This window comes from Schistocerca cancellata, chromosome 11, assembly GCF_023864275.1.
Source record: "Schistocerca cancellata isolate TAMUIC-IGC-003103 chromosome 11, iqSchCanc2.1, whole genome shotgun sequence".
NCBI classification, from domain to species: domain Eukaryota; kingdom Metazoa; phylum Arthropoda; class Insecta; order Orthoptera; family Acrididae; genus Schistocerca; species Schistocerca cancellata.
Window position 1 is genome coordinate 76,489,632 of NC_064636.1, and position 72,089 is coordinate 76,561,720.

The 72,089-nt window shown below is 41.9% G+C and overlaps 2 protein-coding genes and 1 long non-coding RNA gene across 3 annotated transcripts; 1 reads left to right on the forward strand and 2 right to left on the reverse strand.

The window, feature by feature from the left end:
• Positions 1-3,811: 3,811 nt before the first annotated feature.
• On the reverse strand, positions 3,812-5,020 carry LOC126108443 (uncharacterized). Its single transcript, XM_049913657.1, has one exon. It carries the CDS (start codon positions 4,904-4,906, stop codon positions 3,977-3,979), a length of 930 nt encoding a protein of 309 aa, XP_049769614.1. The 5' UTR covers positions 4,907-5,020; the 3' UTR covers positions 3,812-3,976.
• Positions 5,021-9,723: 4,703 nt separating this feature from the next.
• Positions 9,724-14,726, forward strand: LOC126108444 (uncharacterized). Its single transcript, XR_007523522.1, has 2 exons — positions 9,724-9,900; positions 14,541-14,726. It is a non-coding gene; the product is annotated as an uncharacterized LOC126108444 (long non-coding RNA).
• A 220-nt stretch (positions 14,727-14,946) lies between these two features.
• LOC126108222 (uncharacterized) lies at positions 14,947-22,508 on the reverse strand. The gene is made up of 4 exons (XM_049913454.1): positions 19,662-22,508; positions 16,079-16,271; positions 15,818-15,846; positions 14,947-15,560 (listed from the first exon to the last, which is right to left on the reverse strand). Exons 1-4 carry the CDS (start codon positions 19,861-19,863, stop codon positions 14,947-14,949), a joined length of 1,038 nt encoding a protein of 345 aa, XP_049769411.1. The 5' UTR covers positions 19,864-22,508.
• Positions 22,509-72,089: the final 49,581 nt, after the last annotated feature.

Sequence of the window (72,089 nt, forward strand, 5' to 3'; positions counted from 1 at the left end):
GTCATGCAATTCCTTGAGGTTGAAATAGGTCACCACTCTCCACGTTGTGCTGTATAGTTTCACACTGCCCTGGTTGTCGTAATACATTCCTGGTGCAGACTGGAATTTTTGCACTCTTACATCTTGTGGGTTTGCTTCGCGTCCTGCGAGTCCGACCTGCCATATACTCCCGAATATCGCTGTCATCCACAAAGCCCTCATCAGTGGCATCTGTAATAGAAATGCACGTGTCACTCTTATGTTTGGCTATCGCCTGCAATCTGTTCACTTCCTCTACCACGAACAACTAAAAGATATTCTTGCCTGCTTAGTAAAATTCCTTCAGCCTATTCGCGTGCACTTTTATACATTTATTTCCTTTTAGTCTAATTATCAAGTTCGGTCCCTGTACATCTACTACAGTAAACGATCCTTGCCACTGGCTGTCTAACTTCCTTGAGCGTCCCCGATGCACGCTTTCATCATACAGTAATACGCGATCGTCTTTTTTAAATTCTCTCGGGTTCTGCGTTTTATCGTAATCGCTTTTATTCCTGATTTTGCTTTCCTGTGTTGCCTTACGGGCCTCTTGGTGTACTAACTGCAGTCGCTGTCGGATTTCCGTCACGTAATCATCATAATTGTAGATCACGTTGGCTGGCTTCTTCTGTAACCACCCTGGCAGATTACACTTCCTGCCGAAGAATAACTGGAATGGAGTGTATCCCGTGGTACTGTGTGGTGTTGTGTTGTACACAAAACATGCGAACGATACCCATTTGTCTCAATCCGTCTGGTCCCGGTTCACGTAATGTCATAACATCTCGTGTTAGCGTGCGGTGCGTACGTTCTAATGCTCCGTTTGACTGCGGATGATACGCCGTTGTTTGTATCTTCTCTATTCTCAGTAATTTGCAGACTCGTCTCATTGTATCACCAATAAAATTACTCCCCATGTCACTTAATAGGGCGGTCGGAACGCCGAACTTCAAAATAATGTTTTCTACTAACTTTCGAGTGACTGTATCTGCGTCCTGTCGAGGAATCGGTTCAGCTACTACAAACTCCGTAAGAGAGTCTTGAAAGGTCAAAATATACTTGTGGCCAACTCGGGTAACTGGTAAGAGACCTACTATATCAATGTCACATCGCTCAAATATGAATTCGGGAGTCGGAGTTAGTTCTATCGGCTGCTTCGTTTTTGCTTGGGTTATCTTATTCTTTTGACAACTTTCACACATTCTTATGAATTTTTCTATATCGGCTTTCATACCCGGCCAGGTACAGTACTGCTTTATTCGCGCATATGTTCTTCCCATTCCCTGATGGCCTCCTATGGGAGATATGTGCATCTGTTTTAGGATTTCCAATTTGTCCTCTGCGCTTAGAACGTCTTCTTCGTTTATCGGCGGTGCGGCTCCGTCTTCACTTATCTCGGTCGCGTCAGCTGTTTCCTCGGGGTCTGTTATCTCAGCTGTCGCTACTGCTTCTGTCGCTGCTTCGTTATCTACTTCTCGGTTCTTGTCCCACTGTGCGGCGTCCGCCTTTATTTCTCCTTGCCTCCCGCTATCCTGCGGTACTTTCTTATCGTTGTCTTGTACACTCCGAATCCGTGATAATGCATCAGCTACGTGGTTTTTTCATATTCCTCCAATTTTAGCCGAAGTTTCATTAATCGAGATGATGGATCTGTGATACTGCCTAACCACATCAGGGGTTTGTGGTCCGTGAGTATTTTGAATTTCCTCGCAAACAGATAAGGACGAAAATATTTAACAGTCCACACTATAGCAGTTAACGCCCGATCTATTGTACTATAGTTTATCTCTGCTTTATTGAGAGTGCGCGATATATACGCAACCGGTAAATCTTTTCCTATAGGACCTTGACTCAGATATGCTCCTACCGCGTATTTGCTGGCGTCTGTGGTTACCAAAAATTCCTTAGTGAAATCTGGGTACTGTAGTATTGGAGGTTTGGTTAACTTCTCTTTCAAGGTCTGAAAAGCTTCCTGTTGCACTTCGCCCCATTCGTACGGAACTCCCTTTTTCAGTAGTTCATGTAGAGGCTTGGCAATTTTACTAAAATTGCTCAAAAACCGTCGGTAATATCCGACCATCCCCAGATAACATTTCAATTCCGTAGTTGTCTTTGGCGGCGGGTAATTTTCTATTGCCGTTACTTTCGTGGGATTGGGTTTCAAACCTTCTGGTAACTTCTGTCCGCAAGAATTCGCATTTGTCGACCTGCAACTTTAGGTTCGCTTCCCTTAAATGTTCAAATACTTCTTCAAGGCGTGCGTTATGCTCCTCGAGCGATGCACCTACGATGACGATGTCATCTAGATAAATGAACACTTTATTCCGTTGCACGCCCGTCAGCACGGTGTTCATTAGCCGTTGAAATGTAGATGGGGCCGTTTTTAAGCCCACGGCCATTCTATTATATTCGTAATGTCCTGTCGGCGTACTAAATGCCGTCTTTTCCCGATCCTCCTCATCTATTAATACTTGGTAGTATCCCTTCGCGAGATCTAATGTTGAAAAATATTTTGCCTTTCCTAGACTATCTAGAATTTCGTCAATTCTAGGTAACTGGTAAACCATATTTATCGAGACATCATTTAGTTTCCTATAATCGACAACTACTCTCCATTTGGGTTTACCACTAGCATCAAGTTTCTTTAGCAATAATAACAAGGGGAAATTAAATGGACTGGCACTCGGCGAGATTATGCCGTCTCTCGACATGCCCGGAATTTCCATTTGCAGTGCATCCTGCTGTGCTTGTGGGATGCGATACGGTCTTTGATTTATAACTGTTCCTTCAGCTTCCGGTGTTAGTGGGATCTGGTGCTTCACTACGGTAGTGTAGGTGAGCATGTCCCCTGGTAAGTGAAACACGTCGTTATACGCCAAGCACAATTCCCGTATGGCGTTGTGTTCCTCCCGATTTAAGTGGTCTATACGCATATTTTCCATTAACAACTTTTGCCGCGTTTTTCTCTCGATCCTCCTGTTCTGGGGTGCACGTCTAACTTTGTAGCTACTGGGTGGTGGGACCTCTTCTGCTAGTACTTCTGGCACCCTAAACCGCACTTCTTGGGTTCGGGTATTCATTACACTCGTTATACGTGTTCCATCTTGGACGGCCACTACGGCTTCTGGTATATAGACCCCTGGTCTAATTTCTTGTTTGGGAATTACTGCCTCCCTACTTATTTTCCGCGTCACGCGGACTCTTATAAACCTCTCTTCCCGGGGTCCTATCTTGACTTCTTCCAGATCCTCCGGGGCTAGCGACTTGTCACGCCTACTCGTCGTGATATTACAGGGCTTCTTTGCTCGTTCTGGCAACTCTTCGTTTCGAATAACTTCACTGTCATCTGGCGTCGCACAATTCTTACAAGTTGGCGCAACCGGCACTCGGCTGTCTCGCCTCGTGGGGTATTTGGAGTAACCGCCACCCTTACTATCTGTATAACTTGGACCGCTATCTCTTATTTGTTTCCCAGCGACTGCACGCGCACGCGTCGTAACCTCGACGGGCGCCTTATCTCCTCGTGCTACATCTGCGTAACTGGCTCTTACCTCCATCCCAATCTTACCACTTTGCGCAACTAATCGATTTGCAGTGTCCTCTTCGCACACTTCTCGTAATTCTACCCATTCGTCTTGCACATACATTCTCCGTCGCCCATAATCCAGCACGACTTTATGTTCGTCCAGGAACTCCCGTCCAAGTAACCCGTCAAACGGCAGATCAAGACATTCATATACAACTTGAAACTGAGTAACCCATTTTCTTCCTATACCGTTACTTAATTCGATTAATACAGGACCCTCCATCCTGACCTCTTCATTGACGATACTGTTTGTCACTGCCCTTTCGGTTTCCTTCTTTACACCATCCCTCAAAACCCTGGATTTAATGAGGTTAATGTGGATCCCACTATCTATTAGTAATCTCATCTCAGTTCCTTTTACATCTTTGCTCCTCACGCATATATAGTCTTTTTGCCCCTGCATTCTGCAGCTCTTATTATTCCTGACGCAGCGTAATGGAACTGCGGCATTACGCCCTCTTCTCGTCCCCCACTTCCCCTAAATTCCCGCACTTCAATTTCCTTGACTGGTAATCGATTTCGGTCTGTCCCCTGGGAGCCGCCCTTTACCACGTCTGTCTTTCGGACGGTATACTTTGTTCTACATTCACGCGCTACATGCCCTTCTTTTCCGCAATTAAAGCATTTCGTACTACTTTTCCTTCCAGTCCTGCTTGCTGTCGCCACGCGGCGTTTATCTCGCTCGGACGTTATCGCACATTCCTCCGTTGCGGATAAGTCAATAGCCTCTGACAGGGTTATCCGTTCGCCGTGTGCCCGTATTACTGTTTTTATTCTCTCGTCGTATAATCCCTGTATGAACACGGCCCGTCCTACCTTCCCTATCAGCGCATTGCATCCTGCAATCTCGTCCTCATCTATGACCCTCTTCATTGCCTCTCGAAAGTGGAACTGTATAGAATCATCGCGAGAGCCCCATTGAGCCACACTTTCACCGTTTTCCTGCCTACTATTAAACATGGTACAAGCATAGTAGTCAATTGTGCGCTTGCTCTCATAATTTTCCAACAATATAGACCTCACGGCAGACCAAGTCTCTGTATGATCTCTAACCAATAGTTTACTGTGGGCTGAGCCCGTTATCTGACCAATAATGAACTTCAGAAACCCTTGCTTATAACTAGGATTCGCTAAATTGTACGCATTATCGTAATTATCAATAAATTCGGACAATCTTTCTCTGTCCCCATCAAATTTATGGCGTACCAACTTGGTAGCCTCAGTATAACTTAAATATAGCCTGCTTCCACTGGAGAGTGTCTGCGGGCCTTCGCCCGAGTCTACTTCATTGGAGGTTGACATCTCCACTAACCTTGACTCCTGCTGGCTGGCGCTGAATGTGGCGCGTCGTGGTGGCGGCGCGTAGACCCGCTCGAGATGAGCGCGGTGCGAGACGGTGCAGCTGCTGGGACGGCGGGGACCGGCGCCTCTCTACCCCGGCGGCGGCGCGATGCGACGCTGGTGCTGTGTATGCGTGAATCAGCACCTTCTGCTTAGACGTGCCGCGGCGACCCCCTGGACCCGCAACGGTGCACTGCGTCGACCCTCTGGCTCCGCAGCTGCGCGATGTGTCGACCCTCTCGTTCTGCGACGGTGCGATGTGTCGTCCCTCTCGTTCTGTGATGCTGGTGCTACTTAACGCCCCTCTGCCTATTCCAGTACTCTATACTGTCGCTTCTTCACCCGTAGATACCTCACCTATACCCCACACCTGGCACCAGAAAATGTCTAACCTCTGTCGTGTCCCACTGACGTGTCCCGAGAGGGAGTGGAAGGACTGCGTTGGTGCGCATCAGAGAACTTACTTGGCATGAGGTCTCGGTGGTGTGGGCCGCCAACTCCTCACTGCTCCGTTGTAGAGAAGGCTGCAAGGTGAGCTAGAGTACGGAACTCGGATAGGATCTTAGGGAAGCTTTCATGTATGAACACTCGATGTATAGAACGATTATACTGGAAGTATCCCTGGCACTTGTGATTTAAATAAGATTCTATACACAGTCTCCATTGATTGTCTATCTGGCTATGCAGTTGCCATTCCTAACTTCCCAAACCTAAGTCCTAATACAGCAGAGGCGAGCGCACCAGATTAAGTGTCAGCTATGTCGATTCACCCTAAGTCCCTACTTGTTGCTGTGCTCAATACTCTCCTGCAACTCTTGCAGCATCCCGACGCAGACTAACGTGGACCGGCGTCCTAAGTACCTCACTCCATCACTGTCCTTCGATCTAGCGGCTATCCGCTTTTATAGGGGGTAGTGCACCCGGCACCACTTGTTCTAGAAGGTTCTAGCACCCCCGAACTTTGAGCCCTGAGTAGGCTAGTCACGCGGCAGCATGTGATGCCTACGTGATGAACTAGCCATTCTCTACTGTTTGCTGTGTCCAAGGGTTGCCACTAACTGTGCTTGAGCCTCGTGATACTGCATACTCCGCTCTTGTTAGTCGAGTACATACTGCATACTCCGCTCTTGTTAGTCGAGTACACATTACACATTACACATGAGATAGTCTGGTCACGTCCGCCTCACTTGATCTGTAGCAATAATTTTCCAGCCTACAGCCTACATGATTTTAATTCTATCTTCTACTATTCGCGACAGTGTGATCTACCCATCTAATCTTCAGCATTCTTCTGTAGCACCACATTTCGAAAGCTTCTATTATCTTCTTGTCTAAACTATTTATTGTCCATATTTCACTTCCATACATGGCTACACTCCATACAAATACTGTCAGACACAACTTCCTGACACTTAAATCTATACTTGATGTTAACAAATTTCTCTTCTTCAGAAACACTTTCTTTGCCATTGCCAGTCTACATATTATATCCTCTCTACTTCGACCATCATCAGTTATTTTGCTCCCCAAATAGCAGAACTTATCTACTACTTTAAGCGTCTCATTTCCTAATCTAATTCCCTCAGAATCACCCGACTTAATTTGATTAAATTCCATTATCCTCATTTTGCTTTTGTTTGTGTTCATCTTATATCCTTCTTTCAAGACAGTGTCCATTCCGCTCAACTGCTCTTCCAAGTCCTTTGCTGTCTCTGACAGAATTACAATGTCATCGGTGAACCTCAAAGTTTTTATTTGTTCTCCACGGATTTTAATACCTACTCCGAATTTTTCTTTTGTTTTCTTTACTGCTTGCTCAATATACAGATTGAATAACATAGGGGAGAGGCTACAACCCTGTCTCACTCCCTTTCCAACCACTGCTTCCCTTTCATGTCACTTGACTCTTATAACTGCCATCTGGTTTCTGTACAAATTGTTATTAGCCTTTCGCTCCCTGTATTTTACCCCTACCACTTTTAGAATTTGAAAGAGAGTATTCCAATCAACATTGTCAAAAGCTTTCTCTAAGTCAGCAAATGCTAGAAACGTAGGTTTGCCTTTCTTAATGTTTCCACTAAGATAAGTCGTAGGGTCAGTATTGCCTCATGTGTTCCAACATTTCTACGGAATCGAAACTGATCTTCCCTGAGGTCGGCTTCTATCAATTTTTCCATTCGTCTGTAAAGAATTCGCGTTAGTATTTTGCAGCTGTGACTTATTAAACTGAAAGTTCAGTAATTTTCACATCTGTCTACACCTGCTTTCTTTTGGATTGGAATTATTACATTCTTCTTGAAGTCTGAGGGTATTTTGCATGTCTCATACATCTTGCTCACCAGATGGTAGAGTTTTGTCAGGACTGTCTCTCCCAAGGCTGTCAGTAGTTCTCTGGGGGCCTTGTTTCAACTCAGGTCTTTCAGTGCTCTGTCAAACTCTTCACGCAGTATCGTATCTCCCATTTCATCTTCATCTACATTGTCTTCCATTTCCATAATATTGTTCTCAAGTACATCACCCTTGTATAGACCCTCTATATACTCCTTCCACTTTTCTACTTTCCCTCCTTTGCTTAGAACTGGGTTTCCATCAAAGCTCTTGATATTCATGCAAGTGGTTCTCCTTTCTCCAAAGGTCTCTTTAATTTTCCTGTAGGCAGTATCTATCTTACCCCGAGTGAGATAAGCCTCTACATCCTTACATTTGTCCTCTAGCCATCCCTGCTTAGCCATTTTGCACTTCCTGCCGATATCATTTTTGAGATGTTTGTATTCCTTTTTGCCTGCTTCATTTCTTCTGTTACCCAAGGATTTCTACTAGCCCTCGTCTTTTTACCTACTTGATCCTCTGCTGCCTTCACTATTTCATCCCTCAAAGCTACCCATTCTTCTTCCACTGTCTTTCTTTCCCCCATTCCTGTCAATTGTTCCCTTATGCTCTCCCTGAAACTCTGTACAACCTCCGGTTCTTTCAGTTTATCCAGGTCCCATCTCCTTAAATTCCCACCTTTTTTTAGTTTCTTCAGTTTGAATCTACAGTTCATAACCAATAGATTGTGGTCAGAGTCCACATCTGCCCCTGGAAATGTCTTACAATTTAAAACCTGGTTCCTAAATCTCTGTCTTACCATTATATAATCTATCTGATACCTTTTAGTATCTCCAGGGTTCTTGCATGTATATAACCTTCTTTCATGATTCTTGAACCGAGTGTTAGCTATGATTAAGTTATACTCTGCGCAAAATTCTACCAAGCGGCTTCCTCTTTTATTTTTTAGGGTCAATCCATGTTCACCTACTATGTTTCCTTCTCTCCCTTTTCCTACTGTCGAATTCCAGTCACCCATGACTACTTGAATAATTTCTTTTATCTCATCATACATTTCATCAATTTGTTCATCATCTGCAGAGCTAGTTGGCATATAAACTTGTACTACTGTAGTAGGCGTGGGCTTCGTGTCTATCTTGGCCACAATAATGCGTTCACTATGCTGTTTGTAGTAGCATACCCATACTCATATTTTTTTTCATTATTAAACTTACTCCTGCATTACACCTATTTGATTTTGTATTTATAACCCTGTATTCGCCTTACCAGAAGTCTTGTTCCTCCTGCCACCGAACTTCACTAATTTCCACTATATCTAACTTTAACCTATCCATTTCCCTTTTTAAATTTTCTAACCTACCTGCACGATTAAGGGATCTGACATTTCACGCTCCGATCCGTAGAACGCCAGTTTTCTTTCTCCTGATAACGACGTCCTCCTGAGTACTCCCCGCCCGGAGATCCGAATGGGGGACTATTTTACCTCCAGAATATTTTACCCAAAAGGATGCCATCATCATTTAACCGTACTGTAAAGCTGCATGCCCTCGGGAAAAATTACAGCTGTAGTTTCCCCTTGCTTTCAACCGTTCACAGTACGAGCACAGCAAGGCCGGTTTGGTTAGTGTTACAAGGCCAGATCAGTCAATCATCCAGACTGTTGCCCCTGCAACTACTGAAAAGGCTGCTGCCCCTCTTCAGGAACCACACGTTTGTCTGGCCTCCCAACAGATACCCCTCCGTTATGGTTGCACCTATGGTACGGCTATCTGTATCGTTGAGGCTCACAAGCCTCCCCACCGATGGCAAGGTCCACGGTTCATGGGGGGGAGTTTTTATGTATGCTGACATTTATTCATTTTCATATAGCTATATGGGGTAGTGGATTCCTGAGTTTTGAGTCTTCAACTTGGGAATAGGTCACATCATATGATCTGAAGATTGGGTAGTACGTTTATCTCACCATAAACAGTTTTATTAAAGTGTTCAGGTTTCAAAATACTTGAAGCTGTAAAAGATGTTAGCTGCAGTATTGTAAGCTGTTTGAATATTTTTTTGGTTGTGAAAAATAGGTTGAGAGAGAGAAAAGTGTTTCTTAACAATGGAGTATTTTTCAGTTATTGTTAAACTTGTGCAAATATTGCTCGTGAAATATTTTACAGACTGAATTCTTGAAAGAAAGGTTTCGTCCATTAGTTTACAGATATTTGTTGTTGTTGCAGTTGCTGCTGTTGTGGTACCAGAGTAGTTATATGGACTACAAAACTGGGGGTAGAAATGAATAGAGAGAGAATTCATCTATTTCTATTTTTTATTTTAAATATCGTGTACAATGAAGTACATGATGTTATTCCTCTAGTGCTGTATGTTGTGGTTTTATTACCATTTCGACCGGCTGCTGATGGTTGTCCTACCTGGCGAAGTCGGTGGGGTCTTCCTATCCTCATTCCTGGCCCCTCTGTCAGCTCTCACCTGCAACAGCTCAGCCGCCACCTCTGCGTGGCCATGAAACGTCGTCGAGTGCAGCGGCATTCACCCCCACCGATTCCTGGCGTTTGGGTCGGCCGAGGCCCCCAGCGGAAGCTGCAGCTCAGCCGTGTGAACACTCCCTGCAGCCACGTGCAGAGGTGTGTTGCGCCAGCTGATCTTTTTGGTACTTTTTGTGAAACAGCCATCGGAAACGAGAGAGAGAGAGAGAGAGAGAGAGAGAGAGAGAGAGAGAGAGAGAGACAGAGCTACTGCTTTTATATGAAAGTTGTACAGAAAGGCCTTCATCAAAATGCACCCCCCCCCACCCCCCACCCCCAACCATCACACACACACACACACACACACACACACACACACACACACACACACACACACACACACACACACACCGAAGAAAAGAAACTGTCACTGTCACAGATGTGAAACTGCGAGCAGTTTTGAATACACCACTGCCTAGTAACAAGTCACAAATTGAGAAATCTGCCTTCTATTATACAGAATAATCAGAAGCTGCCACCTCTGCACTGCTCGCCTACCTCACACCAGGCAGTTCACCCATCTCCACATGTCCACTCCGTGCTCCACAGTGTAGGGTGTCGCATCCCAAGCGTGGGTATTGTGAGGGATTGAGCGACACGGTTTGTGAAAGGGATTTAGCCGGTTGATTTAGTGAGAGGGAGACTTTTTGATCTGGCTAAGATGTGGAAATCCCCAGTGTGAAGGTACCAGGCTAGGAAGCGGGTGGAATTAAAGTCTTGCTAACTTTAACAATTTGCAGTTTATTTGGAATAATTACAGCTCACCGTAACTGTGTGGTGATTGCTTTCACAGGAAGGCCAAGTCTAATACAGGGACGGTGACTGATACCACCGTTCCCCCTGCCTTCTAGATGCTCTGCAATACTTCCTAGTGCCCTACTTCAGAGTCCCGCAGCTACGCCCTAACGCTCTTCAGTGACTATCTCCGGTTGCCAGTTCCTCGGCCCGAGTCGGCTGCTGCTATCGCGCCGGCTGCTGTCGCTACCTAGAGCCTAAAGTCGAGAGACGAACGAGAAGACCGACCCGCAGAGCGGCGTGCTCCCGAATTTTGTTAGCGCTTCCCCTTCGACCTCGCCAGCACTGGGCGTGGCGTAGCGTCGAAGGCAGCCTGTCCTTATTTGGTTTAATTTAAGTATTATTGTTCTTCAGAGGCTGGGTGGAGGGGTAGAGGCGCCTCTCCCTGTATGGTCACGCACTGTGTCCCGCGCCCCATCATTGCCTCCTCGTGACGTAGTGCTGTCCCCACAGAGGGCCCTCTTTCTTTCTCTCTCCACTCCCAGACCCCTCTCTCTAGCCAGGAATGCTTTCTGTTGATAGTCTTAATTGATTGCTTATCACGAGTCCCTGCACAGAGCTTCGTTTGTATCTGTCGGCTGTTTGCTTTCTTATCAAGTGCCGCTGCCCGACAGGTTTCGAAATACTTGAGGCCGTGAATGATGATTACTCCTGAAGTATTTTACAGACTGAGTTCTCGAAAAAAAAAAGGTTTCTCACGTTAGTTTACAGATATTTGCTGATGTTGCAGTTGTTGTTGTTGTGTTACCAGAGTAGTTATATGGACTATAAAACTGGGGGTAGAAATGAATAGAGAGAGAATTCATCTATTTCTATTTTTTATTTTAAATATCGTGTACAATGAAGTACGTGATGTTATTCCTTTGAGTGTTGTATGTTGGGGTTCTATTACCATTTCGATCGGTTGCTGCTCGTTTTGCTGCCGGGCGAAGTCCGTGGGCTCTTCTTATCCTCACTTCTGGCCCCCCTGTCAGCTCTCACCTGCAACAGCTCAGCCGCCACCTCCGCGTGGCCACGAAAAGACGTCGAGTGCAGCGGCATCCACCCCCACCGATTCCTGGCATTTGGATCGGCCGAGGCCCACAGCGGAAGCTGCACCACAGGCGTGTGACCACGCCCTGCAGCCAACTGCAGAGGCATGTTGTGCCAGCTGGTCCTGCTGCCCAGCTCTGCGCTGCTCCCACTTGTCCCTCCCACACTTCTCAGTGCAGGGCGATCCAGCTGTCCTCGTCCATCGCCCCCACGTCTGCCTCTGCTGCCAGCAACCTCGCGTAGTTGCTCCACCGCCCCCTGCTTAGCCACCTCTTATTGGCCTCCTCTGTTTCTTTTCTAGAGAGACGTTCCTGCACAAAACAGCTACATTCTTACACTCTACTGTGTGTGTGTGGTGTGTGTGTGTATGTGTGTGTGTGTGTGTGTGTGTGTGTGTGTGTGTGATGTCGTCTAATTTTGATGGAGACCTTAGTGGCCAAAACTAAATTTGTGACAGTCTCTTTGTTGTGCCTATTGCCCATCTGTAACTCAGCGTCGCTGGTTTATTGTGAGGGGCAACTTTCCTTTTCACAATATCATAATTACATTAAGTGTTTATATACGTTGACGTTTATACATTTTCATAAAACTACCCTATGTAATCAAAAGTATCCAGACATCCCCAAAAACATGTTTTTCATTGTGCTGCCACTTACTGCCAGGTACTCCATATCAGCAACCTCAGTAGTTGCTAGACATCGTGAGACAACAGAATGTGGTGCTCTGTGGAACTCGTGGACTTTGAACGTGGTCAGGAGATTGGATGTCACTTGTTGTGTCCTACATCTGTTCACAAGATTTCCACACACGTAAACATTCCTAGGTCCACTCTTTCAGATGTGATAATGAAGTGGAAACTTGAAGCTCAAAAGCGTACAGGCTGACCTCGTCTGTTAGCTGAAGGAGACTGCCGACAGTTGAAGAGGGTCATATTGTGTGATAGTCAGACATCAATCCAGACCATCACACAGAAATTCCAAACTGAATCGATATCCACTGCAAGTATTTTGACAGTTAGGCGGGAGTTGAGAAAACTTGGATTTAATGGCTGAGCGACTGCTTGTAAGCCACTCGTCACGCCGATAAATGGCTAACGATGCCTCGCTTGGTCTAAGGAGCGCAAATATTGGATGATTGAACAGTGGAAAAACATTATGTGGAATCCAGAATGAGATTTTCACTCTGCAGCGGAGTGTGTGGTGATATGAAACTTCCTGGCAGATTGAAACTGTGTGCCGAACTGAGATTCGAACTCGGAACCTTTGTCTTTCGCGGGCAAGTACTCTACCATCTGAGCTACCCAAGCATGACTCACGCCCCGTCCTCACAGCTTTACTTCTGCCAGTACCTCGTCTCTTACCTTCCAAACTTTACAGAAGCTCTGCTGCGAACCTTGCAGAAGTAGCACTCCTGAAAGAAAGGATATTGCGGAGACATGGCTTAGTCACAGCCTTGGGGATATATCCAGCATACACTCCGCTGCAGAGGGAAAATCTCATTCTGGAAACATCCGCCAGGCTGTGGCTAAGCCATGTCTCTGCAATATACTTTCTTTCTTTCAGGAGTGCTAGTACTGCAAGGTTCGCAGGAGCTGCAAAGTTTGGAAGGTAGGAGACGAGGTACTGGCAGAACTAAAGCTGTGAGCTTGGGGTGTGAGTCATGGGTAGCTCAGATGGTAGAGTAGTTGCCTATGAAACGTCACGTGGAATGAGGATTCATGGTACACAGTGTGGCAATCTGATGGCAGGGTGTGGGTATGGCGAATGCCTGGTGATCGTCATCTGCCAGCATGTGCAGCAAGCAGCAACAGTAAAATTCCGAGGCTGTGGTGTTACGGTGTGATCATGTTTTCCATGGAGGAGCTTGCACCCCTTGTTGTTTTCTGTGGCGCTATCACAGCACGGACCTACATTCATGTTTTAAGCACCTTCTTGCTTCTCACTGTTGAAGAGCTATTTGGGGATGGCGATTGCATCTTTCAACACGATTGATCACCTGTTCATAATGCACAGCCTGTGGCAGAGTGGTTATACTACAGTGACATCCCTGTAGTGGACTGACCTGCACAGATTTCTGACATGGATCCTACAGAAACTTTGGGATGTTTTGAAGAATGGGCTGCCATTCCCCAAGAAACCTTCCAGAACCTGATTCAACATATGACTACGAGAGTGGAAGCTGTCGTCAAGGCTAAGAGTGGGCCAACAGCATATTGAATTCCAGCATTGACGGTGGATGGCACCACGAACTTGCGTAAGTCATTTTCAGTCAGGTGTTCGGATACTTTTTATCACATATTGTATATGGGGTAGTGGATTTTTGGTTTTTGAGTCTTCAATTTTGGAATCAGTCACCTCAACAATCTGAAGATCAGTTAGTACGTTTATCTCACCTTAACCAGTTTCATTGAAGTGTTCAGGTTTCGAAATACTTGAAGCTGTGAAAGACGATTGCTCGTGAAATATTTTACAGACTGAGTTGTCGAAATAAATGTTTCTCGCATTAGTTTACAGATATTTGCTGTTGTTGCAGATATTGTTGTGGACTACAAAACTGGGGGTAGAAATGAATACAGAGAGATTTCATCTATTTCTATTTTTTATTTTAAATATCGTGTACAATGAAGTACATGTTATTCCTTTAGTGCTGTATGTTGTGGTTTTATTACCATTTCGACCGGCTGCTGATGGTTTTCCTGCCTGGCGAAGTCGGTGGGGTCTTCCTATCCTCATTCCTGGCCCCTCTGTCAGCTCTCACCTGCAACAGCTCAGCCGCCACCTCTGCGTGGCCACGAAACGACGTCGAGTGCCGCGGCATTCACCCCCACCGATTCCTGGCGTTTGGGTCGGCCGAGGCCCCCAGCGGAAGTTGCACCTCAGCCGTGTGAACACTCCCTGCAGCCACGTGCACAGGTGTGTTGCGCCAGCTAATCCTGGTGCCCATCTCTGCGCTACCCCCAATGTCCCTCCCACACTTCTCAGTACAGGGCGGTCCAGCTGTCCCCGTCCCTCATCCCCATGTCTGCCCCTGTTGTCAACAAAGCGCATAGCTGCTCTTCCGCCCTGTCCTCGGCCGCCTCTATCAGCCTCCTCCGTCTCTCTTGTACAGAGAGCCATGTGATCTCTCCGTGCAGTGCAGCCAACTGCAGAGGCAGGTTGTGCCAGCTAATCCTGGTGCCCACCTCTGCGCTACCCCCATGTCCCTCCCACACTTCTCACTACAGGGCGGTCCAGCTGTCCCTGTCCCTCGTCCCCATGTCTGCCTCTGTTGTCAACAAAGCGCATAGCTGCTCTTCCGCCCTGTCCTCGACCGCCTCTATCAGCCTCCTCCGTCTCTTGTACAGAGAGCCATGTGTTCTCTCCCTGCAGCCAACTGCAGAGGCAGGTTGTGCCAGCTATTCCTGGTGCCCACCTCTGCGCTGCCCCCACATGTCCCTCCCGCACTTCTCAGTGCAGGGCGATCCAGCTGTCCTCGTCCCTCGCCCCCACGTCCGCCCCTGCTGCCATTGGCACAGAACATGCACCAAAGGCTATATTGCTTAATTTGTGGAGGACAAATTACACCATTTGAAAAATATGGTGGCTTGGTAACCATATTAATTTTCATATCAGTTAGAAGTGGTTGTAGTGGCGGATTTTGCCAGGAATCTGATAATTTATATAAGCAATTTTCACAAATGGTAAATACGAATTGCTTATAAGTAATTTCATAAAAAAACATTTTAATTTTAAATCGACTTTGCCAGAATGTAGTAGTATCGAAGAAAGACATTGTGGTTAAAGCGAGTGTCTCCCATGGAACTGGAATTCCAGCTCTTATTTTGGAAGCTGCTTCTATTGCATCATTTACAATTTCGCCCTGTCCTAGGCCGCCTCTATCAGCCTCCTCCGTCTCTCTTCTACAGAGAGCCATGTGATCTCTCCCTGCAGCCAACTGCAGAGGCAGGTTGTGCCAGCTATTCCTGGTGCCCACCTCTGCGCTGCCCCCACATGTCCCTCCCGCACTTCTCAGTGCAGGGCGATCCAGCTGTCTCCCATGGAACTGGAATTCCAGCTCTTATTTTGGAAGCTGCTTCTATTGCATCATTTACAATTTCGCCCTGTCCTCGGCCGCCTCTATCAGCCTCCTCCGTCTCTCTTGTACAGAGAGCCATGTGATCTCTCCGTGCAGTGCAGCCAACTGCAGAGGCAGGTTGTGCCAGCTAATCCTGGTGCCCACCTCTGCGCTACCCCCATGTCCCTCCCACACTTCTCATTACAGGGCGGTCCAGCTGTCCCCGTCCCTCGTCCCCATGTCTGCCTCTGTTGTCAACAAAGCGCATAGCTGCTCTTCCGCCCTGTCCTCGACCGCCTCTATCAGCCTCCTCCGTCTCTCTTGTACAGAGAGCCATGTGTTCTCTCCCTGCAGCCAACTGCAGAGGCAGGTTGTGCCAGCTAATCCTGGTACCCACCTCTGCGCTACCCCCAATGTCCCTCCCACACTTCTCACTACAGGGTGGTCCAGCTGTCCCCGTCCCTCATCCCCATGTCTGCCCCTGTTGTCAACGAAGCGCATAGCTGCTCTTCCGCCCTGTCCTCGGCCGCCTCTATCAGCCTCCTCCGTCTCTCTTCTACAGAGAGCCATGTGATCTCTCCCTGCAGCCAACTGCAGAGGCAGGTTGTGCCAGCTATTCCTGGTGCCCACCTCTGCGCTGCCCCCACATGTCCCTCCCGCACTTCTCAGTGCAGGGCGATCCAGCTGTCCTCGTCCCTCGCCCCCACGTCCGCCCCTGCTGCCATTGGCACAGAACATGCACCAAAGGCTATATTGCTTAATTTGTGGAGGACAAATTACACCATTTGAAAAATATGGTGGCTTGGTAACCATATTAATTTTCATATCAGTTAGAAGTGGTTGTAGTAGCGGATTTTGCCAGGAATCTGATAATTTATATAAGCAATTTTCACAAATGGTAAATACGAATTGCTTATAAGTAATTTCATAAAAAAACATTTTAATTTTAAATCGACTTTGCCAGAATGTAGTAGTATCGAAGAAAGACATTGTGGTTAAAGCGAGTGTCTCCCATGGAACTGGAATTCCAGCTCTTATTTTGGAAGCTGCTTCTATTGCATCATTTACAATTTCGCCCTGTCCTCGGCCGCCTCTATCAGCCTCCTCCGTCTCTCTTCTACAGAGAGCCATGTGATCTCTCCCTGCAGCCAACTGCAGAGGCAGGTTGTGCCAGCTATTCCTGGTGCTCACCTCTGCGCTGCCCCCACATGTCCCTCCCGCACTTCTCAGTGCAGGGCGATCCAGCTGTCCTCGTCCCTCGCTTCCACGTCCGCCCCTGCTGCCATTGGCACAGAACATGCACCAAAGGACAAATTACACCATTTGAAAAATATGGTGGCTTGGTAACCATATTAATTTTCATATCAGTTAGAAGTGGTTGTAGTAGCGGATTTTGCCAGGAATCTGATAATTTATATAAGCAATTTTCACAAATGGTAAATACGAATTGCTTATAAGTAATTTCATAAAAAAACATTTTAATTTTAAATCGACTTTGCCAGAATGTAGTAGTATCGAAGAAAGACATTGTGGTTAAAGCGAGTGTCTCCCATGGAACTGGAATTCCAGCTCTTATTTTGGAAGATGCTTCTATTGCATCATTTACAATTTCGTTAATCATTGGGACATTTTCACTTCTATCAAAAATATAGCATTCTGGCAGTCTATATGAATTCAGCATGAAATTGAATTTTGAATATCTGAATTCCAGTAAAATATCATCTCGTATGGTTTGTGGTACTTCTAATTGATACACATCTAAAGCATTTGTAAGTCTTCCACAAACAGCAATTCGTGCAAGTTTGTACAAAGTGTCCATTATACAGAAATGTACTTACTGTTTCTGGGAGCTCGTCACACACAATAGACTTTTTCGAGGTGTAGTCAGAGGACATACTGTGAAGACAACAGTTTTACGCCCCTTATATACTAGATTGGTTGCTAAGCAATTTCAGTTATCAATACTTACATTTCTATCATTCCAGATTACATTACCGAACAGCACGTGTTGGGCAACCTTTTGCTGGCGTGGGTGCTTGCTCAGATAATTGTCCTAAAAGGACAAATTATCTCGGCGGGACAGTGACGCCGCCATCGCGACCTTGGGACCCCGGGGGCCCCTTTTTTTTTTTATTAGTTGCAGACCCTCGAATCATGAAACGACGCGACGCAGTCATGTTTCGATTCATGAGGAACTTACCCGTCGGCTTTGACCCATGACGTCACAAATGTAGCGGAAACGACCATAAACAACAATTCCAATATGGCGGATATAAAAACATCGCATACGTATTATAAACACTGAAATACACAAGTTTCACAAAAAGCCTAATGACTCTAACGGGACAAGCGTGGGAAATTAGGGGTTTGTGGGTGGGGACAAACTAAATATACACAAATGTAGCCACCGACCGCCATACAAAACCACGCAATACAACGAAATAAATCAACATTACAAAACTGACCCCCCCCCCCCCCCCCCCGCCAAAAAAAAAAAACTCCCAACCTAACCTCGTATTCAGTGCTACGCTACAGATCAATGTGTAGGTCCCTAACATCACGGGTCAAAGCCGACGCATGAGATCAGATATTTCTGTTGACACAAAACATACATCAAAAACAAAAAAAAAACGGAACTTACCTCAAAAAAGTTCCAGCCCCAGAAACTAGATTGGCCACCACAATCACACACAAATGCACCCTAACTAACCACTTTCGGCCTATACATTTTACCCACAGCCCTTAAAAAAACCCGAAAAATGCAATAGGCCTCTGGGACACTCTTCCGCCAACAGTACTCATCTAAATGAGACTGAAGGTTGGAAGAGCGCCTCTTCCCCCTCCCAAGAACTGACTTAACCGCCCCCCACATCCCCTCAATTGTGTTAGTGCAAGCCCCAGTATCATAATTCTTAAATTCTAGACTGTGGTTCACTACTAAATGATTAAATCCCGTCACCCAACCCCCTATAAGAAGAAAAAGCATCAGAAACTATTGTGGACCCGGGCTCTACATACTCCTCAATTAACCCCACTAATTCAGCCTTCGACCTCCCCTCCACAACCCTAAAAACACATTCAGTACCCCACCCCCGTGAACAACAGCCCCCCACACCCAAAGACCAGCCACAGACTTCCCCCTCCCATACTTCCTTTTACCAAACTGCGACTCGTCCACCTCCACAAGCACCCCATGCCCACCCAACTTACCCCTGTACTTAATAAATTCCGAACACACTTCACGACAAAAGGAATACCAGTCTAAAACAGTCCTCTCACTCACGCCAGTCTCAAACGCGCAAAAACTCTGTGGGCATCTATAACAAAAATAATATGTAATAAGCACAATCTCACGCATGCCCAATCTAGACTTCTCGAACCAGGTACCACGCCTTATAGAACGCCATACGCCATCTTTCCGGCAACACCACATGTATCCGTCGCTGGTCCGAGAGGCCGGAACTTTAACCAATTTCATCGCCTCAAGGCAAAGAGAACACTTAACAACTTCGGCGATTAAACCGAATAGTTGTAAGAACTTGATAAGTTCTAACGCTGTGTCGCCCATCATCGCCCTCAACCGAACACTATTAAGGCGGTCTTTCATATCCATTCCTAAACAAAAAACCACAACCAAATACACTCAATAACAAACTCACCTGACGTACAGCAATGAGCATTAAATTAAAACAAACGAAAACCATGAACACACCACCAGAGAGCACCACAAACAAAAACAAGACATCTACAAACACGCCACAATCGCAAAACAAACTCCGCGCCGTAATGACGTCACACACCACAACACGCTTACGTCACGGGTCAAAGCCGACGAGTAAGATCGAAGGTTTCTGTTGACCCTGCTGCCAGCATCGTGGATAGCTGCTCATCTGCCCCGTCCTCGACCGCCTCTATCAGCCTCCTCCATCTCTCTTGTACAGAGAGCCGTGTGATCTCTCCCTGCAGCCAACTGCAGAGGCAGGTTGTGCCAGCTAATCCTGGTGCCCACCTCTGCGCTACCCCCAATGTCCCTCCCACACTTCTCACTACAGGGCGGTCCAGCTGCCCCCGTCCCTCGTCCCCATGTCTGCCCCTGTTGTCAACAAAGCGCATAGCTGCTCTTCCGCCCTGTCCTCGGCCGCCTCTATCAGCCTCCTCCGTCTCTCTTGTACTGAGAGCCATGTGATCTCTCCCTGCAGCCAACTGCAGAGGCAGGTTGTGCCAGCTATTCCTGGTGCCCACCTCTGCACTGCCCCCACATGTCCCTCCCGCACTTCTCAGTGCAGGGCGATCCAGCTGTCCTCGTCCCTCGCCCCCACGTCCGCCCCTGCTGCCAGCATCGTGGATAGCTGCTCATCTGCCCCGTCCTCGACCGCCTCTATCAGCCTCCTCCATCTCTCTTGTACAGAGAGCCATGTGATCTCTCCCTGCAGCCAACTGCAGAGGCAGGTTGTGCCAGCTAATCCTGGTGCCCACCTCTGCGCTACCCCCAATGTCCCTCCCACACTTCTCACTACAGGGCGGTCCAGCTGCCCCCGTCCCTCGTCCCCATGTCTGCCCCTGTTGTCAACAAAGCGCATAGCTGCTCTTCCGCCCTGTCCTCGGCCGCCTCTATCAGCCTCCTCCGTCTCTCTTCTACAGAGAGCCATGTGATCTCTCCCTGCAGCCAATTGTAGAGGCAAGTTGTGCCAGCTATTCCTGGTGCCCACCTCTGCTCTGACCCCACATGTCCCTCCCACACTTCTCAGTGCAGGGCGATCCAGCTGTCCTCGTCCCTCGCCCCCACGTCCGCCCCTGCTGCCAGCATCGTGGATAGCTGCTCATCTGCCCTGTCCTCGACTGCCTCTATCAGCCTCCTCCGTCTCTCTTCTACAGAGAGCCATGTGATCTCTCCCTGCAGCCATTTGCAGAGGCAGGTTGTGCCAGCTATTCCTGGTGTCCACCTCTGCGCTGCCCCCACATGTCCCTCCCACACTTCTCAGTGCAGGGCGATCCAGCTGTCCTCGTCCCTCGCCCCCACGTCTGCCCCTTCTGCCAGCATCTTGCTGTAATGCACATCTCTCTCCGGGGGACAAATATTAATTATTATCAGTAGTAATATATTAAGCTACAAATTATTATTTCAAACCTGTGTGGTTTCCCTGGTGTGCCTAGTCGAACACAGGTCCCTGTCACGCTGCTCACTCTAACAACAGAGTACATACAGGGTTGAAGACATGGAGAAAGAAAGGTATCATCACAGTTTGAATGTAGAGTAATATAACTTTCTTACCCTTATTGGTCGTTGTTGCACACTCGTGGTCCAGTGATGAATCTCGCCATCCTCTGTTTGTTAAATCAATTTGAGGTTCAGGGTGTGTATTCTGTTGCGTAAGAACTGATGCATGTTTAAACTTCTAACTTTTATTTTATAAATTCTGATTGTGGCGATATTCAATAATTTTCCATGTAACAGCTTTTCCAATACATCATTTCGTTCCCTCTCTCCTTGGCCTTCTCGAAGCAAGCGTATTAAAAGATGTCTCAACACCAACTGCCCATTGTCTCTAGACCTGCCAAGCTCTGGTGCCTGTTCACTGAGCTTACAAACTGTGCAATACTGCCAACCTTGGTTGTACATAGATATTTTATACATCACACGTATACATCTACGAAAAACATAGTATGAAAAATGAAAAGTGTTTATAATATAGTTATGTGGCAATATACCTCACGATTGTCCTCATATTAACAGTTTCGTAACAAAATAATAATATGTTTATGTTTACGTAATTAAAGTTCACTTGCTCCTTCAAGTTGATTGACGTCACCGCACACCTCGCCAGCCAGTGGTATCGGTAGTTTAAGTAGTCTGTTACACTACACACCCCCCTCGAGATTTCATGCGAAAGAATTTCGCATGAGATCTCGACAGACATGTAATGCAATGAACCACTGACCCTACTACACAAATACTAACAATCTTCTTCAAATGTCCTCTTGTGCCCACCAATCTTCTCATCTTGAATTTATCTCCTCATCTGTCAGGTTTCAGACTTAGTACATTGGTAATTATCCTGGAATTATATAACACTCAATTAATGGCACATATTTATAATGGTATCTCACCCAGGGCATTTGTTCTCTATCATTCTGGGTTCGATTACCAAATTTGACTTACACATTTACATAAACAAATGTGCGAAGATTTCTACCAGTTATTATTAAACATGTAATACAAATGCAATAGTTTTAGAATATGGACTTTACATCAACTTAATATGTGTTTCATCCTTCTCACATCAACGAGTGTTTCCCCAAGTAATGTGGAATAGATAACAGTGTGAATCTTGAAGGGACAGTACAATGGGAGCAGGTTAACCCAGTCATCTTCAGTAGTAACATATTATCTTCATAGTTTTATAATAATTCACATCAGAGGTGACAGTGCAATGGGAACCTGTTAACCCAGTCATCCTTAGTACTAACATATTTTCTCAAACATATATAATAGTTCAAATCAGTGATGGCAGTGCAGTGGGAACATGTTAACCCAGCCATCTCTTGCATCAAAATATAGAAATGATAGTGTAGATTGCAACTTGATTTGGTTTTCAGTAGTGGATCACTAGTGTTTGAAGTTCAATAATTTTTACTAAATGTGAATCAGATAAAATATAATTCCCTAATACATCATCTCTCTAACCTAAAGAATAATGCTTTACAAGCAACAAGAGTGCATCAAAATTATCTAATCCTAACTTGTGATATCATATAGTGTACAAAAATGAAAGGAAATAAACTATATTATTATCAATATTTTACAAACCTGTGTTTATAGTACAGGGTTATTACAAATGATTGAAGCGATTTCACAGCTCTACAATAACTTTATTATTAGAGATATTTTCACAATGCTTTGCACACACATACAAAAACTCAAAAAAGTTTTTTTAGGCATTCACGAATATTTGATATGTGCCCCTTTAGTGATTTGGCAGACATCAAGCCGATAATCAAGTTCCTCCCACACTCGGCGCAGCATGTCCCCATCAATGAGTTCGAAAGCATCGTTGATGCGAGCTCGCAGTTCTGCCACGTTTCTTGGTAGAGGAGGTTTAAACACTGAATTTTTCACATAACCCCACAGAAAGAAATCGCACGGGGTTAAGTCGGGAGAGCGTGGAGGCCATGACATGAATTGCTGATCGTGATCTCCACCACGACCAATCCATCAGTTTTCCAATCTCCTGTTTAAGAAATGCCGAACATTGTGATGGAAGTGCGGTGGAGCACCATCCTGTTGAAAGATGAAGTCGGCGCTGTCGGTCTCCAGTTGTGGCACGAGCCAATTTTCCAGCATGTCCAGATACACGTGTCCTGTAATGTTTTTTTCGCAGAACAAAAAGGGGCCGTAAACTTTAAACCGTGAGATTGCACAAAACACGTTAACTTTTGGTGAATTGCGAATTTGCTGCACGAATGCGTGAGGATTCTCTATCGCCCAGATTCGCACATTGTGTCTGTTCACTTCATCATTAAGAAAAAATGTTGCTTCATCACTGAAAACAAGTTTCGCACTGAACGCATCCTCTTCCACGAGCTGTTGCAACCGCGCCGAAAATTCAAAGCGTTTGACTTTGTCATCGGGTGTCAGGGCTTGTAGCAATTGTAAACGGTAAGGCTTCTGCTTTAGCCTTTTCCGTAAGATTTTCCAAACCATCGGCTGTGGTACGTTTAGCTCCCTGCTTGCTTTATTCGTCGACTTCCGCGGGCTATGTGTGAAACTTGCCCGCACGCGTTCAGCCGTTTCTACGCTCACTGCAGGCCGACCAGTTGATTTCCCCTTACAGAGGCATCCAGAAGCTTTAAACTGCGCATACCATCGCCGAATGGAGTTAGCAGTTGGTGATCTTTGTTGAACTTCGTCCTGAAGTGTCGTTGCACTGTTATGACTGACTGATGTGAGTGCATTTCAAGAAACCTGAAGTGCGGCTTCAGCCGAACAAAAACTAGTTTTTCTACGTATCTGTAGTGTGTTGTGACCATATGTCAATGAATGGAGCTACAGTGAATTTATGAAATCGCTTCAATCATTTGTAATAGCCCTGTACTTTCTTGCACATTACCGTACAGCCTTCATCCATTCCGTCCTGTAACTCTCATACCTTTCCCTCATATCACATCATGTGTATAAACTAGCTGATTTCTTTCAATGTAGTTGTAAGTAATTCTGTGGAGGTTCAAGTCTCCATCCACACAAACATGTCATTGTTTTCTCATATGTGTAAAATAGAAGATAGCAATTGCTTGGTCAATTCAGTTTTTTATGATGTACAACAAAATGGTAAATACATCCCTAATCCTAAAAATGTATGGAAATGGTAATCAATCATATATAAAACTTCCCAAAACTTATGGCATAGGTGATATGTAATGTGTAGTTATGTACAGTGTGTAGCATCCTTCTTCATTTAAGGTCCATGCTTCACAAACAGTAAAAGTATAGAATAACCAAGTAAACCGTCGAGTCTTCTCCTCTCTGCCACCAGCACACAGCCATAAACCGTTCCATGTCTTATTGAGAGAACCTGAGATACCTTAGTGAGCAATAGTCCAACCAGTACCAATGTCCACAAGGTCTACGTGTCTCCGTGAGAGCCACATAGTATTCACAACTTGCCGATACTGGTTTAGCATCATAAATGTGTCTGAACACTGGTTCATACAAACATACTGCAGTCTCCAAAGCCTCATACTTCCTGTCACACAGTTTGCAGTATGAGCAGATTACACCAGTCACTTCCTCCAACAGTCACATAATATGTCTCAGCACAAAAGTCACAACAAGAGTTTACCTCACCAGTGAGAAAATGTGTTTAGTGGTTACGAATCACCTGTGCCACAAGTATCATACACTGTCCAACTACTCTGAGCTGACCATGCAATTACATTACTACACCTTCTCTCCTCAAACTTCTTGGCAGTTCCAGAGAATGATCTTTGTATTAAAACTGTTTCACAAGAATAACAACTGATACAGCAAGTATCACATTTCCAGTGTCTTTGTATAAAGTATCATCAGCAAAGTTACATCGTTATGACCTCAGCCTGAATATTTCTTACGGTTTCTCACCTAGTAATAGGTATTTGAATTGTGTCATCATACTGTACAAGAATAAGTTGAACATGGTGTTCATATGCTATAGTTTCCGTCTCTTCTGAATGTTAATCATGGCATGTAAAATCTTGACAAAGCATAGTTATTCACAACATGTGACTACAGGATTTCAGTTGTTTCAAAATTTTGTTCAAAGGCGATACAATTTTTCAGCCTCGCTCTAATATCGTGTAAGACTACAGATTATATATGTATGCAGATGATTGGTATTTTCATATTTATAAGTTCACAGTTATTGTTAAGTGTAGTTTGATTTCAGATTCTTGAGTGTCAAGTGTACATTTCTTTCTTATATATTTTGTTTTCATTGTTTGTCAGTATTATATAAGTGTTTGCGTATTACAGATCCGATACCAGAAACAACGTAAGTTTGAATGAGATGTCTCAGTGGTACAGCAAAAACATCACAACTCCAGAAATTTTGAATATAAAGTAGCATAAAGCTTATAGAAAGTTAATTAAAATGTAAAACGGGTTCACTAATGAAAAGGTTTACCACTGAAAAATCTCATCTACTGTTATACCTCTCGAATTCAAATGCAGTACTTCTGTGCGTTGTGGCTCAACGAGAAACTACATAATGAACATAATGTATATTTGTGGTCTAAAAGCGTAGTTCAAGTATGTTTATCATGCAAATGATATTCATATCCCTGTTTCAGAAGTGTACACCTGACCAGATATCTACCTAGGTGCGCAGAGCACATGTTGTCAAACACAAAAAAATATGACTAGTGATCAGTTATAACGCCACATGGCTGGATAGTGTGTTTCAAACTTCTACAGTTAATGGCATAAGACAAAGTTGTGAAATACTGACCAATACAATGGTTAAGAGTTCATAAGCATAAGCAATTGTGCAAATTCGACACAATACTGGATTACACAGTAAACATACAAACTTTCTGCCTGAACACAGATACATAGCACAAGGGTGAATAGATCAGTAAATTAATAAACTGGGCCAAATGACCTCCAGAAACCAAATACTGCAATAAGTGCATATTAACATACACGCCTGGAAATGGAAAAAAGAACACATTGACACCGGTGTGTCAGACCCACCATACTTGCTCCGGACACTGCGAGAGGGCTGTACAAGCAATGATCACACGCACGGCACAGCGGACACACCAGGAACCGCGGTGTTGGCCGTCGAATGGCGCTAGCTGCGCAGCATTTGTGCACCGCCGCCGTCAGTGTCAGCCAGTTTGCCGTGGCATACGGAGCTCCATCGCAGTCTTTAACACTGGTAGCATGCCGCGACAGCGTGGACGTGAACCGTATGTGCAGTTGACGGACTTTGAGCGAGGGTGTATAGTGGGCATGCGGGAGGCCGGGTGGACGTACCGCCGAATTGCTCAACACGTGGGGCGTGAGGTCTCCACAGTACATCGATGTTGTCGCCAGTGGTCGGCGGAAGGTGCACGTGCCCGTCGACCTGGGACCGGACCGCAGCGACGCACGGATGCACGCCAAGACCGTAGGATCCTACGCAGTGCCGTAGGGGACCGCACCGCCACCTCCCAGCAAATTAGGGACACTGTTGCTCCTGGGGTATCGGCGAGGACCATTCGCAACCGTCTCCATGAACCTGGGCTACGGTCCCGCACACCGTTAGGCCGTCTTCCGCTCACGCCCCAACATCGTGTAGCCTGCCTCCAGTGGTGTTGCGACAGGCATGAATGGAGGGACGAATGGAGACATGTCGTCTTCAGCGATGAGAGTCGCTTCTGCCTTGGTGCCAATGATGGTCGTATGCGTGTTTGGCGCCGTGCAGGTGAGCGCCACAATCAGGACTGCATACGACCGAGGCACACAGGGCCAACACCCGGCATCATGGTGTGGGGAGCGATCTCCTACACTGGCCGTACACCACTGGTGATCGCGAGGGGACACTGAATAGTGCACGGTACATCCAAACAGTCATCGAACCCATCGTTCTACCATTCCTAGACCGGCAAGGGAACTTGCTGTTCCAACAGGACAATGCACGTCCGCATATATCCCGTGCCACCCAACATGCTCTAGAAGGTGTAAGTCAACTACCCTGGCCAGCAAGATCTCCGGATCTGTCCCCCATTGAGCATGTTTGGGACTGGATGAAGCGTCATCTCACGCGGTCTGCACGTCCAGCACGAACGCTGGTCCAACTGAGGCGCCGGGTGGAAATGGCATGGCAAGCCGTTCCACAGCGCTACATCCAGCATCTCTACGATCGTCTCCATGGGAGAATAGCAGCCTGCATTGCTGCGAAAGGTGGATATACACTGTACTAGTGCCGACATTGTGCATGCTCTGTTGCCTGTGTCTATGTGCCTGTGGTTCTGTCAGTGTGATCATGTGATGTATCTGACCCCAGGAATGTGTCAATAAAGTTTCCCCTTCCTGGGACAATGAATTCACGGTGTTCTTATTTCAATTTCCAGGAGTGTAATTATCTATATTACAATTAAAATGATATTTTCAAAAGGCATGAGCATGACTAAATTTTCCAAGTTAGCATTCATTATGTAAGACAAGAGCATAAGATATTAATTCTGTAAACCATAAATATATACAACATTACAAACTGACTGGCAAAATTCCAGATAGAAACAGTAACCTCAGCTCTGACAGTTATGACACTGTAAATATTAACATGGACTTTTATAGTGTTTCAACTCAGTGATGTTTCGTAGACCGAAAAGTTTTCTAGATTCTCGATAGATCAATGTAAAGGCATTTGGATGAGGATTCTCAGATATTACAAAAGGTCCTATATATATGTCAAAGAATTTCTTAAGTTCCCCACATAATGATTTTGACTTCTCTACTGTTTTCACAAGGACTAGATCACCAACTTTAAACTCGCTCATCCTTCCTCTCTTGTCATGTCTAGCTTTTCTAATTTCCCCTTGCTTTTGTATATTCCTCCTTACTATTTCCTCTCTTTCCTGTTTTGTCAGACTGGTACATGTTGGAAACTCAACTAATTCACTAATAAAATTTGGTGGCTTTTTGTCAAAAAGTATCTCATAAGGGGAGAACCCAGTTGAACTGTGCTGTAAGCTGTTCATCACATCTTCAAGTTTGCTAATGTGTTCTCTCCAGGTGTTATGGTCAGTATGACAGTAAGCTCTTAATAATCTCCCAATTTCCCGCATGTATCTTTCTGCTGGGTTGCTCGAGGGGTGATAAGCTGAAATAAGAGTAAGGTTAATTTCCTCCCTATACACGAATGATTCCCAAGTTTTGGATGTGAATTGTGATTCATTGTCACTGAGAATTGCCTTGGGTACTCCCACATATTTAAAATAGTCTCAGGTAAAACATGAAATAATGTTCTTGCTAGCAGCATTTCTCAATGGGTATAACCTAATAAATTTAGAAAACAGGTCCACAACTACAAAGACATACATAAACCCTCCTCTAGAAGTTGGCAGTCTTCCATACAAGTCAACTGCTACAATGTCAAGCTGTTGTTTAGGATTTATATTTTGCATCTGATCCCTGCTCGTCTGATTGGTCACCTTAACTCTCTGACACAGGTCATAAGTCGATAGGATTTTCCTAACCGTCCTTGCCATATTGTAAAAGTAAACATTTTCCTCGATTTTCTGAATACAATTGAACGCTCCACAATGACCATAACTCTCATGGGTATATTTCACAAGTAAGTTAACAAATAAATGTGCCCAACACAATTTCCATACCTCACTATCTTCCTTCATTCTCCTAAATGGTATTCCTCTATGAACTTTGTAATATTGCCCTACTTTTTCCTTTCCTTTTTTCCAGTATAACTTTTCACCAATTTCCACTCTATGAGTCATGGTTCTGAAATCGTCGGATATCATTGCAAATTTTCATGACCTCTTTCTCTTCACTTATTCCTTTTAGATACATGATTCTAAATTCATTCCCCTCTTCATCACCATTGTCACCAGTTGATTCTCCCAAAGGATGCCTGTAAAGTGTGTCTGCTATGCAATTTTCTTTACCTTTTATGTATCTGATGGTGTAGTTAAACTGCTGAAGAAAGAGTGCCCATCTTGTGATTCTACTATGGTGTAACTTACATTCTTGTGATCAGAAAAGACTATTACCTCATGACCCACTAAATAATTTTTAAACTTTGAAAAGGCCCAGAGTACAGCTAACAATTCCTTTTCTGTAATGGTGTACTGTCTGTCGTGTTTCAGCTATGTCCTGCTGGCAAAAGCAATTGATCTATGTTCTTCTACCCCATTCTCTATCTTCACTTGGGAAAGATGTGCCCCCAAACCATAGTTGCTATTATCAGTCATCAGACAGAATGGTAATTCAAAATCTGGTCTAAATAAGATTTTACTATTTATCAATTGATGTTTGATCTCTTCAAAAGCCGGCCGCGGTGGTCTAGCGGTTCTGGCGCTGCAGTCCGGAACCGCGGGACTGCTACGGTCGCAGGTTCGAATCCTGCCTCGGGCATGGGGGTGTGTGTGATGTCCTTAGGTTAGTTAGGTTTAAGTAGTTCTAAGTTCTGGGGGACTTATGACCTAAGATGTTGAGTCCCATAGTGCTCAGAGCCATTTGAACCATCTCTTCAAAATCAGTCTGACAATCTTTGTCCCAATCCCACGTGGTATTTTTCTTAAGCAAATTCCCCAAACATGTGCATTAAGCATCTGAGTAGCACAGAACTTCCTATAAAATCCACACATTCCAAGGAATGACTTCAGCTGTTTCTTATTTCTAAGAGGTAGAAACTTTGCAATAGCTTCAATTTTCTCATCATGTGGCATTATTCCATTCTCTGATATAATGTGCCCCAAGAATTTCAATTGTTTTACACCAAATTTACATTTTGATAGCTTGAGAGACATGCCTCCTTTCCTAAACTCCTCACAAATTCTCTTAAGTAACCCAATGTGTTCATCCCAACTTTTTTTCGAAACCAAAATGTCATCCACATATATAGTTAGTTTACTCAACAGTTCATTTCCCAAAACATAATCCAAGGCTCTAATAAACTCTGCAGCAGAAAAACTAAGTCCAAAAGGTACTACAGCAAACGTGTAACATTTTCCTTTGTATAGGAATGCTGTGTATTTCTGAGATTACCTTGCTAATGGTATTTGATGAAATCCCGAGGTCAAATCCAAATTTGACATAAATTTTGCATGTTGAAACTTGTGTAGTAATTCATCAATGTTTTCAGGTTGATCAGTTTCCCTACATAATAATCTATTGAGAAATCTGGAATCAAGGACAAATCTTACACTGTTATCTTTCTTGGCAATAGCTATAATCGGATTGTTATATTCACTATTGCATATTCGAATAATCCCCCAAGTCTCCATCTTCTCCAACTTTTTCTCTACTGCTTTCCTCCTGCTTATTGGAATACCATAAGGTTTCATGAAAAAGGGTTCATGGCGCTTAAGTACAAGTTTACATTCATAACCTCTTACTCTGCCTGGTTTGTCACTAAATACATCAGAATATTCCCATAAAAGTTCCTTAAGGTCAGATTGCTTTTTGTGGGTTAAATTCCCTGCTTCTGCAATTTTGTTTTCTATGAAGTTTTGATAATCCACATCATCACAACTCCCGAAACAATCTAAATATCCCCCATCAGAATAATCTACCCCCCTGATCTGATTATGACTATTGCTGCACTTCTCAATGACATTCACTTTACACCTCTTATCATTATCTGTAGGATGAACAAGTATGACAGTTTTGCTTCCCCAGTCAAATCCCATCGCCACTTTCTCTATCCAATCCATGCCCAAAATTATATCTTCACTCAGCTCCGGAATGACAAGGCAACCCTGTCCATAAATCACATCTCCAACTTTCAAAGATAAAAGTATCTGACTTTTTAGTGTTTTGCTGAATCTTCCTGTTGCCCCCCTGATTTTAACCCCTACTACTGGCAATTCTGCAAAATCATGGTTTTTATTTATCTTATCCCTTAAATTTTCACTGACTCCTTATATGGGGCTCCCTGTGTCAATCACACAACAACCCGTCCAATCATTAATACAAATTTGTATATAAGGGCTACCTATATTTTCACTCTCTTGCTCATCAACATCTTCATGCAATAAATCATCTTCCACACTTTCAAAATTTAGATCATCATTTTGTTTAACATAAGCTAAGGTATTTTCAGTCTGCACATTGTGCACAAGACAATCAGGTTTCTCCTCACAAACATAATTAGACACATTATTGATATAATTCTCCATAAGCAATTCTTTACATATTACAGCCACTTTTGCTTGCTCCCACCAAACTGGATAAACCTCCTTGCAAATTTCCAATAATTGCCTCCAAAACATATTATCTTTATTACCCTCATTAAGCTTATCCCACAACCTACAAATAAGTCTCTGTTCCATGTTTTCTATGTTAATAATTACCACCTCCTCATTCTCAGCATCTATCCTATTGATTACTGATGATGTATTGACCAACATGACTGCTTCCTGATCCTCCTGTACTGAACAATTACTATCATTACTAACATCCTCCTCCTTAATACCCACATCTGCATAATCCTTAACCACAACAAAAACCTTTACCTCACTTCCATATTCCATAGTATTTTTATCTTCAACAGCCTCTTCTTCAGAATCCTTCAATACCTCAACACATGATTCAACTTCCCTAACATCAACCACTTCAATATTATTCCTCACGTTAATATCACACCCTTCTTCCTTCAGTTCTACAACTCTGTTGTTCAGTACTTGAGTCTCATTCCCACTCACAGAAGTCTCCACATCATTCAGATCACCATTTACTACAAGTTCATCAGAATACATTAATGCATCAATTCCGTAAGTATCATAGCTGTCATTAGTATTATTAACATAGGAACAACCCCACCACATCACCTCTCACAACATTTTCTTCCTTCATGACAAATTCTTTATTTACATCTCCGCTGATTTCTGACTCGTCATTACTAATGTGTCTACAATTAGTTTTGCTTGCCCCCCCCCCCCCCCCCCCAATCACTTATTTGCTGCCGAAATTGTTTATCAAAAGGTCTCTTAACATTTTCAGGTGTCCTTATTGTATTAATAATCTGTCTTTTTCCGTAATTATTCTGTCTATGCCTACTTTGGTTTCTCATAGCCTTAGTTCTAAAGTTAAATCTGTTCATCCCAAACTGACAGGCCCTCATCGGGACGGCTCCTAGTTTAACCGGCTTTGTCCATTCCCATCTTGTCTTCTATCAGAATTTTCCCATTGTCTGTTCCTGTTTCCGCTATAATTATTGCTTTCCCTGTTCTCATTCCGGCCCCAGTTCCCATTCTCTTGCCTATTGGGGTTTCCCAGATAATTCTCATTTCGATTTTGCTGATAATTTTGATGATTTCCATTATAATTATTTCGATAATTACCATTGTCTCTCCTTGTATTATTCCCACTATTAAAATTTTGGTTCCACCCCCCATGGTTTTGTTAGTAGTGGTGTCCACTAAACCTTTTGTTTCTCTCCAATGCACGATCTAATTCTTCCACATTGTTCAAAAATTGTTCAATAGAGTCATCTGGCCCATAAACTAATACCCACTGAAGTCTGTTTGGTAATCTTCGTCTTAGTGCATCTATTTGCGTTAATTCATCAAAAGGTCTGTCCAAATGTGCCAATTTTCGTAACTGTTTCTCACAAAATTCTCTCATTGTGCCATCACATTCTTTAAAATTAGGTCCATCAAGGAAATCACTTTTAATTTTAGCCTGAACTGATTCTGAGAAAAATTTATTCAAAAAGCTTTTTTCAAATTGGCTGTATGTTACATTAGGAGTGGTGGATAAATTTGCCCACATCAAAGCTTCACCATCAAGAAAATTTTTAATGAATTTAATTTTTACAGTGTCACTCATTTCATACCAAAAATTGTCACCACAATTCATAATGAAGTCAACAGGGTGTAATTTTCCGTCCCCTGGAAAATTATGCACGTTAACACCTGGCCAAAATCCGTTAAATCAAGTCACCACCGATTTCACGGCTGAATTATCCCGAATCTCAGTTAATTGTTTCTGTAATCATGCTACCTCATGCTCATCATCTTTAATCACAGCGTTAGAACAATCTACAATGCAATTTAAATCCTGGGCGAAGAGTCCCCATATGTGTTGAACCTCTCTCGTTCAGGGAACAAATATTAAATACACTACTGGCCATTAAAATTGCTACACCAAGAAGAAATGCAGATGATAAACGGCTATTCATTGGACAAATATAGTATACTAGAACTGACATGTGATTACATTTTCATGCAATTTGGGTGCATAGATCCTGAGAAATCAGTACCCAGAACAACCACCTCTTGCCGTAATAATGTCCTTCATATGCCTGGGCATTGAGTCAAACCAAGCTCGGATGGCGTGTACAGGTACAGCTGCCCATGCAGCTTCAACACAATACCACAGTTAATCAAGAGTAGTGACTGGCGCATTGTGAAGAGCCAATTACTCGGCCACCATTGACCAGACGTTTTCAATTCGTGAGAGATCTGGAGAACGTGCTGGCCAGGGCACCAGTCGAACATTTTCTGTATCCAGAAAGGCCCGTACAGGACCTACAACGTGCGGTCGTGCCTTATCCTGTTGAAATGTAGGGTTTTGCAGGGATCGAATAAAGGGTAGAGCCACAGGTCATAACACGTTTGAAATGTAACGTCCTGTGTTCAAAGTGCCGTCAATGCGAACAAGAGGTGACTGAGACGTGTAACTATGGCACCCCATAGCATCACACCAGGTGATAAGTCAGTATGGTGATGACTAATACATGCTTCCAATGTGCGTTCACCACACTGCCGCCAAACACGGAGGCGACCATCATGATGATGTAAACAGAACCTGGACTCATCCGAAAAAATGACGTTTTGCCATTTGTGCACCCAGGTTCATCATAGAGTACGCCATCGCAGGCGCTCCTGTCTGTGATGCAGCTTCAAGGGTAACCACAGCCATGTCTCCGAGCTGATAGTCCGTGCTGCTGCAAATGTCGCTGAACTGTTCGTGCAGGTGGTTGCTGTCTTGCAAATGTCCGCATATGTTGACTCAGAGATAGACATGGCTGCACGATCCATTACCGTCATGCGGATAAGATGCCTGTCATCTCGACTGCTAGTGATACAAGGCCGTTGGGATCCAGCACGGCGTTCTGTATTACCCACCTGAACCCACCGATTCCATATTCTGCTGACAGTCATTGGATCCCGACCAATGCGAGCAGCAATGTCGTGATACGATAAACCGCAATCGCGATAGGCCACAATCCGACCTTTATCAAAGTTGGAAATGTGATGGTACACATTTCTCCTCCTTACACAAGGCATTACAACAATGTTTCACCAGGCAATGCCGGTCAACTGTTGTTTGTGTATGAGAAATCGGTTGGAAACTTTCCTCATGTCAGCACGTTGTAGGTGTCGCCACCGGCGCCAATTTTGTGTGAATGCCCTGAAAAGCTAACTAATCATTTGCATATCACAGCATCTTCTTCCTGTTGGTTAAATTTCACGTCTGTAGCACATCGTGGTGTAGCAGTTTTAATGGCCAGTAGTGTATCATCAATTTTATATCAAATTATGACATGTGTTTAAAAACCTGTGTGATCTTCCTGGTTTCAATAGTGGACCACAAGTCCCTGTCAGTCTGTTCATTTTATTAACAGAACATAAGAGACTTAAATATTTGACAAGAGAAGGTAACTTCACAGTACGAACACGAAATAATTTAATTACCTTACCTTGAATACTCGTTGATCCTTGTTCGTTGTCTAGGGGTAACTTCTGGATTTGCTGTAATTGTTACTACAATGGGTCCTTGGTTTGTAATATGCTATGTAAGAACTGATACTGTTTAAAGCTTCCCATATTATATATTTTTGTAATATCATTTTCATTACAATCAGTAGTTCACCAATATAAGCTTTTCCAACATAAGTCGTTGTCTCAAAGTGTTCAACAACATGACCTTTCTCAAAATCGTCAGTTTCTCACGACTTCTCAAGACTCACTGTCTCTTAGACTCACCAAAACGCGACTGTCCCTTAGCCTCACCCGGCAAACCGTTTCTGCATAAATAATCAAAGACCTTCCAAAGTACGCAGGTTTGCCAACATGAATTGAGCATAGATATTTTATACATCACACGTATACACTTATGAAAACAGTACGAAAATTGAAGAGAGTTCTCAAATAGTTCTGCAGCAATACATAATACGATTTTCCTGCAAATTATTAGTTTTTATAATAAAATGATAAAATTTCAGTTTATGTTGATGTAATTAAAGTTCACTGTAATTTTATATTAATATAATTTTTATCTTATGTCGATTCACGGCACCGCGTAGCTCGCCAGCCAATGGTATCGATAGTTTCAGTAGTCCGTTACATTACAATGTCCAGAATATGAAAAAACAACTTATTGTACTTTTAATGGGTTTTTTTCAATAGATTCTATCAAACTTTAGTATCATATCCACTCTGTCCATGGCTTCCATTGACTCATTGTAGTAAAGAACACATTCGATTTCTGGACTTTCTTTCCGATTGTTTTGTCCGTTTTTTTTTTGCTATCAACTAACTCCATTGTGTTGCAGGTTGTTAGCATCCACACTTCTCTCTTATCATGCCATTTCACTGCCAGTAAAACATCAGATGACCTACACTGCGCCTCTCCTTTCTTCAAGTGTGCATCCATTTTTGGCATATCTTGCCTGCTTTTGCAGACAGTGCCACAAGCATTTGCACCTCTTGTCATGCAACCACGTAAATAGTGCAGGACTCGAGTACCAATTACCCACATACATGGCATGTCCTTCCTGAAGATGTGGTTGTAGAAGTGTGGCCACTATATCCCGATTTCCTGAGATCGTATTCTTTGTTACTGGTGGCTCCTGTACAAACAATGAAATCCAGAACTTAGCTAGTCTTGCAATCACATAATACAAACAACTTTATTCCAAATCTACTTTGCTTGGAAAGAATGTATTGCTTGAAGAATAATCTTCCTTTGAACAGAAGCAAACTTTTCTCTATGCATAATTTTTCATGTGGGGAAAACACACTTCTGAAGGCCTGACATATCTTATCAACAACAGGTCTTACTTCGAAAAATCGATCATCACAAGTATCCGTTGTGCAGCCGGCAAAATGAAATATACTAAGAATCGAACGAAATTGGTCTCTCGACATCACCTCTCCAAAAATAGGTGTTGTTAGTAAAGATTCTCTTGACCAACACTCGTGTAATGACAACTTCTTTACGGGAGGGGTAAGTAGGCATAACACAAGGAAACAGTAAAATTCTAAAATTCATCTCATGTGTTATCTTCCCACTTAGTCATACGAGAAATACTGGGACATTTTTCCATAAAGTAGTAGAAAAATGTATTGGTTTTTTGTAAAATAAATTCCATGAATGACGGTGACATAAATAACTGAAAACAATGCAGGGTTGAACATCCTGCATCTAAATCACAAGTAACTCCTGTATTTGTGTCATAGAAAGGATGCAGTACTGGGTGGAATTCGTTTTGTGACCAATATACAGTAGATGGATGCTTCGCCGTATTCATTGAAAGTTCACATTCACTATCGCTATCACTTTCATCACCGTTGGAAGGTGATTTCGAAATGACACGCCTTGGGATTTCGTGTGTAGTATCGCTTGACGTGACGTGGGTCTTCGTTCAGAGCAAGCATCTTCATCTGACAGACATAGATCTGACAAATCCTCAGTATCACTTTTGGTATGTATGTTCGGCATCTCCTGCTCGGACATGTGAGGTCGTTTCGCCATCCTTAACAATTGCACATTGTTAATATTGCGTAACATGCCAAGTACCACACAGATCGATAAATGCTCAGTTACTGTCTATACGTCATCCACAGGATGTCAGCTAGCACGAACAGCAGGAAGTGATGGAGACAACGCTACACCATCTGTTTACAAACATCTGTTATTGGTGGCTGTCACATCAGGGGCCTCTTAGTGGGGGCATGCTCGCATTCATCCATCTTATGATGGGCCTCGTAGCCAACACACACTGCCATTGGTCCGTCATATGACGGGCCCCATGCTTAAAGGGTTAAGTGACCAAAGTCACTGTGATGACATGATGCTCACTAATCCCTGTCTCTATACACATGCTGTAAATTAGGTGAGGCCTGTTTTAGCTATAAGGTCTAAAATACTTCCATTGTGTGTGGGCTGTCGAACTAGCACACTTACATGCAATCTCTCACTCAAAAACCCAATCTCTCTCTCTCTCTCTCTCTCTCTCTCTCTCTCTCTCTCTCATTAACTCGATTCTTGCAACTGCCTACTGGAGGTATCAGCAAAACCTGCATGCTCGGACACTATTATAACATTTCATGCATGTTACATAACACACGCCCCTGTAATCCAACCTCAGCTTTCTGAACACACATTATACCTCCACAACATTCATGTAAGTACTGGAAAATAGCAACTTGTCACTAGTGTGTGATGCTTCTAAATCAAGGGGACCATAAGTTAAGGCCTTTTATTTCACATTTTTTTTATATGAGAACACTCATACTGTCAAGAACTGTAGTGTACATTCTCTTAACCTAGTACCATGAGACATGGAAAGAAACAAGGTTTCACAGAACAATTGAAGGAAAATAACCAAAGGTTGTTAACTTATAATATACAACATGAAGAAATACTGTTTTCTCATTTTTTTCTGTTAGTCATTACATATTTCCATCTTTGAGACCATTTTCCCTAGGATAGTTTGGCGTATGAAGTGGAAATTTATGTTGTACACGAAGGCCAATGTTCCGTTGGTGGTGTAAACTTTTTATGCTTGTAAGTCAAGATGATCACAAGTTACGACCATTTGTCACAGGAGCATACATGGGCATTGAGAAGTGAAATGCTGTAATTAATTAACCTGGAGAGACACATCTCACTGGCAGTGTAGGAACTGAAGCAAAATTGAGTTTGTTTGTAATGTACTCATCAGTGTGTATTTAAAGGAAAATAAAGAAAAGTTATTGATTTGTAATTATTATTATTATTATTATCATTTTCGATTATTCCCATTTAAAGAGAGCATTTGAACTTGAATTCCTTTATGATGATTGTTTATGTTTTTTCTGAGCCCAAATTTTCTCCATGTGTTGACTGTGTTGTTTCTTTCGCTCTGCTGTCCATTTGCATCCTGGTCTATTCTGTGTTGTGGTGTCAAATTTAGGTTTTTTGATGATGTTCCTGAATTCAGTTCTATTTTCTGCGTCGTTTACTGTAGTGTGTGCTTGTATGAGGTCCTCTTCAACTTCTTTTATCCATTTTGTTTTTACCCTGCCTGAGTTGACTTTAACAATTCGCTTTGAAATTCTGTTTTCATTCATCCTGTGGATATGTCCGTAGAACTGCATTCTTCTTTTCCTTATTGTATCCATAACCTTGTCTGTGTATTTATATAGTTCTGATGTTGGTCTCTTTTTCCAGATTCCTTGCTCTTGTATCGGGCCAAAAATTTTCCTTAGAATTTCCCTTTCTTGTTTCTATATTTCTTTGATTTTAGTTTGCCCACCTATTTGTGTTGTTTCAGATGCATACAGTGCCTCCAGAAGTACGGCAGTGTTGTAGTGCCTCAATTTTGCATTAATGAATATGGACTTTATAATTTGTTATAATAGTTCCACGTGAGTTTATATGCTTACTGTAGTTTTTTTATTCTTCCCTCATTGGCCTTTAGGTTGATCCCTGATGGCTGGATGATTTCTCCCAGGTACTTAAAATGTTGTACTTATACGATTTTCCCATGGGTTGTCACAGCAGGCAATTTGTCTTGTGGCACTCTTTCTATGTACTGGGTTTTCTCATGCAAGATTTGCAGGCCAGTTCTTTGTGCAATTTCGTGTATCTTCTCTGTGGCATTAGTGGCTTCTTTTCAATTATTTGTGAGGATTGCAAGGTCATCTGCAAAAGCTAAACACTTCACATTGAATCTATTATCTTTTCTAATGCCAATGTGGATTTCTTTGACTTCTTTTCCCCATTTCCTGATAATTTTTTCAAGAATGATGTTAAAGAGTAATCGTGAAAGTCCGTCACCCTGTCACACTCCAGTTTGGATTTCAAATGGTTCAGAGATATCCCCCATAAATTTAACCTTGGAGAATGTGTCAGTTAATGTTTGCCGAATGATTGCTCTTGTCTTTCTGTCAATGCTGAATTCTTCCAGCGTGTTGCAGAGCGCTACTCTGTCTATTGAGTCGTAGGCCTTTTTAAAATCTGCAAAAGTGACCACTGTGTTTGGGGTGTTTCTCATCTGGAGAATCATTTTCAGATTCCAGATCTGTTCTGTGCATGATCATCCCTTTCGAAAACCAGCCTGGTATTCTTCTATTTGTGGGTCAGCTTGTTCTTCTAATCTATTCATGAGAACTTTTGATAGGATTTTATATGTGACTGATACGAGTGAGATACCCCTGTAATTATTTGTTTCAGTTTTGTCCCCTTTTTTGTGGAGTGGATAGATGAGTGTGCATTTCCATTAAGAAGGGATCTGTTCTGTGTCCCAAATGTTTAATATGATTTTGTGGATTTTTCCTGTTAATCTTTCATCAGTTAGTTTCCATATCTATATCCGAATCCCGCTCCAGCTACTGCCGGGTCTGGGTGCTGACGAGTCCTCTCCATTTGGCTCGGTCCTCCCACCACTTTTCTTCCTCCACTTGCTGCCAGGTCACACCTCTCCTTTCAACAGATATTCTCACTCCCATTTTCCACCGTGTTCTTGGGCGCCCTCTAGGTCGTTTCCCATCCATCTTTAGTTCTTCCATAATTTTGGGGAGTCTCTGCCCATGCATCCTCTTAACATGCCCATACCATCTTAATCTCTTTCTTTCAACTTCTTCTCTCATACTTTCTTGTTTGAGGTCCTTTCTAATCTCTACATTCCTTACTCTGTCCATTCTTGTTTTTCCCTTAACTGCTCTGAGAAATTTCATTTCCCCTGCTTGCAGTCTGCTCCAGTCCCTTTCTTTCATTGCCCATGTTTCTCCACCATAGGTGACAATAGGGAAGTAATAATTCTTATACATCAGGAGTTTTGCTCTTTCTGAAACTTCATTATTCCAAATCAGATGTTTTATTGTTTGGTAGAAATTGCCTCCCTTCTGTAACCTCCTATTAATTTCGTTAGTTATTCTTCCATCCCTAGATATTTCACTCCCTAAATAAGTGAAACTTTCTACCACTTTGAGGGGTTCTCCATTCAAGGTAATATTTCCATTGATTCCTTTCTCTCTTCCAAATACCATTACTTCACTCTTATCTTTATTTATTCTTAATCCATACCTTTTCATTATTTCCTTCCACGCATCAAGCTGTAACTGTACATCTACCTCTTTATCACCCCATATTACCATATCATCTGCAAAAATCATCTTTTTGTCTTTTTCTTTTACTATATCTTTAACTGCCCTATTCATTCCCTCCATACAACATTAAAAAGCGCAGGAGATAGAATACTTCCTTGCTTAAGTCCTTGTCTTATTTCGAAGTATTCAGAGTTCCCCAATGGTGTTCTAATTCTACAATTGTGGCCTCTGTACATTGTCTTTATAACATTAATGTATTCATCTTCTATATCTATCTTCTTCAGTTCTTCCCAGAGTCTTTCCCTGTCAACTGAGTCATATGCCTTTTCTATGTCTATAAAAACCATTATCACCCTTTTGTTATACTCCCCACTTTTTTCCATCAGTTGACGGATAGAAAATATCAGGTCGATTGTGCTCCTTCCTTTCCTAAACCCATGCTGTCCTTCACTCAGCTCCTTTTCTATCTTTTCACTTATTCGATTTAGTAAAATTCTTTCAAAAATCTTGGCTGTATGACTCATGAGGGTTATTCCTCTGTAGTTTTTACAAAGTCTTTTATTGCCTTTCTTGAAGATGGGAACAATGTCTCCTGTTCTCCAGTCGCCAGGTATTTTACTATTTCTCCACACGCTTGATAGTACTCTATACAGCCACTGCATTCCCACTGGACCTGCTGCTCTTATCATGTCCACTGATACTTCATCAGGTCCTGGGGCTTTCCCCCCATTCATCTTCTTCACAGCTTTTTCCATTTCTTCCTGTGTAATTTGTCCTAATTCTGCTTCCCAACTTCTCTCAATTTCTCCATTATTTGTTGTTTCCTCATGTACCTGGTCCTCAGCGTTTAACAGCTTCTTAAAATGTTCTTTCCAGAGATCTTTTATATTCCCTGGATCTTCAATAATGGTACCGTCCTCTGTTTCCATCTTTACTGGTACTTCAGAAGCCTTCCTTTTATTTTTCATCATTTTATAGAACATTTTCTTATTGCTCTTCACATCTTCAAGTTTTTTTGTAAACTCTTCCCATGCCTTTTTCTTTGCTGTTTCCACTATTTCTTTGCACTTCTTCTTTTCCTCTATATATCTTTTATGGTCTTCGTCATTTTTAGTTTTCCACCATTTTCTCCATGTTCCATTTTTTCTTCTAACTGCTTGGATTGTGGTATCATCCCACCAACTTGTCTGTCTTAGTTTTTCCTTTCCAGATGTTCTGCCACATACTTTTTGTGCTGCTTCGACTAAAGTGTCTTTGAATAAACTCCATTCTTTTTCTACATCGCAGAAGACTTCTTTTGGAAATTTTTGTGTTATTAATTCTCTGTACTTCTCAGCACATTCACTCTCTTTCAATTTCCAATCCCGTATCCTCGTCACTTTCTTCTGTTTTCTATGTTTCACACACTGATTCATTTTCCATTGTCCCACCAGTAACCTATGGTCTCCATCAGCACTCACACTTGGAATTACCTTCACATTTGTTACTTTCTCTCCCCATTCCCTATCTACTAGAATATAATCAATTACACTCTTCGTTCTTCCATCCCAACTGTATCTGGTGATAACATGACTTTCTCTCTTCATAAACCAGCTGTTTGCTATTTTCATTCCATTTCTCTGGAACAAATCCAGGAGTCTTTCCCCTTCTTCATTTCTACCTCCATATCCAAAACATCCCAATACTTGCTCAAATCCCTTTCTGTCTTTGCCTACCTGTGCATTAAAATCTCCCATCACTATATTAGCACTCTCTATATGGTTTTCTAACACATTTTCAAAGTCCATCTTCTCTTCTTCGCTACATCCCACTTGAGGTGCATAAATCTGGATTACTTTTAGTGTTTCTTTTTGGAATCTCAGGTTTAAGATTATGATCCTGTCTGATATATATCTCACATTTTTAATACAGCTTTGTACATTCTTATTCACCATCACTGCCACACCATTTCTTCCAGACCTGTTATTCCCACTCCAGTACAGTTTTCCTCCTCCTCTCAAATTCTTCTCACCTTTTCCCTTCCACTTTGTTTCGCTTAATCCCAATATATCTAACTTCCTCTCTGTCAGTACATCTGTCATTTCTTCCATTTTTCCATTGAGGGTTAATATATTAAGGGTGCCAATATTTAGGTTATTTTTTAGTCCAGTTGGTTTCTTCTTCTTGTACTGATGAGTAACATCAGGTCTCCCGTCATTTGCACCAGTACTTGAAGAAGCAGTGGGGTCAAATCCTGAGTGGTTCGTTCCGAGGCTCGTCTGTGTTTTGAAAGCAATATATGAACACTTTCCTACTGGCTTGCTAGGCCTAACGCAAGGAAGGATTTTCTGTTGGGGTTGTCTCCCTTAGCCTTTGGAGTTTCTCCTCCACCACAAGGCAGTGGTTCCCTTCTCATTTAATCCCCAGAAAGGAGGGTTGCCTCATCTGCCAGCTACGCCGTTCCGAAGTCTTCCTTCTCTGCCGTCGCTGCCATTAAGGTCTTCACCCGTAACCCTGGGCATGGGTTCCGTGTTATACCCCACGGGATTGGGTCCCTGCCTGAACTCAGCCATCCTAGCACTCCGGCCTACTGAAGTGTAGGATGCCCACCCCCGCGACGTGGACGCGCCAGACAGGAATTACCCCAGTGGAGGAATAGGGAAGGGACCCTACCTCCCTGGAGCCAGGTTAATGATTGTGTATGGTGCCACAATCAAAGGGCAGTTAGTTTCCATAGTTCTGCAATAATTCCATCTTCTCCTGGGGCTCTATTGTTTTACAGTGTCTTGATAATTTCTACTATTTTGTTGATGGTTGGTGGTTTAGCGTCGGGATTTGGTGCAGACGTCTGGTAGTGAATATCCTCTGTAGGTCTTTCACAGTTGAAGAGTTTGTTGAAATAGTCTGCGAGGATTTGGCAGTTATTCTTAGTGTTAGTTTCTAGTGAACCATCCGGTTTCTTGAAGCAAAGATTGGGTGGCTGGTATCCTGCAGTATGTTCTTTAAACATCTTATAAAAATTCCTGGTGTTGTTCTTCTTAAAGTATTGTTCTATCTCACCTAGTTGTCGTTTTTCATAATTTATTTTTTCCCTCCAAATAGTTATTGATGTTTGTTTTTGGATTACTAGAAATTGTTCCCATTTTTCTGATGTTTTGTGACTATTGAAGTTTTTCCAGGCATTGATCCTTTCTTCTATTGCTTGGTCACATATTATATTCCACCACCTGTGTTTTCTCTGCATGCCTTATAATTATTCATCTCTCTGAGTGCCATTTCCACTTCTTGGATTGTTGGAGAATTTATGAGATCAGGTGGAGTCTTGTGCCTGTATTAATTGCTAAAAGTTCCTGGGGTTCTTCACAGTTCAAAAATTTACTAAATGCTTTTGCCATGACTTCGGCATTTTTCGTGTCATTATATGCCATTTTTCCATCTTCCCTTTTCAGCATTAACGTGGGAGGGGCAAATTTTTGTAATTGTCTTCCAAGCATTTTGTAAAAGTTTCTGGAATTGGTTTTGTGGTAATTTTCTTCTATTGAGTCGATTAGATCTCTCTGTGATTGTCTCTTGGTTTACCTGATAATTTGTGTGAACTTTCTCCTGATATTTTTGAGGTTGGTTGCATTTTCTTCTGTTTTGTGTGTTTGAAATTTTAACCATGCAGAATGTCTTTCTTCATGAATTTTGTCACATTCTGCGTTCCACCAGACATGTCTTTTACGTGGGTTCAATGGGGCTAAATTTTCTGCTTGTTGCCTGAGAATTTGAACCAGTTCTTCTAAATTATCTGTCAGTTTTATGTTTTGTGTTGCTCTCTATATTTATCATTTCTAATTAATTGGCGGGGATCAAAGTTCCTCTTTCGTTTATCACAATTTGGTTTCTTTTTTAGTGGTGTGAACTTAATTTTGATTTTGACAATGTAATGATCTGAACCTGTATCTACCTCTCTTAATACTTTAACATTGTAGATTTCCCTGTGGAAGAATTTGTCCATAAATACATGATCCAGCTGCCATTCTTCTTTTCTCCAATCAGGATGTTTCCAAGTTTTAAGTTTGTTTGGCCTCCTTTTGAAGTATGTGGACTTTGAGATAAGTTTGGGTTCCCTACAGAGTTCAACAAGTCTTTGACCATTCTTATTTGTTTGTTTATGTGGAGCCCATTTCCCAGTGATATCCCGGCATTTTTTTTCTCTTCCGAGTTGGGCATTGAAGTCCCCTAACAGGATCTTAACATTGCTAATATTTACTTGGTTTATTGTTTGGTCAAGGAGAGCCCAAAACTTTTCCACTTCTTTCCTAGTCTTTGTTAGGAAATTCTTCTCTTTAGTAGGGGCATGGGCATTAATGATGGTATAAATTTTGTTGGATGCTTTTAAACTCAAAAGTTGCAATTCTAGTGGAGATGGCTTGAAAATCGATAACTGAATCTATTATTTTCACATTGACTATAAACCCAGTTCCAAATTGAGGGCATTCTTTCATTACCCTTATTCCAGGTTTCCCATTGTAAATTCTGTAGCCTTGTGATTCGAATGGTTTTTGTGTAGTATTTCTCATTTCCTGGAGTCCAGCTATTAAAATTTTCTGTTTATCTAATTCATCTGTCAAATTCTTTAGTTTTCCTGCTTTAATTAGAGAATTAATAGTATGCATTGCAATGTAGTTCATCTAATCTTGTTTGATCCTGTTTTTATGAACTGGCATAATAATTGGTGATTGCCAATGCTCCGACTCATTGATGCCTCCTAGGTGGCTACCCACGGAATCCGATGTAGCCTTCTCCTGCGTTCTTGGACAGGATGGTGGAAATTTTTTCCTAAAAGACATTTCCATGGTTGACTTTTGAAGGTAGTAATTATTTGTAATTATATAACACAAAAAAAGACATTTCTCTCATTTTTTCATCTATCAGTCATTTTGCATTTATGTATTTGAGACCCTTTTTCTGGGAAGCAGTTTGGTGTGTCAAGTTGAAATTTGTCACAAACCAACCCTGATGGTCCCTTGGTGGTGTAAAAGTTTTAAGCTTCTAATTCAAAACAGTCATAAGTTACGGCCATTTATGTCACGTTTTGATACTAAAAAACCTGCACCGTCAACACCTGAGGCCCTGAGATTTTTAACCTGCAAGTTACTTCACCCTAGAAGTTTAAGGTGGATAGCATTTATTTAAGAATACAGCTTTGAGACGCTTCACGAAAAAGTTAAGAACAAAGGTGTAGCAGATGCCCTCGTCATCTCTATCTTAAGGACCGATTGAGGTTTCGAATTTATCAGAACAAATCACTGATTACCAGATTCTTTTGATGAAAGGCACCCATTACAGATAATATTTGTTAGAGATGTGTAACACCTTGACCACATTACAAGATGCAGGTTTGAGGCGGCATAAAGTAAGGAATCTTCTCGTCCAAAACCCACCTGAGAAATTTTTATAGCACAAGAAATCTGAAAATAAACTATTGTTTTACAGACATAATGTCAGTGATAATAACTAATGTGTGTGTGTATTCCTTGTGTTTGTAGACATGCTTTAATTTGGCATGCACCGTACACATTATGTTTTGGGTCACTGTGGTGCCACTAAATGTTTAAGAGAACTGAATCTGCATTGCTACTTCTCAAGTATGAAAAGATATGCTGAAGAATTATTAATAACTTGTTTGCTGTGTCGGAAAGCAAAACCTACTAAGTGCTGTTGCACAGAGCTGCACTCTATATTCCCAACACAACCGTTACAAATCATATCTGTCAATGTTGCTGGCACTGTTTCCTCTGCAAGAGCTAGTGTTAAGCACTTAGTAGCTCTGTAGCATCTTTTTTCAAAGTACGTCAAGCTATATGCTACGGAGTTGACAACGGTATCTGCGATCTTTATAACGATTGTCAGAGACTACATACTGGCAGTTGGTAAGCCTGTTGCATTCCTAACAGGTAATGTGTTTCAACTTTACATGCAAACAGTGGAAATATTTTCAATAGGACACTTAACATTAAGCACAGTTTAATATCAAGATTCCATCCATAAAGTAATCCTGTGGGATGCATTTTCTGAGACTTTAACAGATTTGTAAGAACTTACAGAAGTACACAACACTTGTTGGGTGGAATCTGTTGAACCATTTGAACATGTTAAAAATATTTTTCCAATTTACGTAACACCATATACATCTGCATAACTGCTGAATAACCTTAAAAAACACATTGCCACAGCTACCTAAAGAAGAACTTGCACTGGAAGAAAAAGAAAGTAATGCAAACATTGCACTCATTGATCATGTCAGAATCGTGTAGAACACATATGACGAAAAGTTAGGTCATGTACAGAAGTATTTAGTTGGAGAAACAGTACTGATCAAATCACATCCAAAATCTTCTGCTCTACAGAAAAGAAATAGTAAATGGCAGCTACAGCTAAAAATTTAAAATAACCAGTATATCACATCCAAGTTTTTACCTTTTAGATTTTTCCAAATCTAATAGAATTAAAGGATTTTAGGGTCTCCAGGATTTGAAAACATAACTGCATGAGTAATAATAATTATTCTATTCGTTGAATTGAGAAAACATAAGGAGTGTTAATTTTTCACTGATTTATGTGCAGAAACATGATATATACGATCGCATATTTGTGAATATGACAGAAAAGGGAAGTCACTGTTTTATGCTGTGTATTCTGAACTGACAAAGAATTGTAATTAAAGTACTGGAGAATAGTTCATTATTTGAAATAGCCATGCTGTGATGTGCAGCAAATAAACATAACATACTAAATAGTTTAACTAAAAATAAGTATTGAAATGAATCCTTGTGTAATAGATCATATGTAAAAGAGGAAAATTACTTTGGAAAATGATTTATGTGTACGGCATGCCAATGAATGGATGAAGAAGCATTGACGTGCAAAGCTAAGAATTTGTCAGACTCTGACCTAGTAGTTCTAATACTCCTTTGAGGAATCATTACCAGTCAGATGATAATCAGTTAGTATGAGAAAGTGTGCAATTTAGTCTTTAAATTCTACTGTACAGAGAAATGGCCATTTAAATGTAATACAAAAGTGATTGAAGGTAATGTGAGCCCTCAAGAAAAGCACTGAAAATAAAACGTAAACATTTGTACTGAAACTAATATCTTGGATGTAGTTGTGCTATATTATAATAATTTATGTGTATAATGTGTAAGTTCTTGCGCTTAAATGTGGGACTGATCGGTTAACTTTAGGTAGGTAGGTATCTGTAAATAGCGATGGATTGGCATGCTATGGTTTTCAAGGCAAATCTCTTAACTGGATGTCATCATACTTGGCAAACAGAAAACAAAGAGTACTTATTAACATCAACGGCAAGAAATTTCTCTCTGGCTGGAAAAACACTCAATTAGGTGTTCCACAAGGTTCAGTATTAGGGCCACTGCTTTTTCTGTATTATATTAATGATATGCCATGTCAGGTTCAGTCTGATACTATCATCTATGCAGATGATTCAACAGCTGTAGTCTGTTGTAAAAATGAGGTAGACCTAATTAGTCATATTGAACAAACATTTGGGGAAGTGGAGGCATGGGTCAAAAACAATAACTTGACATTAAATTTTACAAAAACAGAAATTCTTCATTTTACCACAAAACAATCTGCACAGTATATAAGTGAAATAAGGTATATGGACAAAAAATTAGAGACTGCAGACTGTGTCAAACTCCTTGGCGTGCTAGTCAATAAAAACCTGTTATGGAGTCACCATGTGGACAACATACTGGGTCGACTGAATATCCTTGTATATATTATGAATATCTTGTATAGTATTACTGATTTAGCTGTAAGAAAAACTGTGTATAGTGCATATTTTGTTTCAGTCATTAGGTATAGTACAATTTTCTGGGGGTCTGAAAAAACAAATTTGCTTAGAGCTTTTAGACTACAAAAAAGAATCATCCGAGCAATGGTGGGAGCAAAACCAAAGCAACATTGCAAACCTTTATTTGTAAAACTAGATCTAATGAGCATTCCAAGCATATACATCTATGAAACTCTCACTTTCACGAAAAGAAACCCACAACTTTTTGAGGGCAACTTCTCCTTGCATCAATATGATACTAGATATAGAATGAGCTACATGTTACCTACCCACCGTTTAAAATCATATGAAAGAACCCCGTACTATATGGGCATGAAATTTGTAAATAAAATATGGAAAGATGTGAATGACCCAAATGTAAAAGGTACCAAAAGAGACCTGGAAAAATATCTGAAAGATAAATGTTACTATAGTGTAGAAGATTTCATGAATGGCAACAATGCATTATAATTGTAATTAAAATACCTCTCTGAAGATGTTACACCATATAAATTATTAGTTTATTGTCTATTTTTAGTATAATTATATGTAGTGTAAAACTGACAAGTCACCTATGTCACAATCTTTGATTGTATAAGACATGTCATGTGATGATAAAAATTGAAGTGAATTGAAATGGATGACCATTTTACTGGGATAGTTGTATACATGTTAAGATGTAATGCTCCTTTCACTGAACCTTTCTTCTTTTCAGCTTAGCTTGCATATATTTTAGCACACCGTGTTTTTGGTCTTCTGTGTACAGATGATTCTACTTTTGTGTGGCAGACAATGCTTGTTGTCCCAGTAACAGTGCTGAGCCAATGTTGTAGAAAATTCTTGAAACAAAATTGGCTTAACCTTTAATTAACTATATGTTCACCAATTAGATTAGATTAGATTAGATTAATACTAGTTCCATGGATCATGAATATGAAATTTCGTAATGATGTGGAACGAGTCAAATTTTCCAATGCATGACATAATTAAGTTAATTTAACAACATACTTAAGTTAATATAACAACTTTTTCATTTTTTTGTGTTTTTTTTATTTTTTAAATATATATTTTTTTAAATTTATATCTAAAAATTCCTCTATGGAGTAGAAAGAGTTGTCATTCAGAAATTCTTTTAATTTCTTCTTAAATACTTGTTGGTTATCTGTCAGACTTTTGATACTATTTGGTAAGTGACCAAAGACTTTAGTGCCAGTATAATTCACCCCTTTCTGTGCCAAAGTTAGATTTAATCTTGAATAGTGAAGATCATTCTTTCTCCTAGTATTGTAGTTATGCACACTGCTATTACTTTTGAATTGGGTTTGGTTGTTAATAACAAATTTCATAAGAGAGTATATATACTGAGAAGCTACTGTGAATATCCCTAGATCCTTAAATAAATGTCTCCAGGATGATCTTGGGTGGACTCCAGCTATTATTCTGATTACACACTTTTGTGCAATAAATACTTTATTCCTCAGTGATGAATTACCCCAAAATATGATGCCATATGAAAGCAACGAGTAAAAATAGGCATAGTAAGCTAATTTACTAAGATGTTTATCACCAAAATTTGCAATGACCCTTATTGCATAAGTAGCTGAACTCAAACGTTTCAGCAGATCATCAATGTGTTTCTTCCAATTTAATCTCTCATCAATGGACACACCTAAAAATTTGGAATATTCTACCTTAGCTATATGCTTCTGATTAAGGTATATATTTATTAATGGCGTTGTACCATTCACTGTACAGAACTGTATGTACTGTGTCTTATCAGAATTCAGTGAGAGTCCGTTTACAAGGAACCACTTAGTAATTTTCTGAAAGACAGTATTGACAATTTCATCAGTTAATTCTTGTTTGTCAGGTGTGATTACTATACTTGTATCATCAGCAAAGAGAACTAACTTTGCCTCTTCATGAATATAGAATGGCAAGTCATTAATATATATTAAGAACAACAAAGGTCCAACATAAATGTTTCTGTGAATAACAAGGAATAAATGTAAAGATGAATGTAAAACACTAATCCCTATTGAGAATACTATTAAGGGTCTCCGGAAAGGCTCAAAATCATGAAAAGTTCAATTTTTACTTTTTTGCGTTTTCTGAATCTGCAGACTATTACCTTTTAATAGATATATAATTTATTCAATTCTGAAGACTACAACTATTTTTAAATTTTTTTTGAAATGTGGCGTGACCCACTGTGGCGCTGTTAAACTGCTGTCAAATGGTGTTATTATTAACGTCCGTGTTCATCAGGTACATTTTAGTGATGTGAGATAAAGTATGTGTTGTGGCTAACCTATTTTCAGAGACTTAGCAGCACCTGAACTGTTGAAAAAGTGTATTCACGGAAAAACTCAAAACCCCAATGAAAGTGTAAATAGTGTTATATGGTCAAGAATCCCCAAGACTGTATTTGTTGGAATAGAAACACTTCACTGTGGTATGTATGATGCTGTTGCGACTTTCAATGATGGCAACATTGTAAGGTGCAAGGTATTTAGAAATATGGGAATGAAGATAGGTTCTAACATGGTACGAGCGATGCTTGCTTTAGACAAGGAACGCCTTTGGGCTGCATACAGGGCTGTAAAGAGTCTAGAAATACAAGCAAGAATAAACAGGAGGAGGAACAAGAGGAAGCTGGAGGAGGAGTTTGCAGAGGATGAAGATAATCCATCCTATGGACCTGGAATGCACTAAAAAGTTAATCCAATCTTTGTCGCTCGATTCCCAAAACTTTTATTTTCTCATACTAATTACATGTTTTCTAAGGATCTTCCAAACATATTTCTTTCAAACTTTCAGTAAATGTTACACAGTACCTTCTGCATAATTTAACACAGCCTTTTTCCAAAAAAACTGTATATTTTTGAATATATAAATAAAAAATTGCAAAAAAATGTTGTGAATTTTCATTACAATTGAAAAAAAATCATCTTTAATAACTGAACTAAAATTTTGTAAAATCCCTGTGTTAAGATGTAGCCCATATTCCAATAAATAATCTGCAAAAAGTTCAACTTCCTACCTCAAATACTTTGGGAGGAAAGATTTAATTTATAAGCGTTATTTTAATATTGCAAGTATAGGGCGTTCCGGAGCCCCTTAAGAGGTATTTCATTACAAATAACAAGATCTACAGGGACAAAGCCAGAATACGGCAGTGTAATATAGGTAACAAAACTCTGAAGTGAAAACTCAAAGTTGAAGTTATAGTAATGTCTTTAAAGAGCAATTAAATGTTTTTGACTGAAATAAAGAACTTGCTGAAAGAGTAAAGTGCGAGTGAAATCCTGTATTTGATATGTGTTACTGTGTGCAGTCGGACCATTTTGTCAACAAGAACACTTCAAAGAATGTAAAATCTCTACTTTAATCCTACGAACACCAGGTTGCTTGTGGCTCTATGTGCGGAAGAGGGATGTCCTTGGAAAGTTTGGCGAGTCACTCCATACAGACGCAAATGCACGTTTACATTGGTCACCGTGTGGCTGCACTGATCGATTGTTTACTGCACCCACTTGGGAGATCTCGATGACAGCCGCAGTTACGCAACAGACTTGACTGTCATAACGGAGTTTCACGTATGTCACACCGTTACAGACATGTTAGTAAAATAAATATAAAATAAAGGTTTAGCATGGAAATGCACTGTAGCTGTTGTAAATATTCATGGTGTGTGACATCGATGAAACACTGGTTGAGCTGTGCAGCGATTAGATAACAACGAAAGTCAGGAGACATTATGAAAAATTAATTGTAATAAACCGTGTCCGTAATAAAATTGAGTGGATCTCTTAAATAAATGTGTAGAATATATGTATGTATTCTACGTCTTTCTAAAATGAAAATTTTATATTTTTTTAACTTAAAAACTTATTTCTGCACGACCATCATGTGTTGATTCCTGTGTGCAGTTGTTTCATAAAATCTGTCCCTTGCGTAACCCCTGGTGCCTACCTGAGTGACTCCAGGTCGATTTGTGACACCCTGCATCAGTAAGACTATCAAAATCATCACCTAGATCCTGTTCTTATGATTGGTATTGTCCCTCAAACTCTGTCATCCATCGTCTGTGGGTCTATGTTGCATTCTTCAAAAGGACAATGTTGAGAGTTGATCAACCAAACAACTTCAGATCTGTACTTTCGAAAAGTGAATGTTTAAACTAATGTCTAATTGTTTTGTAAAATGAAGGTTCAACAATTGTTTCCATATATCTTACACTTGAGCACCAAGCGTTAACAAAGAATATCGAAATAATAAACTCTATAGACTAAACAAATGTAAAGCACTTTGTTATACATATAACAATCTCTTACTTGTATCGATATAACACTTGTATTAGATAAATTATATAGCGGAAAGGCAGGACAGAGTATGCACCTAGTATGTAATTGCTCATACCTAGTAGATGAAAGGATGAAAACAAACTTTTCTTATAACAAATAATATCTAGTTTATTTGGGAACAACATATATCAGTTACAGCTGCCTAACTTTTAACATATACCTGAAATGTCAACATATGTAAGATACTGCTCGTTCATACTCTTACATGCATTATCCAATAAGAGTACACAACATGTAGTCAAAGCACATGTAGTAACATAAATGACTTGTTCATACAATCAGCTCTCTGAACTTCATTTATGTTACTTTCTTCTTCTTTTCTTTTCCCCTGGTGACCGCACAGATGAATTACCTGTGTCTGGGGAGCAGCATATGTCCATGGGCTCCTGTTAAACTCATTTGCCTTCTTGAGTTGTTGGAAATTTGCCTCTCTCTGTGTTTTCTGATGGACCAAAGTCTTCTGTGTGAAGACATCCGGATTGAAAGAGAATACAGGGTGATTCAAAAAGAATACCACAACTTTAGGAATTTAAAGCTCTGCAACGACAAAAGGCAGAGCTAAGCACTATCTGTCGGCGAATTAAGGGAGCTATACAGTTTCATTTAGTTGTACATTTGTTCGCTTGAGGCGCTGTTGACTAGGCGTGAGCGTCAGTTGATGCTAAGATGGCGACCGCTCAACAGAAAGCTTTTTGTGTTATCGAGTATGGCAGAAGTGAATCGACGACAGTTGTTCAGCGTGCATTTCGAACGAAGTATGGTGTTAAACCTCCTGATAGGTGGTGTATTAAATGTTCGTATAAACAGTTTACAGAGAATGGGTGTCTGTGCAAAGGGAAAAGTTCTGGACGGCCGAGAACGAGTGATGAAAATGTAGCACGCATCCAGCAAGCATTTGTTCGCAGCCCAGGAAAATCGACTCGCAGAGAGCTGCAAATTCCACAATCAACTGTATGGAGAGTCCTACGAAAAAGGTTAGTTATGAAACCTTATCGTCTGAAATTGGTTCGAGCACTGTCTGCAGCTGATAAGATTAAAAGAATCGATTTCTGTGATTTTATCCTTGCTCAAATGGAAACAGATGAATCTTTCGTTTCAAAGATTGTGTTTAGTGATGAAGCAACTTTCCACACTAACGGGAAAGTCAACCGTCACAATGTCTGTATATGGGGCACTGAGAATCCGCGGGAAACAACTCAGTATGAACGTGACTCGCCTAAGGTGAACGTTTTCTGTGCCATTTCAGTCAATAAAGTTTTTCGTCCCTTTTTCTTCGAAGGTGCTACTGTAACTGGACTACAGTATCTGGAGATGTTAGAGAATTGGCTGTTCCCTCAGCTCGAACAAGAAGCACAACAATTCATATTTCAGCAGGATGGAGCACCACCACATTGGCACTTATCTGTCCGTAACTACCTGAACGCCAACTACCCGAGGCGATGGATCGGCCGCCAGGCAGCCCGTGACAGAGCACTTCATCACTGGCCTCCAAGAAGCCCTGATCTTACCCCCTGCGATTTTTTCTTATGGGGGTATGTTAAGGATATGGTGTTTCGGCCACCTCTCCCAGCCACCATTGATGATTTGAAATGAGAAATAACAGCAGCTATCCAAACTGTTACGCCTGATATGCTACAGAGAGTGTGGAACGAGTTGGAGTATCGGGTTGATATTGCTCGAGTGTCTGGAGGGAGCCATATTGAACATCTCTGAACTTGTTTTTGAGTGAAAAAAAACCTTTTTAAATACTTTTTGTAATGATGTATAACAGAAGGTTATATCATGTTTCTTTCATTAAATACACATTTTTAAAGTTGTGGTATTCTTTTTGAATCACCCTGTATTCCTGTTCACTTGAAGCATTTCTCAGCTGTTTGGATTGTGGCTCCTGTAGAATATGCAGCTCGAAACAAATCATGCATAACACACAGCTCAAAAAAATCTCACGAATGGCAATCTCTGCTTGGTTCCACTGTGGTTTGTTTCTCACAGAGCAGTGATTCTTTTGACAAGTAATTGTATTTTGTAATGCATACCTAGATAGTGCTTACTGCTTATGATATACAACTTAAAGATTTCACATATCTAAAAACAAAGATGATGTGACTTACCAAAAGAAAGCACTGGCAGGTCGATAGACACACAAACAAACACAGACATACACACAAAATTCTAGCTTTCGCAACCAATGGCTGCTTCGTCAGGAAAGAGGGAAGGAGAGGGAAAGACGAAAGGATGTGGGTTTTAAGGGAGAGGATAAGGAGTCATTCCAATCCTGGGAGCGGAAAGACTTACCTTAGGGGGAAAAAAAGACGGGTATACACTCGCGCATTTTTAGATATATTTTTCCCACATGGAATGTTTCCCTCTATTATATTCGTATCATTAAAGATTTCATAATTTGAAACAAAAACATGTTCACCTGCTACAACCAATAAATCTGGCTGAGCTAAGATTACAGAATTTACCCTACATTGATGCGATATAGTGTAGTTTACAGTGTGTTGAGTGACCAGAAAAGGTAGAGTGACTCCCATTTGTGAGACAGGGGTTTCAACTTCGTGAATATAAGTTGGCTAGTTATTTGTTGAAAAACTGTTCCAAAGTCTTTCGAGAGCATTATGTGATATAACATTAACAGCTTTCTGAGTCCGCAGCTCGTGGTCTTGGGGTAGCGTTATCGCTTCCGGCACACGGGGTGCCAGGTTCGATTCCCAGTGGGGCCAGGGATTTTCTCTGCCTCGTGATGACTGGGTGTTGTGTGTCTTTCATCATCATTTCATCCCCATTGACACGCAAGTCGCCGAAGTGGCGTCAACTCGAAAGACTTGCACCAGGCGAACGGTCTACCCGACGGGAGGCCCTAGCCACACGGCATTTCCGTTTGCAACAGCTTTCTGAACGCAGAGATAACATACATATGTACCAATATAAAAGTACTTTATGTTCATTTTTCAGTTGTATTTTGCTTCAACAACAATTGTTGGCCCTGCAGCAACTCCTACTGTCTTTCTTCTCCTGGCACTCTTGAATGCACATTAGGCAGAAGACGGTGACTTTTTTTATTGTATTTCTCACGATAATTAAATCTTAGAGAGATACATATTGCAATTACTTATTAGCTTCCTTGTCCTAACCTGTTTTCTAAATTTTTTTCAGCAATTTGTTGGAGAGCTTTAGTCAAGTTGATTGTGTTAATATGTTGATGTCATTGATCAACTGCTCTTGTAGCAGCCTTAAATGTGTATCACTTGATCAGTGCAAGAACTGACCTCCACTTTTAAATATGCATTACAAAGTCAGCTGTCATTTTTGATTGTCATGTCGTGTGACTAGGGCCTCCCGTCTGGTAGACCATTCGCCGGGTGCGAGTCTTTCGATTTGATGCCACTTTGGCGACTTGCGCGTCGATAGGGATGAAATGATGATGATTAGGACAACACAACACCCAGTCCCTGCACGGAGAAAATCTCCGACACAGCCGGGAATCGAACCCGGACCCTTAGGATTGACATTCTGTCACACTGAGTACTCAGCTACCATGGGCGGACATCATTTTTGATGAAAACCAAGATAGTCGTTAAAAGAATTTAATTTCCTTCTCACAGTCACGCATCACCTTATCAATATTAGACCGACTGTTACTAGTTATGTCGATTTCATTGCACCTCCCATCATCGATATAATTGCATCTCTATTTGCTTACTTTCTCCTTTACAATCAGTATTTAAAATCACCATCACAGGGAAAGAGGATTATTATATGTTCCTCGGTTGTTCTCAGCATCAGTCTTCAATGGGCGCACAGTTTGTCCAATAAATGTCTTGCCTCTTTGGCACATAATATGATGTACTCAGGCCTTCTGCAGACCAAGGTCATCTTTAATGTTCCACAACAATGCTCGTATTGTATTGGGTGGTCAAAAGACAGTTCTTACTCGGTGTTTTTCGGTACGCACCAAACTTTTCCTGATAGCATGCCAGTGTACAGTAAAAAGGCCATGACTACCTTTCCCTTGAATTGATTTCTTCAGTCTCCACAGGTCATATGTTAGTCATATATGGTAGTCATGGTGTGAAAAGTGCAGTTAATCTGCCTTTCTGAGTAGCCATTTTTATGGAACACAGCTCTGCGGTGTTCCAGTTCTTGGGGCAGATGCTGTGCAGCTGAAATGGTGTGCACCCTGTGTACTAGTGTTTTTAGTACTCCATTCCTCTGCACAGGATGGTGGCAGCTGTCTCTGTACAACCACAGATCAGTGTGCATTTCCTTTTGATACACACACTGGCCCAAGGTGTGATCAGCTCTTCTCTCGACCGTGACGTCCACGAATGCCAGTCTGCCTCCTCCTTCGGTCTCCACGATGAATCTGATTGCAGTTCAGATGGGCAGTAAAGCCGAGGAGTTTGTCTCTTCCACGAATCAGATGATGAATGTGTCATTCACACAATGGAAAAACAACTGGTTTGCATTTGGATTAAATCAGGGCTTCTTCCCCAAAGAGTACAAATTTGCAGTCACGGCTGAGAGTGGGCTGCCCTTTGCGACTCCCTCTGATTATTTATAGTATCCTCCATTGAACAGAAAATATATGGAGGTTAGGGTGTGTGTGTGTGTGTGTGTGTGTGTGTGTGTGTGTGTGTGTGTGTGTGTGTGTGTGTGTTGGGGCTTATGGGCGCTCAGGATCGAGGTCATTAGCGACCTGACACACATTAAAAGGAACGAATGTGGACAGACCTAAGAAAACTGAAGCACAGACTCAAAGAAAGCAGGAAAAGAAGGAAAATGCTACATAAGAAAGTAAAACCGAAGGAAAGGGAAAACGTAGCAACAAGAATGCCAGAGGAAATTGTCATTGGCTGGCCACTTACATAAAATATGGGCGAGCTTGTCACACAGTGAGCAAATTAAAATCCTCTCCCTAAAATCTTTGTAAAAACATTTGACACGGCACAGAACTTTAAAACTTTAACCACATTCGTCCGAGTGTTGCCTAAAAGAGACGGCAGGTCCGCCGGCAAGTCAGCCGCGGCCCACTGGTCAGAAAATAAAATGCAATCCAATAAAACGTGGCGCACAGTGACCGGGACGCCGCAAGCACTACACATTGGAGGGTCCTCTCGCCGGAGCAGGAAGCCGTGCGTCATAGGGCTGTGGCCTATTCGAAGCCAAGTGAGGAGAACCTCGTCCCGTCGACGGGGCTGAAAGGAAGTACACCACACACGCGTTGTGGGCTTGACTATACGGAGCTTATTGTCAGTCACTTCCAGCCACTCATCCTCCCACCGAAACACGACTCGTGAGCTCAACAGCGAGGTGAGTGCGAGCAGGGGGATAGCACACTGAGATACTTGCTTGAAAAGGTCAGTGGTCTTCCTGTCAATTTTCTTACCACTGAGTTCTAGTGATTCTTGTAGAGACCCCCTAGTGATGATAAAACAATGTCAATGCTCACCCCGATATGTGAGTCCTTCAGCTTGAAGTTGTTGACATTTTTGGACACTATAAACCAGGATCGGTTGGTAGGACATGTTCTGAGGCATCGAGGGATCACAAATTTAGCATTGGAGGGCAGCGTGGAGGGTAAAAATCGTAGAGGGAGACCAAGAGATCAATACACTAAGCAGATTCAGAAGGATGTAGTCAAATTAAGTTGGGTGATGCTGAGGGAATTAGATTAGGAAATGAGACACTTAAAGTAGTAAAGGAGTTTTGCTATTTAGGGAGTAAAATAACCGATGATGGTCGAAGTAGAGGATATAAAATGTCGACTGGCAATGGCAAGGAAAGCGTTTCTCAAGAAGAGAAATTTGTTAACATCGAATATAGATTTAGGTGTCAGGGAGTCGTTTCTGAAAGTATTTGTATGGAGTGTAGCCATGTATGGAAGTGAGACATGGACGATAACTAGTTTGGACAAGAAGAGAATAGAAGCTTTCGAAATGTGGTGCTACAGAAGAATGCTGAAGATAAGGTGGGTAGATCACGTAACTAATGAGGAGGTATTGAATAGGATTGGGGAGAAGAGAAGTTTGTGGCACAACTTGACTAGAAGAAGGGATCGGTTGGTAGGACATGTTCTGGGGCATCGAGGGATCACAAATTTAGCATTGGAGGGCAGCGTGGAGGGTAAAAATCGTAGAGGGAGACCAAGAGATCAATACACTAAGCAGATTCAGAAGGATGTAGGTTGCAGTAGGTACTGGGAGATGAAGAAGCTTGCACAGGATAGAGTAGCATGGAGAGCTGCATCTCAGGACTGAAGACCACAACAACAACAACAAACCAGTAGTTCACCTGTGGACAGTTTGATCATCATAAAAATAGTTAAAATTACAAACTGTGCAATAATGTCCATGAAATGGAAATGAGTGTTTGGCGTCATTGGCCGGGAGGCCCCTTGCGGGGCAGGTCTGGCTGCCTTGATACAGGTCTTATTACATTTGATGCCACATTGGGCAACCTGCGCGCTGGATGGGGTTGAAATGGTGATGAAGACAGCACAACACCCGGTCCCTGAGTGGAAAAAATCCCCGACCCAACTGGGAATCAAACCCGGGCCCGTAGGACGGCATTCTGTCATGCTGACCGCTCACCTATCGTGGCGGACATAATGTCCGTGACAATGTACGAAAGGTGTCCAGAAAGTAAGATCCGATTGGTCGCGAAATGGAAACGACTATGAAAATCCGATAAAGCTTTACGCAGTTGTGTTGGGCAGTGTCTCTAGTATGACCGTAGATAGCATAACATTGCTCATCTGATTTCTGAGCTCACAGTGAGTGCCTAAAGATGTCTAGAATATAGTGTCCCCCGCCAAGTACGGGGGCCTGGTGAGAAATTTGGCCTGAAGATATGCAGCCGACATTACATAACTGTCGTGCTGTCTCTTCTTCAAGACAATTCTCAGCCGGATTCTGCAGGGGCAATGAAGATGCTCCTGCATTGTTTTCAATTGGAAATGTTTGATTACCCACAGCACAGCCCGTAGTTGTCTCCCTCTGAATTTCATCTCTGCTCACATGAACCACTGGCTATGAAGACTGTGGTGTCACCGCCAGACACCACACTTGCTAGGTGGTAGCTTAAATCGGCCGCGGTCCATTAGTACATGTCGGACCCGCGTGTCGCCGCCATCAGTACTTGCAGACCTAGCGCCACCACATGGCAGGTCTAGAAAGACGGACTAGCACTCGACCCAGTTGTACGGACGACATTGCTAGCGACTAGACGTACGAGGCCTTCCTCTCATTTGCCGAGAGACAGTTAGAATAGCCTTCAGCTAAGTCCATAGCTACGACCTGGCAAGGCGCAGTTAACCATATCTGGAGAGAGTCTTGTATTCACCATGGAGATGTACCACACAGGAGAATAAAGTTGAGTATACGAGAAGCTCCGTTCTTTTCTTTATAGCATTTATGAAGTATCCTGTTTCAGACTTAACGCAGGACGGCGTGAGTTGACGCGTGCCCTATTCGGCCCCTTCATAATAACACTGTGTCGGCACTTCTGTCGACACACATAACAAAGACAACATTTTGGCACAGACAACGAGCTGTAGGCCAGCGTAGAGAATTGGCGGAAAGCACTGGTGGCTGCCTTCTATGATGAGGGGTTTGGAAAGTCGGTTCAACTCTACGACAAATGTCTAAGTCAGAACGGCGACTACGTAGGTGTAGCTAACTATTACAAATAAAACATTTCTGATTTTCAATGTGATTTCCATTTCGCAATCAGTCGGAACTTACTTTCTGGACAGTCCTTGTATGTGGGGAATGTTCTGCCTGTCACTAATGTACTAACCACAAAAATGATGAGCAGTTTGCAGACATATTTGGCTAGGAAGCATCTATAAAAAGTATCTATATGGTAACAGTTAATCCTAAACACGGAGGGCTACTTTTCAGTGACATCTCTCACACAGTCACTGTTATTCATCTAAAGAACTCTTCAAATTTGTGAAAATTTTCCGAATAGCATAACCCCCAAGCTATTCAGAGTACTGGAATACAAAAGCTGAGACCCATCCATCAATGTAAACAGAAAACTGTAAATCAGATCGGGCACTATTATGTGGAACTGAGCTATATGAAAGACATTGTGCAGAATAAAAGTTGTAGGAACTGCAGTTTTGTTATTAACAGCCTAAGAACAAATGACAAAACAACTGGAGTTATATGTGAAACCGTGTACTTACAAGAAAAGTAAAGTGAGGTCTCCATGGTGAACTACACTCCTGGAAATTGAAATAAGAACACCGTGAATTCATTGTCCCAGGAAGGGGAAACTTTATTGACACATTCCTGGGGTCAGATACATCACATGATCACACTGACAGAACCACAGGCACATAGACACAGGCAACAGAGCATGCACAATGTCGGCACTAGTACAGTGTATATCCACCTTTCGCAGCAATGCAGGCTGCTATTCTCCCATGGAGACGATCGTAGAGATGCTGGATGTAGTCCTGTGGAATGGCTTGCCATGCCATTTCCACCTGGCGCCTCAGTTGGACCAGCGTTCGTGCTGGATGTGCAGACCGCGTGAGACGACGCTTCATCCAGTCCCAAACATGCTCAATGGGGGACAGATCCGGAGATCTTGCTGGCCAGGGTAGTTGACTTACACCTTCTAGAGCACGTTGGGTGGCACGGGATACATGCGGACGTGCATTGTCCTGTTGGAACAGCAAGTTCCCTTGCCGGTCTAGGAATGGTAGAACGATGGGTTCGATGACGGTTTGGATGTACCGTGCACTATTCAGTGTCCCCTCGACGATCACCAGTGGTGTACGGCCAGTGTAGGAGATCGCTGCTCACACCATGATGCCGGGTGTTGGCCCTGTGTGCCTCGGTCGTATGCAGTCCTGATTGTGGCGCTCACCTGCACGGCGCCAAACACGCATACGACCATCATTGGCACCGAGGCAGAAGCGACTCTCATCGCTGAAGACGACACATCTCCATTCGTCCCTCCATTCACGCCTGTCGCGACACCACTGGAGGCGGGCTGCACGATGTTGGGGTGTGAGCGGAAGACGGCATAACGGTGTGCGGGACCGTAGCCCAGCTTCATGGAGACGGTTGCGAATGGTCCTCGCCGATACCCCAGGAGCAACAGTGTCCCTAATTTGCTGGGAAGTGGCGGTGCGGTCCCCTACAGCACTGCGTAGGATCCTACGGTCTTGGCGTGCATCCGTGCGTCGCTGCGGTCCAGTCCCAGGTCGACGGGCACGTGCACCTTCCGCTGACCACTGGCGACAACATCGATGTACTGTGGAGACCTCACGCCCCACGTGTTGAGCAATTCGGCGGTACGTCCACCCGGCCTCCCGCATGCCCACTATACGCCCTCGCTCAAAGTCCGTCAACTGCACATACGGTTCACGTCCACGCTGTCGCGGCATGCTACCAGTGTTAAAGACTGCGATGGAGCTCCGTATGCCACGGCAAACTGGCTGACACTGACGGCGGCGGTGCACAAATGCTGCGCAGCTAGCGCCATTCGACGGCCAACACCGCGGTTCCTGGTGTGTCCGCTGTGCCGTGCGTGTGATCATTGCTTGTACAGCCCTCTCGCAGTGTCCGGTGCAAGTATGGTGGGACTGACACACCGGTGTCAATGTGTTCTTTTTTCCATTTCCAGGAGTGTACATTGTCAGCACGAACAGTACACTACATTCAGTTGGTCTGAGTGATACAAATAAGTGTCAACATACTACACGGTCATTTTATGTGCACAGGATAGCAGGAGATACAGAAGGAAATCACAGAATGAGTAGCTTTCATCAAAAGAACTGATGGTAGGGAAATCACAAGTGGTGAAGCTCTGCAGAGGCTTTGGGAATTAGTGTGCACAAAAATTTGAAGAAAAAGTACAATTAGAGTTCAAGTGTAACTGCACTGACAACAGTGAAAGTTACTTGTGCATGTTACCGCAGTTTCATTCGATGCATCCACAAGTTGAAGAGTTCACTGTGGTACGAATGCTTATCTAGTTCACTGGAGGCTACTAGAGATAGCCTCTTGTTTCTGTACAGCCTATGGCAGGGCAGCGGGCAGCCATTTCTGTCATATGAGCATGGTAATGACTCTTCCCTCAGCTGTGAAACTCTGTGCTACACTACTGGGCATTAAAATTGCTACACCGAGAAGAAATGCAGATTATAAACGGGTATTCATTAGACAAATATATTATACTAGAACGGACATGTGATTACATTTTCACGCAATTTGGGTTCATAGATCCTGAGGAATCAGTACCCAGTACAACCACCTCTATCCGTAATAACGGCCTTGATATGCCTGGGCATTGAGTCAAACAGAGCTCGGATGGCGTATACAGGTGCAGCTGCCCATGCAGCTTCAACACGATACACAGTTCATCAAGAGTAGTGACTGGTGTATTGTGACGAGCCAGTTGTTCGGCCACCATTGACCAGACGTTTTCAGTTGGTGAGAGATCTGGAGAATGTGCTGGCCAGGGCAGCAGTTGGACATTTTCTGTATCCAGAAAGGCCAGTACAGGACCTGCAACATGCGGTCATGCATCATCCTCCTGAAATGTAGGGTTTTGCAGGGATCGAATGAAGGGTAGAGCCACGGGTTGTAACACATTTGAAATGTAACATGCACTGTTCAATATGCCGTCAATGCGAACAAGAGGTGACCGAAACGTCTAACCAATGGCACCCAATACCATCACGCCGGGTGATACGCCAGTATGGCGATGACGAATACACGCTTCCAATGTGCGTTCACTGCCATGTTGCCAAGCACGGATGTGACCATTGTGGTGCTGTAAACAGAACCTGGATTCATCCGAAAAAATGACGTTTTGCCATTCGTGCACCCAGGTTTGTCATCGAGTACACCATCGCAGGCACTCCTGTCTGTGATGCAGCATCACGGGTAACCGCAGCCACGGTCTCCGAGCTGATAGTCCGTGCTGCTGCAAATGTCATCGAACTGTTCGTGCAGATGGTTGTTGTCTTGTAAATGTCCCCATCTGTTGACTCTGGCATTGAAACGTGGCTGCACGATCCATTACAGCCATGCCAACAAGATGCCTGTCATCTCGACTGCTAGTGATATGAGGCCGTTGGGATCCAGCACGGCGTTCCGTGTTACCCTCCTGAACCCACCGATTCCATATTCTGCTAACAGTCGTTGGATCTCGACCAATGCGAGCAGCAATGTTGCAATACGATAAACCGCAATCGCAATAGGCTACAGTCCGACCTCTATCAAAGTCGGAAACATGATGGTACGCATTTCTCCTCCTTACACGAGGCATCACAACAATGTTTGACCAGGCAACGCCGGTCAACTGCTGTTTGTGTATGAGAAATCAGCTGGAAACTTTCCTCATGTCAGCACGTTGTAGGTGTCGCCACCGGCACCAGGCTTGTGTGAATGCTCTGAAAAGCTAATCATTTGCATATCACAGCATCTTCTTCCTGTCAAATAAATTTTGTGTCTGTAGCACGTCATAATGGTGGTGTAGCAATTTTAATGGCCAGTAGTGTATTTAGCACACTGTAGAGTCCTGGTTTAACAAACCTTGATTGAGGGAAGACTTGTGTCTTTATTTTGCAAATTAGATGCAAACCATTTTCTAGCTGGACTTGAAAAACAAAATGTGCTCATAAAGATAAGTGATTCACACCATCCCTAGACATTAAAATAATTGATGAGAAGAAAAGAGAAATTTTCAATTTCTTGAATATAAAAAGTATCCTTGTCTTGCAGGTTGCTCTGTAACAAATAAACTGTTTTGTTACAATGGATTTTGTTTGGTGAATGTGGGATTTACTGCTTTCAGAGTATGCGCGACAAAAAAGTTTGGCAGAAAAGCCAAGAAATACCCAAATTCAAGAAGACAGATTCAGATTCAAGAGAATTCAGTATTTACAATTTATACAGAAACCAGATGGCAGTTATAAGAGTCGAGGGACGTGAAAGGGAAGCAGTGGTTGGGAAGGGAGTGAGACAGGGTTGTAGCCTCTCCCCGTTGCTATTCAATCTGTATATTGAGCAAGCAGTAAAGGAAACAAAAGAAAAATTTGGAGTAGGTATTAAAATCCATGGAGAAGAAATAAAAACTTTGAGGTTCACTGAGGACTTTGAAGAGCAGTTGAACAGGGTAGACAGTGTCTTGAAATGAGGATATAAGATGAACATCAACAAAAGCAAAATGAGGATAATGGAATGTAGTCGATTTAAGTCGGGTAATGCTGAGGGAATTAGATTAGGATATGAGACACTTAAATTAGCAAAGGAGTGTTTGTATTTGGGGAGCAAAATAACTGATGATGGTCGAAGTAGAGAGGATATAAAATGTAGACTGGCAATGGCAAGGAAAGCGTTTCTGAAGAAGTGAAATTTGTTAACATCGAGTATAGATTTAAATGTCAGGAAGTTGTTTCTGAAAGTATTTGTATGGAGTGTAGCCATGTATGGAAGTGAAACATGGACGATAAATAGAATAGAATAGAAGCTAAGCTTTCGAAATGTGGTGCTACAGAAGAATGCTGAAGATTAGATGGGTAGATCACATAACTAATGAGGGGGTATTGAATAGAATTGAAGAGAAGAGAAGAGAAATTTGTGGCACAACTTGACAAGAAGAAGGGACTGGTTGGTAGGACATATTCTGAGGCATGAAGGGATCACAAATTTAGTATTGGAGGGCAGTGTGGAGGGTAAAAATCGTAGAGGGAGACCAAGAGATGAATACACTAAGCAGATTCAGAAGGATATAGGCTGCAGTAGGTACTGGGAGATGAAGAAGCTTGCACAGGATAGAGTAGCATGGAGAGCTGCATCAAACCAGTCTCAGGACTGAAGACAACAACAACAATTCAGCTGTTAGGTCATGGAGGAATCGAATATTCAATTTCTGAGGGAGACAAAATGCATCTGCTAAACAAAATAGATTTCAAGATTTATTGATATTGTTTATTTCTTGGGTAAGCAAGAGCTTGCATTCAGAGGGCGTGCTGAAGATGAAAGTTCCAACAACAAGGGGAATTACTTTGAATGATTTGAACTCTTGTCTAGACAGAAACAGGTATTCATAATTATTTACAGAGAACTTCTGGATTCAAAGGAACATGGAACACAATTCAAAATGAATCAGTTGAATCATTTACCAATGACATTAATGACTGCATTAAACAAGAGTTAGAGTTGATTGAGTTTTTATTGGAGTGCAATCAGATGTAACCCTGCATGTTTCTTGGTATGACAAATGACTATTATTCTCAGGTTTTGTACACAAAACGGTCGATAGAAAGATTTGTTGGTTTTCGCAATGTTTCAAGAGATGAAAGTGCTCTTGGTTTATCAGAAATTGTACTCAGTACACTTGATGGTGTTGAGGAGTTACTAACCAAATAGTGAGCCAAATAGATGATGGGGCTCAGTAAAGGCAGGTAAACATGGATGTGTCCAAAATTTTGTTGAACAAAAATGACTGCAAGCTATATCTTTGCTCTGCTATGCTAATAAACTTAATGTTGTAAATGTTCTAAAAATATCAAAGCAGTTGGGCTTTTCATTTGCCATTTTGTAGCATTACATTTATTTTTAAGCCAATCCTCAAAGAGAACAGAACTCTTGGAAAATAAAGGATTGAGACAACCTCAGACATGCACTACTCACTGGAATTTCAGTTCACATGTTCTTGTTATCTAAAAATACCATGAATTGAAAGACATTTTCCAAAATATTAGCACAGATGATGATGATGATGGGATGAAGAGTCACTCAACAGTGGTTCTGGGTTGCTTAGTACTCTTAACAAAACTCAATTCCTTTTCCTGCTTTGCCCTTACAAAGATATATTTGTATATGTTAACCATTTCTACACACTTGTTCAACACAAAATTGCATGAGATGTTAAGTATGTGCAATTTTGAAAGCAAGACCATCAGTTTGTTAAAGAATATGAGGCCAGAAAAAACTGTGACATCATGTACTGAACATTGTAATGAGAAATATTGTGGTGAAATAAATGTTAGTGAGTGTGACCAGTCTTTTAAATTATCATCTTACAATATTGTAGATAACATGGTAGTGCAAATGGAAATATGTTTTGGAGATCTTCAGAATACTCAGTTTATAGAGTTACTTGATAAAAATCAGTTTGGAAATTACAAATCAGCAATGAAACTGAATGACCTCACAACTTACCTGTTCTTTGACAATGAACAACTGGAAAATGAGTTAGGAAACACGTGTATTGTAAATATTTACCACCTGGAGACCTCCTTCAATTTACAATGGATAAAATATTTATAACAAAGCCTATCAAAATGATTCTTACATTCCTGTCACTACAGCATTTTCTGAAAGAAGTATAAGCACCTTCAAAGAATTAAAAATTGTCCTCACAATTCAATGAAAAGTGGAAGGTTAAGTTCTCTCTGTACAATTACTATAGGAAAAAACCTGGTTAAACAACTTACAAGTGATCAGAAATTTGAAGATAACATGATTAATGACTTCGCTACTAATGATAATCGATGCATGGATCTCCTGCATAGAAAGATATAAGATAATCCTACCAACGATTAACCCATTAGCTTCAAGAAGGAGGTTTGTTTTACTGCACAGAAGAATGTCATCTTAGAGAACTTGTCACTAATAATTTCGAGACATTGGTGCGGTGATAACAACCTAATCTTCATTGAGGATGTTTTGTTTCTTGCACAAAATAATGTCTTTTTGTAATTATTTGGAAATTACATTCACTACTTTGTTAATAAAATGGGGAAAAATCAACGGCAGCTGAGTATTGTGTACAAAGAAGAAAAATATTTCTAAATATGCAGAAACAAAGACCACAAAAACAATTTCAGAAATATATTAAATATCTTGTTTTAGAAGCATGTTGAAGGGTAATCATAAAACAAAATTGAGGATGTAAGGAATATACAACCCTGTTCACAGTACGAGCAGCCCTTAGCGGCTCGCCATCTCACAACTGTTCATGACGTCGCCTTTCCAGCTCAGATCTTTTTTAATATGTGACTTGTAAGTACTGCATCTTATCGAGTCAGTACAAACTTTAATTTTATTAATGTACTATATACCTAATATGTTTTAGAACAGTTAGTCTAATTCTGAAGACGGCACTCATAGTAGCGTCGAAACCAGGTCAATTTTTGACTTAATATTTGTGACCGAGGGCTTATTTGTTCCAATATAAGAAATGATTTCCTTGTTTTACTTTCTTCAAGAATTAAATAACAAATGAATAAAACTTGTACCTTAAAGGAGAGGGCTTTGCTTCTTGTATTTTTAGAGACTTTTGTTCTCTGATTTTAGTTCATTTAATTTAGAAAAATATGATGTGGTAAGGTTTCCTTCCATTGCCAAATATGAAGTAAAAATAATAGAAAAATTGAACTGTTGAAGACAGGTGATTTCATTTTTTGCAATTCAGTTAAGAAAAATTCTCAAAGAGCTAGCTAATTTTGTGCACTTCTCATTCAATTGAAAGTTAAAAAAACTAACAGGGAGAAGCTAGCCAAATAATGTAAAGACGGAGAGTGAACTGGTGGCTTATAAAGGGAGATAAGACACCCAAAAAGTAAAAGGTGCTTCAAATAAAATCCTTGAGGCCATGAAATCGCTAGTTCAGTTCTCACTAATTCCAAGTTTCCTTTTCTTTATACTTTTGCTTAAATTTCATATTTGTCAAGAAATTGTAATGTTAATTAACACATAATGAATCATTTTTTTTTACAAAAATACCATAAGCTGAGGTTACTGTGGCCACAGGCGGGAAAAATTTTAATTTTTTCTTCCCCGGGATTGAAACTACATCATTAGCATGAAGTAAACAGTGCAGTATGCATTTACAATTAGTGAATAATAATATAGAAGGTTGCGAGTTCCATATAGTAATACTGTATTGGCAACACTGGACTTATTGTTAATCACAAATATTTTAACTGCTATTACATCCCAGTAACTTCTGCCTTGAGGATTCACACTAGATCAGCTAAAAATACAGTGAATTTAATTCTATATTCTGTCAGTATATGCATTAAGGTGATAAACTGTCATTTGTATGAAATTCAATTTAAATAACATATTCAACACTTCCGTAAGGTGGGGCACGTTTTTGCTAAATATGGAGTCACTTTGGCCTGGGTCAAAGTAACTTCAAAATGAAGATAAAGAGGTATTAGAATATGATGGTGATTCTGAAAGTTTCTCTCATGTGCAAAATGATGCCCAGCACCACAAACTGTTGAAAGATAAATTAGCAGGTGGGCAGTATGCTAGACTTTCATATAACAAAGAAGAATATTCTGGAAGTAGGACTGATGAGGGTGACCTGCATGGGAATGACAAAGTCATACTGCAAATGGCTGCAACAGAAAGATAAAGTCACTTATCCTAGAGAGAACTTGATAAGAATTATCAGTCCAACATGACACAAAATGTGGCTATTTTCAAGTACCAGAGCTTCAGTAATTTGTGTAACAGAGCTCATATCCATACTGAACACTGTACAGTAAACTTAACACAATATGTGAGGCACTGTGTACATAAGAGTCCAAAGCACACAAAAGAGTTTTGAGAAAGATAGGTATTCGTGAAAACCAAATTTAAAAGCAAACCACCAGTCTCGTAGGTCTGACACTATTTATTTTTACGAGGGCCGTTCAGAAAGTAACCTCCGGTTGATTTAAAAAAATACACCAAGTTAAATAAAAATATTTTAATATATACATCTTACAACTACATCTTTGCACTATTTTTCTATATAGTCTCCATAGCGATTGAGGCACTTATCGCATCTCTTCACAAGCTTTGAAATTCCTTCTGCATAAAAATCACCCGCTTGTGCCTGGAGCCAGCCTGTGACCGCATCTTTGAGCTCTTCGTCGTCATCAAACCGCTGTGACCCGAGCCATTTCTTCAAATGCGTGAAGAGGTGATAATCACTTGGCGCCAGGTCTGGGCTGTAAGGTGGATGGTTGATAACGTCCCACTTGAAGGACTCAAGAAGGGCCGTTGTTCTGCGAGCAGAGTGAGGACGGGCGTTATCGTGCAAAAAAACGATACCGGAAGTCAGCATACCACGGCGTTTGTTCTGTATAGCCCGTCGTAACTTTTTTATTGTTTCACAGTACACGTCTTGATTAATGGTCGTACCACGTTCCATGAATTCAACCAACAACACCCCTTTGGCATCCCAAAACACTGTTGCCATCAGTTTTCTGGCAGAAAAATCTTGCGAGGCTTTTCTCGGTTTGGTAGGCGAATTTGAATGTGCCCACATCTTTGATTGTTCTTTTGTCTCAGGGTTCACGTACTTAATCCAGGTTTCGCCACCGGTCACGATTCTGTTTAACAATGGTTCTCCTTCGTCCTCATAACGTGACAGAAAGTCTAATGCAGAGGCCATTCTTTGAGTTTTGTGGTGGTCGGTAAGAATTTTGGGCACCCATCATGCACAGAACTTACGGTAACCCAATCTTGCTGTCACTATCTCGTACAAGAGAGTCTTAGAAATCTGTGGAAAACCAGTAGACAACTCCGACATTGAGAAACGTCGATTTTCACGAACTTTTGCACCAACTGTCTGAACGAGTTCGTCAGTCACCAATGATGGTCTACCACTCCTCTCTTCATCACGAACGTTTTCTCATCCACTTTTAAATAAACGTACCCATTCACAGACAACTCCTTCACTCGTGACTCTCGGTCCGTACACGGCACAAAGCTCATGATGAATAGCTGCTGCAGAATATCCTTTGGCTGTAAAAAACCTTATGACAGCACGCACTTCACATTTGGCGGGGTTTTCTATTGCAGCACACATTTCAAACTGCCACAAAAACTAAACTAGCGCAGGTACGACGTTCACTCGACCACGGCTTGATGCCGACTGACCTGTTGAGTGCGTGAACGCACAGATGGCGTCGCTACTCCCCCCACAACCCGCACTGTGACCGATCGGAGGTTACTTTCTGAACCGCCCTCGTATTTTTATTTTTTTTAAGCTAGCTGTCAAAATTCTAAATTTCCTATCAACTTTTATGTTATGAAATATTAATCAATATTTAAGATTAGATTAACCATTGATGTTAATTCACAAAATTTCCATGTATGAGTTAGTGACAATAGTGTTGTTTGACAGTTGCAAAGTTTGTAATTCATCTGAAACTAAGTAAGAAAATAAAGAACAGATAACACACACACAAAATTGTGACATATTCCAACTCTTCATGACCCTCATTATCATTATTTTTGTTAAGCACATTCTGTCGCCTGAGGTTCAGACAGAACTGGTGACACACCACCGATTATGAAGCAGCGGTACCATGTACACGATGTTGACCCTAAATTATATTGTGTACGCTAGGTGATGATTGAACAGTGCAGAGGAATGATATTATACTTTGAGGTTTTGGCCCATATGGAAATGAATATCCTAGAAAATGGTGAGACAGCTTTTCATGAATATTCATATTTACAGGTTGGGGCTACTTAAGAGGGGTAGGATGTCAAACGGGCCGACTTGGAGCAGGAGAGGCACCACATGACATTTTAATTTCCACTGTCTATACTTTTACAAATAAATTCATAAAACTTTGTCAGCATGACCAGGAAGGATTCTGAATTCACACTCATAGCAGTGGAAGTTTGAAAACATAACGAAGTAATTTTTTTTGCAAGTGAAATTTCATCATTTTTTTCACTTACTAATGGCAGCATTTGTGTCTATAGGTACACTTTCATTCATAAGTAAGAAAGATGGTTCAATGAATTTTGCACAGCATACAAACCATACTTTTCATAAATTAAATAAATTATAGAATTTCATACACCTGTAAGTATGGTATGTATACTGTGCAAAATTCATCGAAGAATCTCTCTAACTTATGAAGAAAAGTGTACCTATAGCAACAAAAGCAGCCATTAGTAAGTGAAAAAATGATGAAATTTCACACGTAAAAAAAAATTATTTTGTTATGTTTTCGAACTTCCACTGCAATGAGTGTTAATCCTGAATCCTTCCTGGTGATACTGACAAAGTTTTATGAATTTATTTGTAAAAGTATAGACATTGGAAATTAAAACGTCCCGTGATGCCTCTCCTGCTCCAAGTCGGCCCGTTTGACGCCCTACCCCCCTTAAGTAGATAAAGCTGGATCACCAAATGATGATGTCAGAAGCATCCATACATGCCAAAAACCCCCAAAGTCAACGACAGTGTGCTTTAGACCCTTATAGTTATCAGCACTTCAGATATTCCCTTTGCATATACACTGATCAGCCAGAAAAATATGACCACCTACCCGACAGCAAGTACGTCCACCTTTGGTATGGATAACAGCGAAGATACATTGTGGTATGGAGGCAATAAGGCCTCAGAAGACTGCTGGAGAGAGTTGGCACCACATCTGCACACACACGTCACCTAATTCCCGTTTTCCAGGGAGGGGGATGACAACCACTGTTGCCACGTTCAATCACATCCAGATCTGTTCCGTCAGGTTCAGATCTGGTGAGTTGTGGGCCGGCACATCAATTGGAACTCACCACTGTGTTCCTCGAACCACTCCGTCACACTGCTGCCCTTGTGACACAGTGCATTATCTTGTTGAAAAATGTCACTGCTGTCGGGAAACGTGATCATCATGATAACCTCTGTTGCCACGTTCAATC

Bases quoted from the DNA above. Each gene is read 5' to 3' on its own strand.
- LOC126108443 (XM_049913657.1), bottom strand. From the start codon at position 4,906: ATGTCAACCTCCAATGAAGTAGACTCGGGCGAAGGCCCGCAGACACTC.
- LOC126108222 (XM_049913454.1), bottom strand. From the start codon at position 19,863: ATGGCTCTCAGTACAAGAGAGACGGAGGAGGCTGATAGAGGCGGCCGA. The intron at 16,272-19,661 runs GCCTCTGCAGTT...TGCCTCTGCAGT, and splicing joins AGGATTAGCTGGCACAACCT to TGGCTGCAGGGAGAGATCAC. The intron at 15,847-16,078 runs GTGGGTACCAGG...GGTAGCGCAGAG, and splicing joins ACATTGGGGGTAGCGCAGAG to GTGGGCACCAGGATTAGCTG.